Source organism: Miscanthus floridulus, chromosome 19 (assembly GCF_019320115.1).
Source record: "Miscanthus floridulus cultivar M001 chromosome 19, ASM1932011v1, whole genome shotgun sequence".
In the NCBI taxonomy this organism is placed as follows: Eukaryota; Viridiplantae; Streptophyta; class Magnoliopsida; order Poales; family Poaceae; genus Miscanthus; species Miscanthus floridulus.
The window spans coordinates 2309911-2381630 of NC_089598.1; the positions used below are offsets into that span (position 1 = coordinate 2309911).

Genomic DNA, 71720 nt, shown 5'->3' on the forward strand with positions numbered 1-71720 from the left:
AGTGTTAATAATGTCGATCATCCTTAATGGCTCATATGTTGATTCTAGTTAATTAATGAGTGCTATGCATTATATCCTATAAACACATGCAGCAATCACTGGATATTGATGGACATCGATCTGGTGAAAAGTCACTTGATAATCTATGACTCGATGAGAAAACCACAACAAGACTATCAAGATATGATAGATATTATCTAGAGGTAATTTTGGTATCTCTAGCAACTATATATATACACAAATATGATGATTAACTATATCTGATGACGTGGCAAATTTTTTATTGGGCAGTGTTTGGAAAACCTTTATTGAGAAGCAACACATGGGAAAATGCAAAGCGCCACTGAATGTAATCCCTTTGAAAGTAAGTCCCATAAATTGCATCATCTTTATTAATTAAACATATAGCTTTCACCGGATTACCAGATTGGATGACAAATCTTTTTCTCGTAAAGTGGTGTCTGAGGCAGGAACAGGGGAACAACTACTGTGGTTACTATGTTTGCAAGTTTATCAAGGAGCTCTCCCAAAGAACTCCTACAGAGAGATTCAAAGTACGTTAAAAATACACTATATATTCATTTAATTATTATTATTGATTGTGTTACTATGTCTTTATATATATATATGTATGTATGTATGTACATATATTAATTTATTTTCCTTTAATTCAAACCTGTAGGCTCGATGGTTGGAGGAAGAGGTCATACGACAAGACCAGATCAAAGCAATTCAAGAGTCTATAGCCGGATTTTTTAATGACCAGGTCATCGATTCCAAGGACGAGTTCTACTTCGACCCAACACTGCCATGGAAGCCAAGCTAGAGGATAAGAGAAAAATTGTTATATCACAACAACTGTAAAATACACATATACATGCATGCATGTAAATATATATATATATATGATGCATGCATATATATATATATATATATATATATATATATATATATGCTTGAATTGTGTCATTTAATACGTTCATTGTGCTTGAACCGAAACATACTAATACGACATCGAAAACCTATTTTGAAAAGAAAACAAAAAAATGAAAAGAAAAGAAAAAAGAAAAAAAATAACCTTTAGTCCCGGTTGGTATTACCAACCGGGACTAAAGGGTGCCGGCCTCGTGGCATGTCAAGAGGCACCTTTAGTCCCGGTTGGTGTTACCCACCGGGACTAAAGGTCCCCCTTTAGTCCCGGTTCCTGACCCGGGACTAAAGGACCCCCTTTAGTTCCGGATGCTTGCTCCCGGGTGGGGAACCGGGACTAGAGGGGGTTCCCCACCGGGAGTAAAGGCCGTCTCTGTACCAGTGAAATGTACCAAAAAATTCAAAGCGACTTATAATAATTTGGAAAAGAGGGAGTATAAAGATAAAGATAGAGATAGAGAGAAGAGATAGATATAGAGATTAATATTAGGTAGAGATATATAACTAGGTAATTTTGTGTCTACCTTATTTTTTAGAGAGAGAAAATACATTAGCGATCCTTTAATTTAGGAGGGAGTGCCATCCAGCTCCCAAATTTCCATTTTTTTTATTTCTGAATCCCTAAACTTGTTTCAAGCTCTAGCACTAGTTCAGATGGATTCCCTCCTATGTCGGTCAGATAGTGCTCTATGCCTTTGGCCCAGTGGTGTTCGGACAACACTATACAACAAAGCCTTATCGAAGTGTGGATCCGGCTGCCGCCAAAGTCGAGGACAAGGAGCCCTGCTCGCCCATGGCTGGTGTGCGGACCTAAGATTTTACCACAGGTATGCCGCACAAAATATTTCTTATGCAATTTGATGAAATCATTTCTAATTTGTAAACCATATTCCAATTCGGTAAAAACCACGTGCATTAAATAACATGATAAGCCTTAAATTCAAAGATTAAGCTAGAAACTATGACATATTATGATATAAATAGTTCAAATGAAACAAAAATATAGCCATAAAAGAGAATTATAATATTACATGTCTGACTTGTTTACCCACCGCTTTCTGATGTCATGAATGTCTAGATTATATCATCTTCATCCACTTAGAAGAAAAATATCCTACTTAATGAATGTGACTAGACAACTAATGTTGGAGTGCAGATTTTGTAAAGGGGACATGACACTATACATAGCTACAGATTTCCATCCCATTTCATGGCGTATCTCACATGGCACAACAAGATGTGATGAAAAAATTGCAAAATAAAGGACAAAACATATTATTTATAGTTATAATATCTAGAGGGGATAAAAAATGAAAAAATAAAAACAAAGAAACATTTGAGGTCTCATGGGACAAATCAAGAGGGAATGAAAATAGAAAACTAAAGGATGAATTATATTAGGGTAAAGTCCAATTTACACCCTCCAACTTCCACCAAAGTCCGGATTTCAACCTCAAACTACAAAACCGGATAACTTTGGTCCTCCAACTCTTGAAACCGTTCAACTTTCGACCTTCCGGGCGGTTTTGCAGGTGAACAGTACTTTTGATATTTTCGGAAGGCGTCGAAATTTTATATTATTTTTTCGAGCATCTTAACGTCCTCAAATGAAAAAACTCAAAACTACAAAGTTGTAGATCTCATCGAGGTCTACAATTTACATATAAAAATTATCTTCATCCGACATCGTATTGAAGGGTTTTATATTTTTTGAAATTTGAGTCTCATCACGCGACAAAATATGATGCTGAAATTTTATATTATTTTTTCGAGCATCTTAACGTCCTCAAATGAAAAAAAAATTAAAACTATAAAGTTGTAGATCTCATCGAGGTCTACAATTTACATATAAAAATTATCTTCATCCGATATCGTATTGAAGGGTTTTCTATTTTTTGAAAATTGAGTCTCATCACGCGACAAAACAATTTTGTCGCGTGATGAGACTCAAATTTCAAAAAATAGAAAACCCTTCAATACGATGTCGAATGAAGATAATTTTTACATGTAAACTGTAGAACTCGATGAGATCTACAACTTTATAGTTTTAATTTTTTTCATTTTAGGAAGTTAAGATGCTCGAAAAAATAATATAAAATTTCAGCATCATATTTTGTCGCGTGATGAGACTCAAATTTCAAAAAATAAAAAACCCTTCAATACGATGTCGGATGAAGATAATTTTTATATGTAAATTGTAAGCGTCGATGAGATCTACAACTTTGTAGTTTTGAGTTTTTTCATTTGAGGACGTTAAGATGCTCGAAAAAATAATATAAAATTTCGGCGCCTCCCGAAAATATCAAAAGTTACTGTTTACCCGCAAAACCACCCGGAAGGTTGAAAGTTGAACGGTTTCAAGAGTTGGAGGGCCAAAGTTATCCGGTTTTGAAGTTTGAGGTTGAAATCCGGACTTTGATGAAAGTTGGAGGGTGTAAATTGAACTTTACCCTTAAATATACTACCAGTCCCTAAATTTGGGAGACGTTCCTATCCAGATCTAAACTTTTACTTTTTGATTTCTAGGTCTCATACACTTCTCGTGGATTCTAGCACTACTAGTCCAAACGTGTTTCAACTTGCTCCATATACATACGTGGCATGCGCTGATGTGAATCTGACATATTGTGTCTAGTACCTAAATTTATACGTCGGTGTCATCTAAGTCCTAAATTCCAAATTCACATACACACATATATATACAGGTCTCCAAACTTGCTAAATGAACTGCCATTTGGGTCCCTGATTTCCAAAATTACAGACCTAGGTTCCTAAACTTGCTAATCGGGTCACGTGATGAGATTCAAATTACCATTATTTACGATAAACCACTAGCGTAGCTACTGATTGTGCATCTAAGATGTAGGGCTCATGTGACATCCCTCTCTCTCATCTTCCTTACTATATATTTCCCCTCGGTGCCACCGCGGCGCCGCCACTCTCTGTTGTGCCGCCATAGCTCGAGCACCAGCACCAACAATAGCCCATCAACCTTTAAAGTGCCTCCAAATAGAAGAAGGAGCACTGCCACCATGACGTCCAAGCTAGCCTCCGCATGCTCCCTCCTATTCTCCACACGCTTGCCAAGCTTGGCCACAACCAAGGCTGATGGTGACCACAGCGGACCCACAAGGTATGTCAGGTGGGTCACGTCATACCCTGTGGGGCAGCCTTGTACTTAACACTGTATTATCATATTTTGGATAAAATAATTTGCAACCCAAGTTAGCATTGTCTTTTGTTAGCCTAGTGTTAAGCATCTTGCATTTTGAGCAAGAAAGAGGTCGCTGGTTCAATCCCCTGCAGTCTCATTTTAGTTTTTATTTTCCTTTTTTATGGTCAGCCTCATTTTTGTTTTTGTTTTCCATTTTTGTGTCGCTTTTAAAAATTGACTATAGATAATATAGTTCTTGTTTAGTCTTCCTATTTTTATCCCATCTTTTGTGTCCTGTGCAACCTTAGTTGCGAGTAGTTCTTAATTTCTGATCTTTTATCCCCTCTCTATATTAATAACTATATATGATATATTTCTTCCTTTATTTTCTATTTTTGACCGATGTTATTGCGGCCCGTGAGACATGTCATGAAATGGAATGACAAATGAAAGTGATATCACTTCGGCATCGTTTCATTATACTTATCAATAGCTATGTACAATGTCGTTTTAAATTTAATTTTGTCTCCTTTAAAGTTAACTATATATAATATAATGGGTAAAGTTCGATTTACACCCTCCAACTTTCATCAAAGTCCGGATTTCAACCTCAAACTTCAAAACCGGATAACTTTGGCCCTCCAACTCTTGAAACCGTTCAACTTTCAACCTTCCGGGTGGTTTTGCGGGTAAACAGTAACTTTTGATATTTTCGGGAGGCGCCGAAATTTTATATTATTTTTTCGAGCATCTTAACGTCCTCAAATGAAAAAACTCAAAACTACAAAGTTGTAGATCTCATCGACGCTTACAATTTACATATAAAAATTATCTTCATCCGACATCGTATTGAAGGGTTTTTTATTTTTTGAAATTTGAGTCTCATCACGCGACAAAATATGATGCTGAAATTTTATATTATTTTTTCGAGCATCTTAACTTCCTAAAATGAAAAAAATTAAAACTATAAAGTTGTAGATCTCATCGAGTTCTACAGTTTACATGTAAAAATTATCTTCATTCGACATCGTATTGAAGGGTTTTCTATTTTTTGAAATTTGAGTCTCATCACGCGACAAAATTGTTTTGTCGCGTGATGAGACTCAATTTTCAAAAAATAGAAAACCCTTCAATACGATATCGGATGAAGATAATTTTTATATGTAAATTGTAGACCTCGATGAGATCTACAACTTTATAGTTTTAATTTTTTTTTCATTTGAGGACGTTAAGATGCTCGAAAAAATAATATAAAATTTCAGCATCATATTTTGTCGCGTGATGAGACTCAAATTTCAAAAAATATAAAACCCTTCAATACGATGTTGGATGAAGATAATTTTTATATGTAAATTGTAGACCTCGATGAGATCTACAACTTTGTAGTTTTGAGTTTTTTCATTTGAGGACGTTAAGATGCTCGAAAAAATAATATAAAATTTCGACGCCTTCCGAAAATATCAAAAGTTACTGTTCATTTGCAAAACCGCCCGGAAAGTCGAAAGTCGAATGGTTTCGAGAGTTGGAGGGCCAAAGTTATCCGGTTTTGTAGTTTGAGGTTGAAATCCAGACTTTGGTGAAAATTGGAGGGTGTAAATTGGACTTTACCCTATATTTAATAATCTTTCGAGAATACAGGAGCACTAGCAAAGCACTTTGTAGTTTGTACTACTGGTAAAGACGAACGATTATTGGGTCCAACTCCGTTCAAGTTCTTCCGTGACCTGGGTCATGGTCGTCATTGGCGCCGGGCGTTGGGTAGTCGTTTACCTCCATGTCCATCCTCGCCTCCGGCCTGCCCAGGTTCATCGCCTCCCCGATCGTCATCTCCTGTTTCCAGACACAGGGTCATCATCAGAATTACAGAAGCCACCTCAGCTCTCGATGACAAATATATATCCACCATCGATGAATTTAACCTCTGTATTTTCGCTAACAGTTCTGTAAAATCGATCAAGAGGGAACACAGCAGGCAAGGAAGGCAGGGTGCGCGGGAGATCAGAGCAAAACATCCGATTAGTAGAAGTAGAACTATACCTGAGAAGAAGTGAGCTTTAGAGCCAGCGGGTGTTGCTGCTGGCTCCCTAGGCCCAGGCTTCCTGCAATCGCACGAACGCACATCAAAATCAGCAACTGATCGAGGAAGGAATCAGCGGGGGAGCCGAAGACCATGAATAACGGCACCGGTGGCTACTGGCGAGTGGCGACCGATCGAAACTCACTTGGCATGGGGACGGAGGAGACGAGGGGGAAGACAAGGAGGCAGGACAGCACGAGGAGCGACTTCTCGGCGCGGCGCTCCATTCCGCTGCCCGCTCACGGTCGCGTGTAGGAGTATCTCACAGTCACGAACTCAGAACGAGGTACGGCGCCAGGAATTCTGAAACTGCGATGGGATGACGCTGGGTGGTGCCGGCGTTGCCGTGGCCCGTGGGTTTTATGTATTTGGACCACCGACCACGGCGTTGCTGCTAGTATCTCGCTGGCATCCTCTCAGCTCTAGCTAAAAGAATAGGTCAACTAAAATGTCTGAATCTATGTTACCAGCTTTATTCTGAAGTGAAAATGTTCAACCTCTATCATATCCACTGTACAATTTGATTTGCTTTCTCAGCCACAACTGCTGCGAGCAGCACACCCGTCCGGTGGCTCCGCAATAACCACCGGCAGCATGCCAATTGCCAACAAGTCGTCAGTAGATCGATGCGATTACAGCTAAGGATGTACGTGCTCTCTCCCCCAACCCATTTTAACCACGAGTAGCTTAATCATGGCACGGTGTTTGAAATTAGAATAAGTCTTGAGACGCTTAATTTCGGTTGTTTTCTTCTTTTTAATATTACTAGCAAATATACTCATGCATTGCACGGATGACTTAGAGATAGAGATAGAGGTAGAGATAGAGATAGAGATAGAGATAGAGATAGAGAACATATAGTGATGGATTGTCTCAGTATTGTAGGCCTTCTAACAAGCTACGCGCAATTGATATAGATGAATAGTTGTCGAGTACAAGCAAGTATCAAAACGAGATCTTATCACTACAAGAATGTTGTTGATACATGACATTCATAATTGGTCACAATGTACCCAAAAATGGTCATAAAAGGACATCCGTGATAGAATTTTAGTCTGTCATGTATCAAGCGTCATGAATCCACTCGCCTGATAGAAACCTAGAAACGGTCATAGATGTGCACTATCCATGGCTTTTTATGACTGTCATAGAATCCCTAAGGGCATATGTGAGTGTCTATATTTTGGCTATCCTAAGGGCATCTTCAACAATATCCTAATACTTTTCTCGTTAATATGTAGTTATCGGGAGAGTTGCGGCAGCTCAACCCTAATATGTCTGTCTTAATACATACCCACTGACATGTCAAGACCACATGTCATTGGCCTCTCTCGGGCAGATGGTTGGGTTTGGTGCGGTAGTGTATTTGGGTGGAACTCCTCCTTTATTGATGGGAAAAGAGGAGATGACACTACGTACAAAACGATTTTTAGCAACGGTTTAATTTTTTTGTAGGGGCGGCTGGTGATGGAGTCGCCCTACAGTGGCGTGCTCGGGTGCCCAGACACCAGCCGCCACTACAAATGGAACAGCAGGGGCAGCTGGTGTTACGAGCCGCCCCTACAAATGGGGTCTGATTTGTTGGGGCGGCTCAATCACCAGCCGCCCCTGGAAATGGTATTTGTAGGGGCGGCTGGTGATTGAGCCGCCCCTACAAATGGCCTTGTATTTATAGCTCCGATTTGTAGGGGCGGCTCAATCACCAGCCGCCCCTACAAATGCTCCCCATATAAAATAGATGCAGCACCTTCTTTCTCCTCGGGTCACTCACTTCAACCCGTGAAAGAAAGGTGAGGAGGCCTTGGGCACCTCCCAAAAATTGCTCTACTAAGGGGGAAAGGTTTTGGTCTCAAATCCTTTGGTGGAGAGGTTGTAGAAGGTAAGAAAATGCTATTCCACACTTTTTTTTGAAGTTTTAATGGTTGGTTAGTGAGTAATTAGAGTTTTATTTTTCTCTCTCTTCTATGGTGCTTGAGCTATTTATGAGCAAATTAGACCCAACTTTTAAATGTACTAGGGTAAATTAGGGAGGGGAACAAGATCATACCCTTATTTGGTCCATGTTTCTTGATTTTAGTGAATAATTAGTTAGTTTTATAGATGTTTCATGTGCATGTGGATCTAGATCTAGGGTTTGGGTTTTTTATTAATTTCGTTTTTGTAAATTTATGTTTGATGAAATTGGACTAGGGTTTGTATGAAAGATATTGGGTAAAGTATAATTATTGCTAATTGTTGTCTTTAAAATTGTTTATTGTAATCAATAAATATGTATTTTAATTATTTGTGGATAAATGGGCCATTAATTAATTTTCCTCTACCATGGTGTGTTTGTATGCTTCATGTAATTATATTAGATTTATATTCATATATATCTGAAGTATATACAATTATTCTCAAATAATTATTACTTTTGATTCATTTTTATATATATCTGAATAAATAGTCCTTTAATGTTTGTTTTGTTGTTGTTGTAAAAGATGGAGTACAGGAACTCTTGGATATATGGTTCGTTAAGGTTCAAGGCAGGTTTCCGTGAAGAGGTGGATAAATTTATTGAAGCCGCAACGAAGCATGCAACAACATTGAAAGAGAATAAGGATACAATTATTTGTTCCTGTAAAGATTGCAAGAACCGTATGGCATGGACAGATGTGACTATCATCAGATCACATTTGATTATGCGAGGATTTGTTGAGGACTACACAGTGTGGATTCATCATGGTGAAACGGTTATTGTTAACGACGAGGATGAGGAGGAATACGACGACGAAACCATAGAATCTCTATCCCAATATTCAGCAGAGCTTGATGCATGAATGGATTTCGAGTTTGGTAATGAACAAGGTGGTGATGCTGGTGGTTGGGATGGTAACGATGAAGGTGGTGCCAATAATGATGGTGGAGCATGTGTCGGAGATGAAGATGATTTAGAGGACATGATTCGAACCCTTAGACCAGAGATTTTACTAAATAGCCCAAAAGGTCTAGAAAATTTGAAAAGAGTGACAAAAGCATCGAAGGAGACTGTGTATGGTGTTAAAAAGGGCTGTCCGACACATTGGACATTGCTACGTTTCGTGCTTGAGTTGCTCATCCTGAAGGCTAAGTACGGCTGGTCAAACTGTAGTTTCAATGATCTATTGCATCTCCTGTCATGGGTGCTGCCACAACCAAACTCAGTTTCCGCCAACACATACCAAGCGAAGAAGGTCATAAGTCCATTGACAATGGGGGTTGAAAAAATATATGCATGCCCCAACCACTGTATACTTTTTTGTGGCGAAACGTTCAAGTCACTGGATAAATGTCCCTGGTGTGGGGCCAGCCGGTACAAGAACAATGACCTTTACGGTGGGGACGAACCCTCCACGGGGAAAAAGTGGAATAAGAAGGGTACAAAAAAAGGTGGTACAAGAATCTTAGCCCCTAGAGGACACTCCATTAGGCAACGATGCAAAGCAGAGAAGAATTCCTGCCCTGGTAATGTGGTACCTGCCAGTGATCGGCCGCTTGAGACATATGTTCCTAAACCCTAAAGAAGCCACACTCATGACATGGTGGGATGATGAGCGCAAGGTGGATGATGATAAGATTGCACACCCGGTTGATTGTAGTCAGTGGCAAAGGTTTGATGAGAAGCACAAAGAATTCAGCGATGACCCAAGGAATGTACGGTTTGGCTTGAGCACCAATGGAATGAATCCCTTCAATGAGAGGATGAGCAACCACAGCACATGGCCAGTGATCTTGACCATGTACAACATCCCGACATGGTTGTGTCAGAAGAGAAAGTACCTTCTCCTCAGTTTTCTTATTTCTGGCCCTAAACAACTAGGCATTGATATAGACGTGTTCCTTGAGCCCTTGATGCAAGAAATGGAGAGGCTATGGAGGCATGGGGAGCAAATGTACGATGCATTCTGAAAGGAGGACTTCATATGTAGAGCAATAATATTTGTTACTACCAATGATTACCCCGCGCTGTTTGCTTTGTCTAGACAGATCAAAGGGAAGATGGGATGCTTGGTTTGCTTAGATGGTACTACATGGGTGTACCTGGATGCATCCAAGAAGATAGTTTACCTAAGGAACTGACGCTTCTTAAAGACAAGTCATAAGTACCGCAGTAAATTGTTCTTTAGATTTTATGACAATGCCCCGGAGATTGAACCCCCTCCGGAGAGACGTCATAACAGAGAACATGTGTACAGAATGGTGAAAACATACGCGTCGTCTATGGAAAGAAGAATCCGGATGGGACGAACAGAGATAGAAGCACACCTCCTGTCGAAGGCGTACCTTTTAAGAAACAATCGATCTTCTTTCAGTATCTACCTTATTGGCCAGACTTGGAGGTCCCCCATGCCATTGATGCTATGCACGTGCAGAAGAATGTCTTTGAGAGTCTCATTGCTACCTTGATGGACACAGGTAAGTCAAAGGATGGTCTGAAAGCACGGAAAGACATGGTGCAGCTAAACGTGATGCACACCTCCTGTCGAAGGCGTACCTTTTAAGAAACAATCGATCTTCTTTCAGTATCTACCTTATTGGCCAGACTTGGAGGTCCCCCATGCCATTGATGCTATGCACGTGCAGAAGAATGTCTTTGAGAGTCTCATTGCTACCTTGATGGACACAGGCAAGTCAAAGGATGGTCTGAAAGCACGGAAAGACATGGTGCAGCTAAACGTGATGCCACAGCTTCACCCGGTACCTAAGGCTAATGGAAAATACACTCTGCCCGCGGCGTGCTTCAACCTAACACCAGACGAGAAGAGAGCTATATGCACTTTCCTGAGGGGGATCAAAGTCCCGACTATGTTTTCAGCAAATGTGAAGAAGCTAGTATCGATGAAGGACTTGTCAATAACACACTGCAAGGCTCACGATTGCCATGTGATGCTGACAATGTTTCTACCTATTGCGATCAGGGCTATAAAGCCAGAGTTCTTGAAAATGGCCATCACCCGCATGTGCTACTTCTTTTCGAAGATCTCACAGAAGACGATTGGCAAGGAAGAGCTGAGTGACCTACATGAATTTGTGGTGGAGACACAAAATCAACTGGAGATGTGTTTACCTCCTGCTTTTGTTGATATAATGCCACATCTCATGATTCACATGGTTCATCAGATATAGGCGCTTGGCCCTTGCTACTTGCATGAAATGTGGTCCTATGAGCGGTTCATGTCAGTTTTAAGTTGATACGTGCATAATCGAGCATGCCCAGAGGGCTCCATGATAGAGGGTTGCAGTACTGAAGAAGTTGTCGAGTGCTGTCAAGAGTACCTAAAAGTACAGAAAGGGATTGGTAAACCCGATTCTCGTCACAAGGGTAGGCTGGCTGGGAAGGGCACCAGTGGTAGAAAAGTGTTCATCGACCATGATTACAAAAAGGTGAGTCGGGCGCATTACAGTGTCTTGTAGAGTACACAACTGATGCAACCGTATATTGATGAACACTTGGCTATCATTATGGCGGAGAGAAATGGTCGTTCGGATGATTGGGTCATGAAACAGCACAAGCAACGACTAACTACATGGTTGAAGGACCAAAACATACCGCTTGGAGAAACCATAGACTCTATTACCATCAGTAAGTTGGCGGAGGGGCCATCGAGACAAGTGACATCTTGGAATGCTTATGACATCAATGGGTATACATACTATACCCACGCAAAGGATAGTAAATATGTGAACTAAAACAGCGGCGTTCGAATAGAGGCTCTCGATGGATTAGGGCGAAAGGTCCAATACTTTGGCATCATTGAAGAGATATGGGAACTTGACTATGGAAGGGATATAACGGTGGCCCTGTTTCAATGCCGCTGGATCAAACAACACCAACTGAACGGGATCGGATTGAGAGTCCTGGACCTCGAGAATCTAGGCTACCAAGATGACCCTTGGGTGCTCGCTTCACGTGTCACACAAGTTTTTTATATGTCTGACCCACAAAGTAACCTCCCCCCGAAGAAGAAGACAAAGCACGTGGTTGCCTCCGGGAAACAATACATTATTGGAGTTGATGGTGTGGACGATGTTGAAGCTTACAATAACTACGATGAGATGCCGCTATTCACAGACTTTTCTAAGAAGATCAGTGTTGTCAAAAAGAACCTCCCCAAAGACATAATGCCATGGGAACGAAAAGGTGTCAAGAGGAAAGTCATTACAGCGGGCTAGCTTGTTGTTGAACGTGGAGTGTTTGTGTAATTGTGTGTTTGTAAGACTTCATTTATGCATGCGTGCGAGACTATATATTTATGTACGTGTGTAAGACTACATATTTTTGTATGTGTGTGAGACTACATTTTATGCATGTGTGTGAGACTACCCTTTGCAACATCCAGATGACTCTATTTGAACATCCACTCTATTTTCATTTATTACAACATTTTCATTTTATTTCATTTAATGTCATAAAATTATAGTCGAAGTTTTAAAATTTAAAATTTAAATTTTTGTTTTCTATATTGTTTTGACTACAATTGTTTATATATATATATTAATTCATATATAGAATAATACAAAATATTATATTTGTGCATATACACAATTTTTTTATATTACTTTGTGTTTTTATGATATAAAAAATATAGAATTTATAATTTAAAAAATAGAAACTATTTGTAGGGACGGTTGGATCAGGAACCGCCCCTACAAATGTATTTGTAGGGGTGGCTGGATCAGAAACCGCCCCTGGATTAGGAACCGCCCCTAGAAATAGGAGGGAGTATTAATAGGACGGCGCACGGGAGTGATGTCGTCTGGGCGCTGTCTTCTTCCACCGACGACGCTATCAGGCTGCCCGCGCGCCTAGGGTTTCCGCCGCCGCCCCCGCCGCCGGTCCCGCGCCCACGCCCGCCCACACCCGGCCCTCGATGCCCGCCCCTGCGCGCCAAGGGTTTCCGCCGCCGGCCACACCGCCGGTCCCACGCCCGCACCCTGCCCCAGGCGCCCGGCCCCCGGTGCCCGCCCCTGCGCGCCTAGGGTTTCCGCCGCTGGCCACGCCACCGGTCCCACGCCCGCACCCGGCCCCAGGCGCCCGGCCCCCGGCGTCCCGCCCCCGCACGCCGACGACGCACGCTCCCGGCGCCCCGCGCCCGGCCCCCTGCCCCCGCGCACCGACGACACATGTATGTTCCTCCTCTCCCTTTCTCTGCTGTCCATCCCCATCTTGAACAGAGGCTGAAGAATCCTATGCTAGGATTCCCATCCCCTGATCCCAGCTTGTCCCCCTTATCTGTGTTTTGAACATAGTAAGGCTTCGATTTTGGCGATCAAGGTGAAGTGGGGGCGGATGGTTAGTAGTTTTGCGGGCAATTGAATTCACTGTATGCAATTTGAGCTGTCACTGTTTTTGTGTGGTTTTTTTAGTGCGAAGTTGTATTTGAGAACACTTTCAGAGCGCAGAATTTGCTCAGCTGCTGAGATTTGTAGACGTCCTAGCTGTTGGATAAAATATGACAATGGTTTTATGATTGATAGAAGTTTTCTATTTTAGAGTTATAATGAGCCTCAATGCTGAGCATATAAGTCCAGAACTGATTTTATTTGCTCTTCTTAATTATATTGCTTATACAATTCTATGCCTTCGCCTTCAGACTTGTCGTAAGATTAGTATGCTTGTGTTTGCTTCAATTAGTATGAGATTTGTCGTAAGTCCAGAACTGAAGGGAATGAAATTGAACATGATATAAGCAGTTTCAAAAATTAGTATGCTTGTGTTTGCTTATACACAGGTTTAGGATTGAAGTTTTTTAGAGTGGCAGTTTCAAAAATTTAGGTATCGAGATATCAATTTGTCAACGGATTAGAAATTAAGAATGCAGTTTGCAGGATTTTTTTTACATGGTGCTGGTGATGAACATGAAATTTCTAGCAGCAAGTACACATGTTATTTCTTTAATGGTCTGTTCTGACTTCCTGGATTATATACTATAGTAAAACTTAATTATTTGTTTTTTATTAGCAAGTACACATGTTATTTCTTATTTGCAGTATGACATGATATGATTTGTGGTAGGATCTTGCATTTGAACTATGGTTGGATTGATACATGACGTTGTAGAGAAGAATTTAGTTTTCATTGTTGAGTTATCAGTTTGACTTCAGCGTAATGAGATGTGCTAGATTGCTTGTCAAAATATTGCTGCATTGTTCTAGCATGCTGGCTTGACTGTTTTTTTTATGAAAACTTGTGCTACTTGCTGGACTATGATAGTAAAGTTGATTTACTTGCTGGACTATGATACTTGCTTGACTGTATTAGTTGACAGTTTCGATTTAGGTGATTGTCGTCCACACCTAGCATGTCAAAATCAAGAACTGGACGCACAAGCAAAAGTCAACTCCTAATATAAATAATACAAAATGCTATTCACCTTATAATTTGAGACTTGGAGGATATACTGTCGTTCCTTGGAGTCCATCATAACAAGCTTTGTTTGCCAATCCGTCATTTGCTCTACTTGTTGCTTCTCCACATCATTTTTAAATTTCTCCAGCATCCTAGAAACAACACAAGTACTTATCATGTTTGACATAGAAGCTGGAGGATATTTTGTTCTATGTTTTGTGTTTGGTTTTGATTGGGCTCCATGGCACTTACACTGCATACTTTCAACTGTCTTGATGCTTACTACTTTTAGCACATGCCACTCTGTAACTATCTTGATGCTTACTACTTTTAGCACATGCCAGTGGTTGTCACTGTCTTGATGCTTACTAGCAGTGGTTGTCACTGTCTTGATGCTTACTAGCAGTGGTCGTCAATATCAAATCCTTAGTACTACTGCTACTAATACTTAACTACTACTTAAGTTGTCCTTCCTACTAGTCTGTACTCTTACTCTTACTCTTACTACTACTTCACTACTCTTACTCGTACTACTCTCTATACTACTACTACTGCTCTACTCCTACTCCTATACTACTACTACTCTACTCCTACTCCTATACTACTACTACTCCACTACTACTACTCTACTCCTACTCCTATACTACTACTACTCCACTACTACTACTACTGCTCTACTCTACTACTTTTACTACTACTCCTCTACTCTACTCTACTATCTCTACTACTCTCTACTTTTCTATACTATTACTACTACATAACTACTGCCACTGCTCTTACTACTAATACTCTGTACTACTTAACTGCTGCTGCTACTCTATACTACTACTTAACTAATACTTAAGTTGTCCTTGCTACTACTTTATACTCTTACTCTTACTACTACTACTCCACTGCTCTTACTACTACTCCACTGCTCTTACTACTCCTACTACTACTCCTCTTACTACTCCTACTACTCCTCCTCTTACTACTCCTACTACTCATCTTACTACTTGCTACTCCTAAGTGGCTGCTATTGCTTTTTTACTACTACTACTACTACTCTACTCTACTACTTTTACTACTACTCCTCTACTCTACTCTACTATATCTACTACTCTCTACTTTTCTATACTATTACTACTACATAACTACTGCCACTGCTCTATACTACTACTACTCTGTACTACTTAACTGCTGCTGCTACTCTATACTACTACTTAACTAATACTTAAGTTGTCCTTGCTACTACTTTATACTCTTACTCTTACTACTACTTCACTACTCTTACACTACTACTCTTACTACTACTCCACTGCTCTTACTACTCCTACTACTCCTCCTACTCCTCCTCTTACTACTCCTACTACTCGTCTTACTACTTGCTACTCCTAAGTGGCTGTTGTTGCTTTTTTTGCCAAATCTCCTAGGACTCGCCCAGGACTTGTTGTCCTGTCTTTTGCCATCAGCTGCTGCACTATGTTTGCTAAGCAGCTATTGGTTTTTTTTGCCAAATCTTCCCTCTCCTCTCCTCTCCTCTCCTCTTCTTTGTTTTGCCGATGATGAAATTGTCCAAGTCCATACATTATATGGAATATGAGCTGATGATCAAGAACTTGTGAGGAACTTGACATCATTAGCAGCCGCCCCTACATTACCTTCTCCTCTCTTCTCTATTATGATGCTTTGATGCTCCAAGTTCAAGATCAGATGATGATTGACATGTTTCTGAGGCCTCTACTACTGCTACTACTAGTTTTTTTTGATATATTGTTGTTTTATAGGACTACTTTGGTTTATAGCCCTTTTTTATTTCTTATACCTTCTCGCGTACCTAAAGCACACTTTCTTGCATCTTTTAGAACAAAGCGTGAAATAATGTCATGAACAACAGACAGTGCAGCTCGATGCCCCGAGCATGATGAGCATCCAACCCTTGAGGAGCAAGCACTAGAGGACCAGCTTACTCAGGAATAGTTCGATAATGAGGTAGAAAAGGATCTAGAAGTGATGCTTACTTAGGAGGAGTGTGACGAGGAGGAAGGCCCCGAAGGAGAGGCTGCTGAAGGCAAAGAAGAAGAGGATGATGATGATGATGACTCAGAAGAGGGATATGAAAGTCCCGAGGATCCTTTCCCACTTGAAGCAAGAAGGAGGCCAACAGAGGAAGATTTGGACAAGGATTTTGACCCGAACAAGGAGGTAGGGAAGAAGCCTTAGCTTGTAAATTTTGCTAAAGCTTTGGCTGTGTTACCTCTGCTAACCCTTTGACCTGTCCTATATACAGGTCCCTCCTGAAACTCAGAAAAGACAACGTTGACGTCCACGACATCTCGCTAGACAAGATGGAGTAGAGGAAAGGAGAGCAGAGGCAATAGCCACAGAGACGGATCATGATGCCTCTGCTCCACAAACTCAAGACACAACCACGACTACCAAGCCTAAGAGGAAACGAGGGGATAGAAAAGGAAATCTATATCCAGATAAGGCTTGCTATGTGATAACGAAGGTCGGGCCAGCAGGGGAGATCCTTGAGCTGAAGGAATTAAGAGGACAATTCCGTAATACGATCGGGGCCCTAGTAAGAGATAAATTGAACCCAGCAATCCCTAACTAGAAAGAGGTACCAGAGAACATAAAGAATGCACTATGGGATAGGCAGCTGAAGGTCAATTTTAGATTTTCGGAGGGTAAGCATGAATTGGTAAAAAAATGCTATCAGGATGATGGGAGAGTCATTCCGATGTTGGAGGTCGGAGCTCAACATGAAGTATATCCAAAAGGGGTTAACTCCCTTCAACGAGTTTGGCAAAATAATTCCTAGTCAATGGGAGGAGCTCGTGGCTCAGAAGACTTCACCAGAGGCATTGGAGCTCAGTGCCCGTAACACCGAGCTGGCGAAGAGGAACAAACACCACCATCATCTAGGCCCCGGTGGCTACTATGCCAAGGAAGAGTAGTTTAGGAAGATGGATGAAGAGGCCGCAGCTGCTGGGAATATCGATGTGACGAACTTGAAGGTACGCTCAAGGAACTGGATATATACGAGGAGTACAGAATCATTCGGCAGTAATCTTAAGTTTAATAAGCCGAAGACCCAAGAGGCGGTATCAAGGATAGTGAAATATGCTGAAGACAAAGAGAAGGGCTCATTTAATCCTTCCAGAGAGAGGGACGAGCTAAGCCTTGGCTTGGGAAACAAGGAGCACACAGGCCGCACCAGGGGGCTAGGGAAAAGGATGACCTGGAAGCAAGGATTCGAAGAGGACAGGCTAGTCTTGAGCTCCAAGTGAAGGCTCTAGTTGCAAAGGCGCTGGAGGAGCAAGGACTGTCTATGGAGCCACGGATATTAGTGATGCCGCTGGGAGAACTAGCATTAGTTGGTAGCCCTCCAAAAGTTCCTAGCAGCCAAGGTTCCACTGTAGCCACAACCCTAGTCGATCGCATATGGGAACCAACTAGTTGCACCTTGGTGTTTCTCAGCGGCCGGCAGAACACTGTGATGGAGTTGGCAACGGGTGTGGCACATCCTCCCCATGGCTTACACCACAATAATAAGATACTGCCGGACTACACTAGGGTTAACGTGCATACAATGAAGCCCGAGTTCATGCAGTGGAGGATAGACTATGCAACTCCCGAGGGGCTGGTGTTACTCGGAGACGTTATGTGGCAGTTCATCCTCTGGCACAAACGGGACATTATATTGACTGCTTCTTCGCCGCCTCCCCCTCTCCCAAATTTGGAGCGAGTTGTTGAGGTCGGGGAGATATTTTCACCGTCTTGTGACCCCCACATTCCTGAGATGCCACATTCTTCCCTGCCTCCTATCGAGCATGTGCCTGATAAGATGCCACAACCTTCTCCAGCTCGTACTGAGCAAGTGCATCATGAGATGCCACAGTCTTCTCAACAAGCACAACCGATACATGAACAATGAGTGCCTACTGAAGAAGGTGATGCATAAGAAGATGAGGACATGCCTGAATGGGAACTTTGAAAGAAGATTCCAATCAATATAAGGCAAGTTTATGTTCCGATCAAAGACGTTTCGTCGGTGTCCAAGTGGTATTCCCATGACCAGTTCAAGCCTAAGAACCAAGTTAAAAAAGTCTCATCACAGGGTTCTGAGGAGGCCGTCACTAGCAAACTCCACCAAATTGCAAAGCAGTATCCAAATGTTGATGCCATCAAATGGTCAAAGGATTGCCCAAAAACATATGAAAGAGGCAAGCCCTTCCTACCAAACCGGGACATCCAGCGCCTACCACTTGGAATGAGAAGGTTCCATGATTGGTACTTGCATGTTCTCCCAACGAGCATAGATATCATACAAGCATGCTTTCCCACCGGCACATTTGGAAGCCCAGCCAGGAAAATTGTCTTTGACTTCAATGACATGCACACATGCTTTCACCTGAGAGAAATGGAGATGAATCTAATTCGCACGTGGTGCCTATAAGTCCTTGTCCTCCCGATATGATATGAATGTAATCTTTGAATTTTGTTGTAACTAACCCATGCCATGATTTGTAGAATGCAAGTGCACATTGTCAAACAAATGCCAAGTGTGAAAGCCGGGTATGTAGACCCTCAAGCTATAGCCCAAACAAATTTTAATTACCATAAACGGTGGACACTAGATGCCAAAGAGCTAGCAGCTGCAAAGACTCTTCGGGAGAAAGAGCACATCCATAGTGCGAAGCTAAGGGAAGAGTCCCTTAAGGTTGCGGCATACATTGCCTTGGCTTTCAAAAATCTCCAACACCACTCTACTATATGGCTACTATACAACTTCGAGTAAGCTCAACTCTATACTTAAAGCTTTGTTCGATATATTTTATTCGATGCAAAAGGGCCTATCTAGTTCTATGATTAAATCCATGCAGCAACCACTGGATTTGTATAGCCATCGATGTTGGGAGGAGCATGGCATGGGTCTTTGATTCATTAGATAAGGACACGGTGACATACAAAGACTTCATATCGATTCTCAAGACATATACATATCGACAATCCTCATTAGCTTATATGTTTGTATACATACTTGTAACATTCACTTTTGGATACTAACAAGTTGTATTTGCTAAAATAATTCAAACAGGGCATTTAGGTTCTATGTCACTAATCATCATGGAAGGCATGATCCAGCAAGAAAGGAAAAGCTGGCTATAAAAACACTATGTGCAGTAAGTGTAACTTACTTCTTCAGTACTCCGTTACATGGCTATCAAAAGCATTACTTAACATTTTCATATGCAAAACACACAGTGCCCCAAGCAGAAGCCTGGGAGTGTACATTGTGGATACTATATATGTTCTATAATGGGTAACACCGGTGCCTACAGGAGACACCCCTTAAGGGTAAGTTCGAACCTCTTCACCCGTAGTATAAAAACTTCGTAAATGGTATGAAATACTAAACCGAAAGTTGTTTTCTTGTAGTGGAGAGAAGAGAAAAGAATGAAAAGAGACCCATACAAGGATGACCAACTCTTAGAGCTCGTCGGCGACCTTTGCAACTTCATATTGGACCAGATTGTACACGTCAGAGGCGCCTACCATGACCGAGAGTCTGAGTTAGGTACAAATCCTCAGTACCAACACCTTCGTGAGACTAAAAGGCTAGCTCTAGGACATTGATAACAATGTGTATGGAATTTGTATATTTAATGATGGATTGTATATATTCTTGTGAATTGGACTTGTAATTGTAGTTTATAGAATACTCTTATGCTTGTAGTCGTGGTCGCGGGGTGTTCGGCAACGCGAACGCTGGTCGCGGGGCGTTCGGCAACGCGAACGCGGTTCGGAACGTTGGTCGCGGGGCGTTCGGCAACGCGAACGCGGTTTGGAATGTTGGTCGTGGGGCGTTCGGCAACGCGAATGTGGTTCGGAACGTTGGTCGTGGGACGTTCGGCAACGCGATTTTGAATTGAAAATTTGATTTTTTTTGTGGGAAAACATACTATAGGGGCGGTTCTAGATTGAACCGCCCCTACAAATACCTGTTTGTTGGGGCGGCTGGTAATACGAGCCGCCCCTACAAATCGATTTGTAGGGGCGGCTGGAAACACCAGCCGCCCCTACAAATTGATTTGTAGGGGCGGCCTGGGAACCGCCCCTACAAATGCATGATTTGTAGAGACCCTTGCGTAGGGGCGGCTGGTCAAACCGCCCCTACAAAGGGTTACCAGCCGCCCCTAGAAATGCTTTTTGTAGTAGTGTGAGGTTTATTGGTGAGTGCAAAACAAAGTTGGGGATATGGAAGTTGTCATGACCTGATCGTGCACTTTGGAATAACACATGCCTCATGAGCATCATGTGCACTTAAAAAGTCATGTTTCAAAACATGCATATCAATTTCTGCACTTTCTTGTCTCTATCAACATTTATCGAACAGTCTGACATCACTCGACGAGCAGACTGTTAAGACCTCGATAAACTTGACAGGTCTGCACACTTTTGCATACCATATCACTATCGGACAGTCTTATAGATCACAACCATGCACCAAATGGTGAGTTGTCAAACTCTAAAGCCCCCTAGGCCCACAGGTCAGTACACCTAGCTACCCATCACAAAACCACCCACATCACTACACTAGTCCCCCCTCTCCACTCTCTCATCTCCCTCATTCTTTTGAACAAGGAGCAGAGAAAGAACAAAGAAGAGAGAAGAGCAGAAGGGAGAAGAGAGGAGAAGGAGATGAGGAAGAGAAAGAAGAGGGAAGTCCACTGCCACGCTAGAGCCCTACTGGAGGAGCACGCTGGTGAAAGGTCCTAATATGGCTAGAGAGGGGTGAATAGCCTATTTAAAAATCTACAAATCAACTAGAGCAATTTGATTAGTATAACAAATAGCGAAATGCAAACTTGCTCTAGCACTACAAGGGTTGCAAGCCACCTATCCAACAATTCTAGTTGCTATGATCACTAAACACATAATTTGCTATTTCACTACTCACTAAGAGTTCTCACACTTGCTACACTAAAGAGCTCCACTAGATGAACTTAAACTATAAAGCAAGCTCTTAATTCTAGTTACACTAAAGAGCTTGTTACAACTAGTTTGCAAGAATATAAGTGAGTGAGTAGGGTGATTATACCGTCGTGTAGAGGAGAGAACCAATCACAAGATGAATATTAAATCAATCACTTGGAGAATACCAGAGGGCAAGAGACAACCAACTTTTCTTCTGAGGTTCACGTGCTTGCTGGCACGCTAGTCCCCGTTGTGTCGACCAATACTTGGTAGTTTGGCGGCTAAGAGGTGTTGCACGAACCTCGTCCACACAATTGGACACCGCAAGAACCTACCCACAAGTGAGGTAACTCAATGACACGAGCAATTCACTAGAGTTACCTTTCGGCGCTCCGCTGGGGAAGGCACAAGACCCCTCACAATCACCACGATCGGAGCCGGAGACAATCACCAACCTCCGCTCGATGATCCTTGCTGCTCCAAGCCGTCTAGGTGGCGGCAACCACCAAGAGAAACAAGTGAATCCCGCAGTGAAACACAAATACCATGTGCCTCTAGATGTAATCACTCAAGCAATGCGCTTGAATTCTCTCCCAATCTCACAATGATGATGGATCAATGATGGAGATGAGTGAGAGGGTTTTGGCTAAGCTCACAAGGTTGCTATGTCAATGCAAATGGCCAAGAGGGTGAGCTTGAGCCGGCCATGGGGCTTAAATAGAAGCCCCCACGAAATAGAGCCGTTGGCTCCTCAGTCCACTGAAAAATGGGATGACCGGACATGCAGGTCAGATCGACCGGATGCTGGACCCCAGCGTCCGGTCGCACGATGTGTGCCACGTGTCCCCTGCTTCAAATGCTGATCGCCCGATCTCAACGGTCATCAGTACATTTAACTTGTGACCGGATGTGCTGCTTCGAAGTGACCGGACGTAGGACCCCCAGCGTCTGGTCGTTTCCAGTAAGGTACCAGTCACGACCGGACGCGTCCGGTCACCACCGACCGGACACACCCAGCGTCCGATTACTTACTGTCTCCTCTGTGTGCTGCCACATCAGCGTACGTCAGCATTGACCGGATGCGGACCCTGAGCGCCCGGTCACACTTCGCGCCAACGTCCAGTCACAAGACCGAGATGCGCGCTCACTGCTGCTACTAACCGGACGTCCGGTCACTCTGTGAAACCCTGTCTTTTCTGTATAGGGTGCCGGTGGCACCGTCGGACTATCCGCACTCTACGGGCGAACACTCCACTGGTGGAGTTTTGAACTCTTGCTCAAATGTGCCAACCACCAAGTGTATCACCTTGTGCACATGTGTGTTAGCATATTTTCACAAACATTTTCAAGGGTGTTAGCACTCCATTAGATCATAAATGCATATGCAATGAGTTAGAGCATCTAGTGGCACTTTGATAACCGCATTACACTATGAGTTTCACCCCTCTTAATAGTACGTCTATCAAACCTAAATGTGATCAAACTCGCTAAGTGTCCTAATCACCAAAACAAAATGGCTCCTACCACTTATACCTTTGCCTTGAGCCTTTTGTTTTTCTCTTTCTTCTTTTCAAGTTCAAGCACTTGATCATCACCATGCCATCACCATCATCATCATGTCATGATCTTCATTTGCTTCACCACTTGGAATATGCCACCTATCTCATAATCACTTAGATAAACTAGGTTAGCACTTAGGGTTTCATCAATTCACCAAAACCAAACTAGAGCTTTCAATCTCCCCCCTTTTTGGTAATTGATGACAACCCTTACACAAAGATATGAATTGAAGTTTAATTGAATCCATGTTGCTTGCCCAAGCATTTTTTACATGTGTAAAAGAATATGGACAAGTTTCATGAACCCCAAATGGTAGCAATTGCTCCCTCTACATATGTGCTAAGAGTTTGGATTATAGCTTACACATATGCTTAGATAGGTAATATAGGAGACAATGTCTACCAAATGATGCTAAGGTATAAAAGATGGACCTTTGAAGCGTGATACTAATCGGAGTGCACCAATATACCATCCTTAGCACCATTAGTAACTAGACATACACAAAAACTAGAATACCCCGTGAGATCAACATTAGAAGTAAAAGTCTAGTTTTCATAAAATGAACATAAGTCTAGTTACTTAACCTATGCATGCTAGTTTTTTATTTCATCATTCACAACTACAACTAGCATACACCACACAAGCATGGATATTGAAATTTAAGACTTGTGCTATGCAAGCAAATATATGAACTGCACATTCAAAATGCAACATACAAGTTTATGAGCTTGCTCCCCCTACTTGTGTGCAATTTTGATTGATTGATCCCCTTCTATTGTTATTTCATTTATTTGCTCCCCTTATCTTACTATCTTTGTGAATTTCTCCCCCCCCCCTTGTCAACAATTAGCACAAAAAGGTGAGCTCAAATTTTAGATAGGTTGGGGTAAAACCATGTGAAGTGAGGATCATTTTCCCAATTTGGTTCAATCTAGATCACTTGCAAAAGATATTTAACTCGGTTTAATCCAAGGACAAGCTTCTTCACACCACCAAATAAGGGTTATCTTGTACCATGTTGAGTTAAACACTTATAACTTATTTTCTAGATCAAACACTAGGTTTACAAGCCCACAAACATGTCATATGCTACCACTAGATCATTTCAAGCATACAAGCAATAGTGGTACCATACAAGCATCAAATTCATTTGATTTTCATGAATGAGCCTATTCAAATGTGAAATATGTCTAGATACACTAAACATGTCCTTAGCAAGGATGTATGCCATGCCAATCAACTTTTACCTTGGATTGCTCGAAGAAGAGGCATGTCATACAAGTGGGGGGTGCATCAACACATATTGGAGGAGTCAAGTGTGTTCAATTCATTCCTTAGCTTGCAAAACCTCTTCTCATCAAGTGGCTTGGTGAAGATATCGGCAAGTTGATCTTCGGTGCCCACACTCTCAATGCAAATGTCCCCTTTTTGTTGGTGATCTCTTATGAAATGATGGCGGGTATCTATGTGCTTTGTTCTTACATGTTGAACCGGATTATTGGTTAACTTGATTGCACTCTCATTGTCACATAGCAATGGTACTTGTTTGAATTTGATTCCAAAGTCACTCAAAGTAGCCTTCATCCAAAGTAATTGAGCACAACAACTACCGGCCGAAATGTACTCCGTTTCAGCGGTTGAAAGTGCTACACTATTTTTCTGCTTTGATGACCAAGACACAAGTGATCTTCCCAATAGTTGGTATGTGCCCGATATGCTCTTTCTCTTAACTTTGCATCCCGCATAATCGGAGTCTGAATATCCAATCAACTCAAATCTTGCTCCTTTGGGATACCATAATCCAACATTTTGTGTATGCTTCAAGTACCTCAATATTCTCTTTGTTGCCTTCAAATGACTTTCTCTTGGCGAGGCTTGAAATCTAGCACACATACATACACTAAACATCACATCTGGCCATGATGCAATCACATAGAGTAGGCTTTCAATCATAGACCGATACTTCTTTTGATCCACCATGTTGTCACTAGCATCACTATCCAAGCTTCCACTTGTCCCCATTGGTGTACTAATAGCTTTAGCATCATCCATTCCAAACTTCTTTAGCATGTCCTTGATATACTTGCCTTGACTCACAAATGTGTTATTCTTCATTTGCTTGATTTGAAGACCAAGGAAGTAGCTAAGCTCTCCAATCATGGATATTTCAAACTCACTAGCCATCATCTTGCCAAACTCCTCACAAAAATTTTGATTTGTTGACTCAAAAATGATATCATCAACATAGATTTGCATTACAAACAAGTCATTTCCAAGCTTCTTGGTGAAGAGAGTGGTGTCAACCTTTCCCATTTTGAATCCCTTAGAGAGTAGGAAATCCCTCAATCTCTCATACCATGCTCTTGGTGCTTGTTTTAATCCATACAAAGCCTTTCTCAACTTGTAAACATGGTTGGGTTTCTTTTTATCTTCAAAACCAGGAGGTTGCTCAACATACACAAGCTCATTGATATACCCATTTAGAAATACACTCTTCACATCCATTTGGTACAACTTGATGTTGTGGGCACAAGCATAGGCTAACAAGATTCTAATTGCTTCCAATCTTGCAACCGGGGCATATGTTTCTCCAAAGTCAAGACCTTCAACTTGAGTGTAACCTTGAGCTACTAATCTTGCTTTGTTCCTTATTACTATCCTATCTTGATCTTGCTTGTTCCGAAAGACCCACTTAGTTCCAATCATATTATGATCCTTAGGCCTCTCAACTAACTCCCATACTTGGTTTCTTGTGAAGTTGTTTAGCTCTTCATGCATAGCATTGACCCAATCAACATCCTTCAAAGCTTCATTTATCTTCTTAGGTTCAATTGATGACACAAATGAGAAATGCTCACAAAATGAAGCCAATCTTGATCTAGTTTGCACACCTCTTGAAATATCACCAATTATAGTATCCAATGGATGATCTCTTGCAACATTGGTTGGTTGAAGCACTTGCACTTGATTGCTAGCATTTGATTGATCACAAGCACTTAGGATTTCATCAATTCACCAAAACCAAACTAGAGCTTTCAGCTGGTGACCCCCTTGACCTTGTCGGTGTGCTTTACATATTTAGTTTACCCATGGTGGTAGCGCTGCATGGGTGGTTTTGCTGCCTCTGTTTCATCGTCGACAGTCGCATGGAGGACTTCAGTGTGGCTGGTTGTGGCGTGCCCTTCGGCACGTGGTGCTCCAACTCCTTTATTGGCAGAAGTGTAAGGCTTTCTGTCCCCTTTTTTGCGAAAAGGTGGGAACTTTTGGCATCCCCTTGTGTGGGTTCCTTGTTCGTGCTAATGATAGTGTTGGTAATGGCAAAATAATCTTCTGGTCGTTGGTCTCATGGTCGACACTAGCGGATCCCTCATCCTCTCCTTTTCTTCGCATGTCGGCAACCGATGCTCATTTAATGTCAATGATGCATTCTGATGGAGTTTCCAGGCGCTCACTCTTGTGGCAGATCCCTGTGAGGCTAGGAGGTGGATCTTGGCCCGATCTCGACAGTCATTTCTAGCGGACGATGTTCAGGTGACGATGAGAAGAACATTCTGGTGTTTTTGGTGTTGCATGCTGTAATTTCCAATTTTGCCAAGTTGTTTTCTATAAGACTGGGGATGTTTTGTGCTATGGCTTCTTAATACAATTTCTCCCTTTGCAAAAAATATAACATGTCACAAAATATAGGATTATATGGGAAAGTTAGTCTCCATAATTTACAAAGCATGTATATGGACATTTTTCTTTTCTTCTTCTTTTGGCCTCACACACACATCTATCATTTTCTCTCTATCCCCACCATTTAGATCTCATATAGAACTAGATCTAGACCACCAAATCCATCAAAGATAAAAAAAAATAACAAATATAAAATACATAGGAGCCACAAACTAGCCACTTACATACAACTCTTCCAAACAAATCAAGATCAAAACCTCCCTCCTTGAGAAATCACTTTTTTGGGCCTCCTTAAGCACCTCAACTCAAGCAAGAATGAGTCCAAGTGAGTGATCTCTGGAAGGGAGAAGAAGGTGTGGTTGATATAGGCCTCATTACCATTAATCCTTAACAGAGGCGTACAACCACCTCTGTTAACAATGGGGCATTAAAACATGTTACTTGGCCACCTCTATAAAATTATTAATAGAGGCAGTCTTCCTAACTCGCTCGTCCTGTAAAAAAATTAACAATCTCATTAGAGCACCCGCCTCCATTAACAATCTAGATGACAAGTATATTAGATTAATATAATCGTGGAACATAATTTCATGATAAATATAACATTTGTATACCTAGTTAAATATAATTATATGGATTTGTATGTAAATTTTCCTGGGAAGAAGCAGTAGGCAACACAAGGCGACCGACACTCACAGCACCATCCAACGCACTGTTCGCTTGGCTTGTTTGGCTGATAAGCCATGACTAAAAGTATTGTCGACTGATTTAGTGTGAGAGAAATATACTATTCATTGACTAAACAAGTACGGCTTATAAATCAAACAAGCCATGGCCTTTGTCTCCAATCGATACAATACAGTGGTGGGCGAGAAGTCGCCGGCAGCAGGTGAGACCGATGTGGATCGATACAATACAGTGGTGGGCGAGAAGTCGCCGGCAAGTGGTGGGCGAGAAGTCGCCGGCAGCAGGTGAGACCGATGGGGATCGATACAATACAGTGGTGGGTGAGAAGTCGCCGGCAGCAGGTGAGACCGATGTGTAATGTGCTTTGATCATACTCCTGCTGGCTGGCTGGTTCTTGCATAGCTAGATTATCCGTACGCGATGAGCTCCAGCGTGCGTCAACGTCACCCATGTCCTCCCGGATCAAAATCGAGCTGCGCTCTACTCGCCGTCGCCGCAGCCCCTCCCCGACGACGACGGCATCATGAAGCTGACGTTCATTTACTCCCTGTTCGTCGACAGGGTCATGCCGATGCGGCGGCTGTTCATGTACGAGGGCCCCGGCGTCCCGCCCTTCCCGGACCTCGTCGGCTCCCTGCGGTCCTCCCTCGCCACCGTGCTCGCCATCTTCTTCCCTCTTGCAGGGAAGCTCACCTACCGCCCATCAGCCGGCGGTGACGTCGTCGTGGACTGCTCGCCGGCCGCGGTGTCGTCTGGCGTCAAGTTCGTGGAGGCCGAGTACGCCGGCGGCATCGACGACATGCGCCGCGTGGCCAGTGGTGGCGGCGACGAGGGCGACAGGGACGCGCTGATGGAGCTCGGGCCCGAGCTGGACGCGAGGCAGCTGCCGGCCCCGGTGATAGCGGTGCAGGTGACGAGGCCGGCCGTCGGCAGCGGGCGCGCTGTGGTGGTCGCGGTGGCCATCCGCCACGCCGTGGCTGACGGCCACTCCGTGTGGCAGTTCATGAGGGCGTGGACAGCCGTGGCGCGGTCGGAGGAGGGCTCGGAGGCCATGGCACGCCTCATGCCGCCGACCTCCCATCTTCCCTACAGCAGCCGTCGACGCGTCGGTCCCGGCCCACCTCTTCCACCTCCCCGACGCCCCCGGCCATCTTCCCGGCTTCCTCTGGTCCTTCTCCACGGTGGACACAGCCAACTTAAATTGATGATAACTTGGGACAACGTCTAATTTAGTCAAAATCCTAGACTCAAATTTAGATTTAGAATATATGAGACTTATGGTATAATTGTTTTTCATTGAATTAAAATGTGTCCTCATTAAAATACAACAATCGTCAACTATTGAAGATATGCAGCCCCCTTCTTCTTTTTTCGAAACTGCTCTTGTTTGTTTGGCTTATTACAAACACATGAGTTTCAAACACTGCAGTAGTGCAGTACACCCCAAGCAAATGATCGAGTTTTGATTTTTTTATCAACCACCTGCGTCGTCATATTTACTCCAAATTTTTGGCTCCGTCCCCTCGTCGTGACACCTGCATGAAGTTGGCTGCGAAGCCCTCCATGTGTGCATGGTCCAGCGACACGGTGACCTGCACACCGCCGTCCTCCGCCCCCAGCAGCAGCACCAGCTCCCTGGTGAAGAGCGACACGAGCTCCACCCGGCTCGGCGCGCCCCACCCGAAGTCCGTCTCGTACGCCATGAACCTGTTCGACGACCCCGTGAACGTGAGCCTCTCCTTGGGCAACGCGAGGAAGTCCTCGAGCCAGAGCTCCGCGCCGCCCAGCGGGTCCTTGAGCTGCGCGCGGACCGCGTCGCTGATAGCCACCGCGGCGTGTCCCAGCCCGGCGCCGCCGTCGCGCAGGTGGCGCACGGCGGCCCTCGCGTAGCACGGCGCCACGCAGTTCCCGAAGTAGCGCTCGTCGACCGCCGGCGCCGGGCCGAGGCGGCGCCGGAGGTCCACTGCCACCAGGAAGTAGGCGTCGCCGCCGGCGGGGTCGTCTAGGGACTTTGCGCGGACGATGGACTTCCACACCAGCGACGACACCGCAACGTAGGTGCTTGGGAATGTGCCCAGGTGTCCGCCGATGGCCTGGCTTTGTGTCAGTATGCTCTGCTTCAGCGACCTGATGTCGTCGGCGCGGAGCAGGAAGCTTCTCCTCCGCTGGTCCAGTGGCGTGTACAAGGACGGAACGTCGGGGCCCTCATAGAAGAAGAGACGCTGCATTGGCACCCTGTCGACGAATAAGGCGTCCATAAACGAGAGCTTGACATGGCCGTCGTCGGAGACGGCTTCTGGTGGTGACCAGATGGCAGTCTGATGATCTGGGGATGGAAGCACATGGGTGACGGCGAGAATTCGCACCCGGGACCTCATGGTGCTGGTAGCTTGTTGATCACTGCCTGCTGCTTTTGAGTTGCAAACAACTTATTATCCTACGGTTCCTACATGATATCGAAGTTGGCCATTTTCTAATGCGTAAAATATAAACTGTGGAGGCTAGAATACTACCATTTGGCAAGCATGGGTGGCCTCACAGCGAAACACTGATCGACCGCTCCAAGAAGACACATTATATCAACCCTTTTGTGGCCTAACAAAGACAAATGGAAGCAGTGCCTCCAATTTCCAGTCAATTTGGTTGCTATTCCCTGCGTCTTGATGTAACTAAATAGACGATAATACTTTTCTCTATAAACTTAGACAAACTTGAAATAGTTTAATTTTGGGACAAACTCGCTTATATTTTAGGATGTGGCGATTAAAAATGAACATGGTAAGTTACCATGCTTTATTGAAATCTAATAGATCAAATCATAGTTGACAAATCAATATTCCTTACTGCATAAAAAAATTCTTTATGAATTTTACATGGTAATTGGTGAACCCTACAATGGATCCAAATAACACGGAGACACAAGCTTTCGGGTCGGCAATACCATTTATCTAGCCACCAATGTGCCTTGTCGTGAGAGTGTTCTTGGGACGGCCTTAAGATACCACAGGTGTGTGGTTGATTCACTCTAGTGGCCCTCCACTTCTGAACCTCATCGCCATCCACAGCCTTGTTGGCAACAAACCATTTACCTAAGCTTAGTTGATGAATGAACCACATCTTCTATGTACAGTGATGTTGCACCAAATCATCCTTAAGCCAGAACTTGAGGTCTTCAAGGCTCTCAAAAACCATACCCTTATGGATGAACACCTTCTCACTATTTGCTTTCGACTCCATGGACCTCTATCCACCCTTACGAAACACAAGCTTTGTTAAACGAATGTCCTCGAACAAATACCGACATCGAGAACCACTACACTTGTAGTGTCAAGCTACCTCCTCTCCTTCGATGCCAATGGTGGAATCATTATGCCCGACATAGTCAATGGCTGATGGGTACGACCATGTAATGACTTCATCATGATGGGCAATGCTTGTGTTTCCCCAATCACTTGTTCATGCCTTTGACTAGCCTCTGCCACCGCATCACCCCCATGCCACTTAAACTCATGGACATTATCATCTACCCTTTCTTCATTTCCCTCATCGTCGCCATCTTGATCATCGACAACCCTTTTTCCATTCGCCTACTCCTAAAAGGTCTCTACATCGTAGTCCTTATTAACATGAGCCTCATCATAACCAGGATAATCTTGCTCCATCTCACGAATGGATACATACGATAAGTCCAGCATGAAGCTTAGTTCTTGGCGTGATGATGGGCCTTCTTGGTTTACTTGCTCAATTGGCTCCTTATCAATATCAATGCTCCCTCGCAATGGAACTATTGCCCTCAACCCTTAGCGTATTGTCATTACGACCTACAATTCATTTGAGATCCCTTCACTAAATTCTTATAAAAGTTCCATTTGACTTAATTTGCATGAGCACATAGTAAGTCATTTTTCACTGGCATCGAAGTATGGAACCTACTAGGTACCAAAGCTTCACAAGCATCCTCAGCAACATCAAAAAGCAATCTAACTCGACGGACCACTTCATTAAAAGACGGTAGGTACTCAAATTTCATTAATTCTTCACTTATCTCAACCAAACCCAATCTCTTTTAATTTATTATAGTGCCACTAGAAAAGTAACACGCAGACAACACAATCCATCATGGTGTCATTCCAAACCGTCCAACTGCGACAAGAAGTTGGCCTCGAAGTCTTCCATGCGTCCCCGGTCAAGCACCACGGACACCTGCACTGCGCCATCCGGCGCCCCGACCACCGCCACGAGCTCCCTGTCCAACACAGCTGCGAGCTCCACCCGGCTCGGCTTGCCCCAACCAAAGTCCGTCTCGTACGCGGCGAACCGGTTGGACGAAACTATCTGCACGAACCTGTCCTGCGGGACCGCCTGGTAGCGCTCCAGCCACCTGTCGACGTCGCCCAGCGGGTCCTCCAGCTGCTCCCGGACCGCCTCCCGCACCGCCGACGCGGCGCGCGCGAGCGCGCCCACGCCGCCGTCCCTGAGCTCGCCCACCGTGGCCCTCGCGTAGCACATCTTGACGCAGTTGCCGAAGAACGCGGCGGGCATGGGCGGGCGCAGGCGCGCGCGGCAGTCCGCGCCGAACAGGAGGTAGGCGTCGGCGGCGGCGCGGCTCAGCGCGTTCTTGGCGCGGACGCCGGACGTCCAGACTAGGGACGCCACTGCGGCGTAGGTAGTTGGCGGCTTGGCTACGGCGGCGGCGTCCGGTGCGCCGTCGCCATCGGCATGATTGCTAGTCTGGAGTGAAATGCGCTGCTTCAGAGACCGGATCAGGCGGGCGCTGAGCAGGTAAGTTCTTCTCCCTTGGAGTGTCGTGTCCGGTTTTGGGAATGCGTTCACCTGTTCAGACGATGATGTGATTGCAACGCGAATTATTCCATGCAATTTTTCAAACTACTAAGAAAATTGAAGTGAACTGATATTCCAAATTTGACATCTTAAAAAGTAATTCAACTGAGAATAATCTTGGGATATCCTGGTACACACAAATTTCTTTATTTTCTTTTGTTTTCCGGGTCGTCTCAACTCTCAAGCAACTTGATCCTTGTTGTCTTCTGATGTGGCAGCGAGTGATCAGGAACAATGATTGAGATTTGAGAAGACTTCACTGTGCCAACTTGATTCGATCACAGTGATTGAGAAATGTTTGTCCGGTGTCCTCATTTTCCACGGCGATTAATTGAAAGAAAAAAAACTGCTCTGGCTCGGCACCACAACACTGACAGTCAAACACGCTGAATTGACGGCTGACATAACGAAGGAACTCACCATCGGCAATTCCGGCGCGAAGATTCGCAGTAACATGCGCGACACGGCCTCTGCCTTGGGATGGCGGTTGATCACCGCGCGGTCGAACACCGGCGGCAGGAACGCCGGCAAGGCCGGCGAACCGCCCCGCGCCGCGGCAGCCCACGCTCGGATGAACTCCCACAGCGCCTGCCCGTCACCCACTCCATGGCACATGGACACGCCGACCACCACGGCTCCGATCCCGCCTCCGTCGTCCGTGTCCGCGGGCCTCGTCACTTGCACGACCAGCGCGGGGACCGGCAGCGCGCTGACCACGACAGTGGGCACGAGCTGCGCGTACGCCTCAGCGTCGTGCTCGGCGTCGCTGGCAAGGCGGCGCATGTCGTCGGTGCTGCCGGCGTACTCGGCCTCGACGAACCTGACGCCCTGGGAGATGGCGCCCGGGGAGCAGTCGATGACGACGTCCCCCGACTTGGAGACCGCGAGGTTGCCGGCGAGCGGGGTGAAGATGGCGAGCGTGGCGGCCAGGGAGGACTGCAGCGTGCCGAGCAGGGCAGGGACGGGCGGCAGGTCGTCGCCCTCGTAGAAGAAGAGGCGCTGCATCGGCTGGTAGGGGAGGAACATGGTGTCCAAGAGCGAAACCTTGATGGCGTGGTCGTCGTTGTCTGTCAAAGGGTTGGAGGTTTCAGAGGGTCGGACATGGGTGACACTGAGAACTCGGACGCGGGAGCCCATGCTGGTGGACTGGTGGTGCCGCGAGAAGTGAAGCCTAGAAGCAGTGCGTCAGTGTGCTTGTGGTTTCGGGTAGAGGCGGATGAGCATGCTGTTGGAGACTATACCACGAACGCTACGCGGTCTCATGTGGTCCACATATTTTCTCCATCACACAAATATCTACTCCAGATGGCTATATTTCTTCTCTCCAGTTCCATCTCCTCTCTTTTTCTCCTCCCTCTCTCCATTCAAAGCAACAGGGAGAGGAAGATACCGCGGAGCCTGTGACTCTCCTCCCCGTCTCGAACTCGTGTGCTTGCGAGCCAGGGGGTGCTCGCCACACAGCACGTGGTGCTCGTGCTTGCCAGCAAGGGGTGCTCGTCAGCTGCTGGCATGCTTGTGCTTGCCGGGGAGGGGGTACTCGTCGGCTGCTGGCCGCTCGCCATGGGTGTTGCAGGGGGCGCTCTTTGAGTAGGCCGTCGTGCTCGCCGGTTGCTCCTCGCGCAAGTGCTCGCCCAGCGCTGCTTTTGTGGCCTTATGCAGGTGCTCGCCCAGTGCAGTGCCTCCGCTGGGGCACCGGCAAGCTCCATGCGCCAGCGTCGAGCTCCGCAACGATGAGCCTCCTTTTGTTCATACAGCAAGGTGATATTACGCTGAAAGCGCATGTTGCAAGAGTATGTGTTAAGTATTTCAGATATTTCAGAGGTAAATTGCAAATGTTATATATCGATGTTTGTCGGTGTTTCGATTAAACACCAACGAGTAAAATTGTAATATTGTGCGTCTGGCCCAGATGGTGTGCTAAAAAGACACAAGGTTTATACTGGTTCGGGCAGAATGTCCATACGTCCAGTTCGTGGCTGCTGCTCGTGTTATTTGCACTGAAAAGTTCATAGTAGGGGTTACAAACGGGCGAGAGAGGGACATGTCCCAAGTCTCTGATGGAAAGGTCGAATGGGGGCTGAGGGCTCGGTTGCTGCTCAGCTATGTGTTCGTGGTTCTATTGTGATGTAGTGTGATGTGCGATGCGGTCAATCGATCCCCTTAGTGGGGTGCCCTGCTTTCCCTTTTATAGGCCAAGGGAGAACATAGATTACAGATGGGAGAGAGAAAAAGTAAAACGAGAGACAAAGGAAGTCTTTCAAGGATGCCGGGTCTTCCTTTTCCTCTGTGCGGGCCCCGCTGACATGGCAGGCGGTGGCAGGGATAGCCCCATGTCGGGCGCATGGCCATTGGTCCTGACAGGGCTACGCTAGGTGTCTGTCCGCTGACAATGTCATGTCCTAGCATTGTCAGCGGGTTGTCACATCCCATCCCGCCTCGGCGGACGGCGTGGCGGACCAGGGTGTTGATCAGTGGCCACACGGGGAGCAGGCAGCACAGTGACTGCACGTCCATCACTGTGGGTAATGCGTGCTTCCTTCTGGACCATAGCGGTTGTCGTTAGCTTCCGTAAGGATCCGTGCCCGAGGGCAAATAACGGCACCCACAACACTGTAGGTCAAATATCGGCGCCTACAACACTGTTTGGGCTCTAACATGCCTGGAAGGTCGCAAATCACCCTTCTGGCATGGCCTGATGGGACTGTCCTACAGGGATGCAGGGTACGGTTCTTGGTATTGCGGTTGACTTTGAGCTCTATGTGTTGTTGTAAAGGGGTCGTGCGTAGACGTCGGACGAGGCAGAGCCAGCCCTCAGACATCGGACGAGGCGGAAACAGCCCTTAGACATCGGGCGAGGCGGAGCTAGCCCTCAAACGTCGGGCCAGGAGGAGCCAGGGCGAGGCGGAGCCAGCCCTCAGACGTCGGGCGAGGCGGAAACAACCCTCAGACGTCGGGCGAGGCGGAGCCAGCCCTCGGGGGCCAGACGGGGCGGAGCCAACCCTCGGGAGCCAGCCGAGGTCGAACCGACCCTCGGGGGCAGGGCGAGGCGGAGCCCGCGACCTTCGTGGCTGGATGAGGCGGTGCCTAGCAAGAGGTGTAGTCGTGCTCATGATGCTTGGATGAATCAATGTTGATGGGTATTAACTCCTCCTCTTCGTGTACCCTAGTATTGGTCCCCGACAGTAGCCCCCGAGCCCCCTGGCGATTCGAGCAGAATCGTCTGGGGATTTTTTGACCTACCGAAGGGTGCGCGTGAGCGCACCCGTTGGGTGTTATCCCCGAGCCTGCGGAGGAGTAGAATACTCCTTCGGAGGTTTTTTCGATTGGCCAGCAGGTGCGCGCGAGCGCATCCGGTGGGTGTAGCCCCTGAGCTTGCGGAGGAGCAGAATACTCCTTCGGAGGTTTTTTCGAAAGGGAGGACTCTGTGGGCCCTAGCCTTCTCTTGTCGCCCATGGCGTGTCCTGGGGACGGCGATTCCTTTTTTCCAAGGTCGGACCTTTCGCGGGTGTGGCCGTGAGACTTGATGGTTTGTTAGTTGGATAGTTCGATTGGGGTCCCGGTATTACATTCATAGGGATCTAGCCAGGGCCAGCCTGGCTGAGACTCGATCGAGGGCTGAGACTCCTGTGACGCTCATGCGCCTGAGTTCTAGCCGCTTGCAGTCCCATCCCTTATCGTAAGGGTGCCTTGGGACGACCGTCAAAACCATTGATGGGCCAGTCCTCAAACTCCTAGGCCCAGGTGGGCCGGAGAAACGCTTTTTGACCTGTATTCCTTTCGCTAGTAAAGAGTCCTGGTCCGCTCGGGCAGATGAAACGTCCGGCGTGTCTTCGGAGGGAAAGGATAGGGATTGCGGGCGCATATCCCGTGATGTGACGTGGTGGCGGATCGTGGTAGGCGCGGAGATCTAGGCAGGCGGTTGGCTTCCTCGCATCCGTCGCCCCTATAAAACCAAAGGGTTTACCCCTAGGGTTTCATACTTTGCCTCCTTGCCTTCGCATCTGCAACCGTCGCTGCCAATCGCCTAAGTTCTCCTCATCCGCGTCTTAGCCGCTGTCGAGTTCGCATCCACCCACCCGATCTTCCAATGGAGCCGTGGTGCCATTCTGATGTCACCCTCCAGTGCATGGAGGGCCTTGTCCGCTGCGGTCTTCTCTGTGCATGGACCGCCGCCGAGGAGTGGCAGCTTCCCGGTGAGGAGGACGTACCGTCATCGCTTGACGGCTATGTCATCTTGTTCGTGCGCTTCCGTGAGCGGGGGCTTGCGACCCTTGCTCACAAATTTCTCCGGGGGTTGCTGCACTACTACCAAATCGAGTTGCAGCACCTCAATCCCAATGGAATCCAGCACATGGCGGCGTTCGTCGCCCTGTGTGAGGGATTCCTGGGGATTAGTCCCCACTTCGATCTGTGGCGGTACTTCTTCGCCGTCACCCTCTAGAAGAAGCGGGAGAAGAAGCAAGAGCTGAGCACGCCGATGGGATGCGTTGGCATCCAACTCCAAAACAATAGGGTCGGCGAATACCCGTCAATGCATCTATCAACCTCCAACAAGGGGTGGCATTCGCATTGGTTCTATCTCAAGAACGACGTAGCCGCCTCCCTGCCTGAGTTTACCGAACGTCTAGCCGAAGAGGTCCCGGACTTGTGGAGAAAGTGGGGTGTCCCAAAGAAGGACAAGAAGAAAATCCGAGACCACCTCATCGCCATCCGAATCCTAAAGGAGAGGGGCCTGAAGGGGTCGGGCATCATCGGGGCCTACCACACGAGGAGGGTGGCGCCACTGATGAGGCGTGCGCTTCCCCTGTACGCGATGGTGCTTGGTGCGTCATTTGATGGGACGGCGCTCGCCGAGGGAGCGCTCTCCCCCTCCGAAGTAGCGCAGCGCATCAAGGAGGCGATGGAGCCTTCGTGGGAAGACGTCGGCGCCCCCCTCGAGTTCATGTATCCGGTGCCAGGGCATCCCCCGATGTAGCCGAAACCAGGCTACATCATCCTCGTAAGTCTCCTTTCCTCATGCCTCCTCTTCAATTGAACTCCCGACCCCTTGATGCTGACATTGAGATGGTGGGGCCAGCCAAGGGACCTCATCCATAGGGATCACCTAGCTCCGCTGTCGAGGGATCCATCCATGAGGGTGGCAACCACGCCGAGGCCGAGCGGTAGAGGAAGGCGAAGGAGGACGAGAGGAAGATGCAGCAGAAACTGCTGGCGCGGGAGCGAGGGGAGGAAACTGATAGTGATGAAGATGATGACGAGGAAGATGATGATGAGGTAGTCGATGACACCGAGCGTGATGGCCTAGAGAGCGAGGACATGCTAACAGGTACCCGCTCACCTTTGTAGGGGTCGAGACCTTTCTCGTTTCATGGACGGGAAAGCACGCCCATGAGGCCGGCGGAGAGGGTCCAGACCATCGGCTCGCCCTCAGAACCAGCAGGGGCGGGTAGATCTACCGTTGTGCCCGCGGTGCTAGCGGAGCGGGGTGGCCCTGCCGCCGTACCTCAGGAGCCAGTAGGGGTGGGCGGATCTGCCGCCGCGCCTAAGGTGCCGATGAAGAGGGGTGGCTCTGCTGCCATGCCCCAAGAGCCAACAGGGGCGGGTGGATCTGCCGCCCCGCCCGAGGTGTTGATGGAGGGGGTGGCTCCGCTGCCGCACCCCAAGATGCAAGGGAAGTGAGCCCCTCTGCTCGGGAGTAGGGGCGGGCTCGAAATGGCCCTACCTCGATGAGGTGGAGTAGGGGCCTGGGGGTTCGTCCCCCAAACGTATCTACCACCCAATAGTGCCAATATAAGTCATCAACTCCTCTATTTCCTCTGTTTTCAATGTCACTTATGCCTTTTGTTTCTTGCAGCATCTTGAGATGGGGCAACCATTTGGCGCCGGCGCCTAAAAAGAGCGTCACCCTTTAGGCAAGGCGGCGGCCGTCGGTCGACGTCGCTCCCATTTTGGGCAGGAGTGGCGCCGCTGTTACCACCTCGTTGGCTGGTCAGGTGCCACCAGTGGTGGTGCTCATGCCCTCGACGGGACAAGCGGGCGCCGATGCTGAGGGAGCAGCCTCAAAGGTCGCCGAGCAATTGGTGATGGAGGTGATTTTGCTACCGATGTCGGAGCGGATGGAGATGCCGCTTGCGCTCGTGGCGCCGACTGCGGTGGGCGCGACACTGCCGGTCGAGGGCCCACTGATGCAGGCAGAGGTGGCAGCGACTAGGATAAGCTAGGCGCAGCTGGATGCAACCATGGTGGTGCCTGAGGAAGCGACGCGATCTACGCCATCGGCGGCCCCAGTGACGGCGCCCGACCTTCGAGGACCGGTGGGGAATCATCCTTGGCCCTGACCTCGGGGGGCAGCCGTTCACCTGCGTGGGGTGAGCCCCTGCTCCAGTGGACAAATTTGCGGGACCCGACATCGACACTCTTCTCCCTCGATGATGCCACTGAGAGCATGGAGCAGGAGAGTCTTGATGAGGGGATTGCGGCTATGCTATCAGCCTTGGATGATGCCAGGGGTGCCCTACGTGAAGTCATCATTCCCACTGGCTGGGTATTCACTCGACCTTGCCTCTCGCCTTCTTCTTTCTTCATGTATTTTTGTGTTCTGACGTTTATCTTCTTTCAGTCCCTTATCGCTCATAGCCGGGAGAAATCCTGGTTCCTTTGCGAACAGAAGGAGAACTAGGACCACCTCATCAAACAGGCCTGGCTATGCAAGGAGGTGACCGCCTAGCTTGCTGCCACCCAACAGAGGGTGGCCGAGCTGACTCCCCTGGACGAGGAGGTGGCCAGTCTCTGGCTATGGGAGGCCGAGGCCCGTCGGCATGAGGAGGAGACCGAGAGGGCGTTCGAGGCTCTATTGGTGAGGGTGCGGCAAGACGAGGAGGAGGCCGCCAAAGTCAGGAGTGAGCGGGACGAGCTACTCTAGAGGGATGCCGAGACCCGCCAGCAGATCATCGACCTCCTAGCCGAGGCAGAGAAGGAGCGGGAGCTCATGTTGGGAGCCGAGGAGAGGTTCGCAGCCCTAGAGCAGAGGGCAAACCTGGATGCCAAAGCGGCTGCCCGGCTACGCAAGGAGTGAGATGAGCTACGCCAGACCATGGAGAGGCTCCGCTCAGAGCGTGGTGCGGCCCATGGGGAGCATGACTAGGCTGTCCGAGAGCGCGATGCTGCGCAGTAGAAGATCGACTCCCTCTAGACCGAGCTTGGAACCATGATAGCCCAGAAGCTAGATGTCGAGGCCATCGCTGTCGGGCTGGCCACGGAACTTGCCAAGGCGAGGAGGAACCTTCAGGCAAAGAGCGATAAGCTTGGTATCCTGAGTGCCGCCCTCGGAGTAGTCTACGACGACCTGTAGGTGGTGCGGCCAGAGGGGACCAGCTCACTCACGGCCCGTGCCGTTGACATCACGGCGCGGGTGCGCCAGCTCGAGAAGGAAGCTCTTCGCTCCGGAGTCACCCAAGCCTTTGCCATCGCTCGCTCTCATTATGCGGACAGCATTGACTTGGAGACAATGAGCCTTGACTTCGTGCGTAGCTACGAAGCCTCCAAGCTGGATGAGATAGAGACGGCGGTGGCTCCTCTTGCGCAGGACCTGGCGGACAGAGTCAAAGACATAGTTCTCCCCTGGAGGGGTTAGTTGGTCAAATAGGTTGGATGAACTTTAATGTAATCTATGGACAAGTGCCGACCCTTTTGTATCGTAAAAACAAATTTGCAATTTCGTTTTGTTTGATTGAACTTGTTTTCTTCCCTTTTTGTATGCCAAAAAGGGGGCTCACGTATTTCAACCCTTTCGTTCATTAAGACCGTAGGGCCTGAGGTGTAAGAGGAAAAACTTCGATCATGCTAGTGAGCAAAGACACCGTAGCCGCCGAGGCGTAGGTTTTTTGCAGTCCAACTAGGCATACTTAGTTATTCGCTTCCGCAAACCTTGCCACTAGGCTTAACGTGAGGAAGAGGTCTGACATGGCGACTATTTCAGAAAAGGTGTATTTATAACCTTATCAGCCCCCGAGTGAGATCTGATCCCTGGCCATTGCTTGGGTCAAATGTCACTGAAGATTGAGGAGAGGATAGCGAAACCAGTTGGAGAAAGCATCGCTTGTATTCGTATGTACATTCTCCCTAGCTATCGTTCTATGACCGTGCATTCGGTCTCCTTGCAATGTCCAACTTTCCTCGAGCCCCCACGTGTAGCGGGGATTCGATCGAGGGTCGGCCCATTTTTTTATTGTCGCCCCATCCGCGGTCTCTGCAACCGAAGGGTTTGAGTTAACGTCACTTGCATCGATGGCTCAAGCGACGCGCTAGGTGAGCTCGGTGTCGATGCGGGACCCATGGGGTTTCCCACAGAGAAGAGAGAAGAAGACCTAGTCCAACTAGGATTCCCTACATGTAATCCTACTAGAACTAGTTACGCGTAATCCTACTAGGATCTCTACTTTGTAACCGACTAGGACTCCCGCCTCTCCTGGACTATATAAAGGAGGGCAGGGGTTCCTAGATCGGCACCGACACATAACCAACAGAACTCACAACCACAACATACCTCGCAACACAACAAATAGCGCAGGGCACAATATACTATCCACACCAGACTGGACGTAGGGCGCCATGACTTTCCGGCGTGCCGAACCAGTATAAATCGTTGTCTCCCTGCGTTTACCATCGAGTTCCTACAAAACGCCGATACCCCTCCGAACAAATCACCGTCCCGGGTACCCCGTGACGGGTTGCCGGTGGTAAAACATCGACAGCTGGCGCGCCAGGTAGGGGTTCTCGGCGCTTTGCGTTTGAGAGCTCGGTGGACCTCACGATCAAGACTTAATACTTGCTGCGGCTCTCGTCGGCCCTGGTCGACAAGTCGCGGCTCTCGTCGACCCTTACGATCAACAACGTCCGCGGCAACTTGGACTCACAAGACGACGTTCTTCGGTGAACCGTGACATGATTGGATTTCGAGCAGCTCGATCTGCACTCTGCTCCTTGACCGAATTAATTTCCTACAATCACTTACCGTCTGATAGGAAGGCTCGAGTCAGACCCAAGTCGGATCGCTGGCCTGCTTCGTCACCAAATCAGACAAGGATGCCGTATAGAACTCGAAACTGTGCAAACTAGAAACCAACAAGCAAGCAAGGAGTCTGCGCGGCTATACGACTTGATTTTTTGGAAGACGTACAAGCTACAGAATTTGAACAGGTTCCGAGTGCTACACCGACCAACGACCAACTACTGGACTGGGACGTGTCCGAGCACTTGCCACGAATTTCCAACTACTCAGACAAGGAATCCGGCTCCCAAGGCTTTTCAACTACATTCATCAAACCATCAAGTCATCAAATCAAAAAGAATTGTCATACTGCATCAGGCTAATACGAGAGGCGAGAGACAAGACCAAGGAGCCATAATATATCTCGGACTACCCGGACCAGAACTATTGGCCCCATGTTAGAAGGCAACACCCAGCCACATCGACATCCAAGTTTGATCCAGAAGCACCATGTCCGACTGCACCGAGCCAACAAGCAAGCAAGCCGATTACAATAGGGATCCAATCAGCAGGAAGCAAGCAAATTATTCGTGCTCTATAGCTCCATGACACGCTGATGACGCAAGCAAGCAAGCTAGAAAGAAGTCCACACAATTAATCAGAAGAGACGTACATGCAAGCCAATTAAATATTGATGAGACCCGTATATACATATATACATGCAAAATGCACAGCAACAACCTGGAAGACTGGTCCGTGAACTACTCGACAGAGATACGATACCGACTACTCGGCTGCGGCGATCGACAATGCGGCCACCAACCAAGCTAAGTCACGTCTCGTTTTTTATATATTTCAGATATTATTCATATATGTCTTTGAGAAGACACAAAAATCATCATGCGAGCAAACATAGTGCTCTAAAGTCAAATCATCATGCGAGCAAACATGGTGCTCAAGATAAAAAAATCATCATGCGAGCAAACATAGTGCTCTAGGTCTTCTCTTAACGGTCGCCGAATTCCTCAGGTAGAACACGCCTTAATCCGTGAAGCTTGTCTACTCACATGGACGGTCACGAACCGAGTGCCAGGCTCACATGGTCACGTCATGAACCTCTGAACCATACGCCAGAGATTCAAGTGCTTAAACATAACAGGACACTACCTTAGGAATTTGCATGGCCTAGCAAGAGCAAGACGCAAAAAGTTTATATGCATTTCATAATGCCGGGGTCCGCCCCTGATTGATTATTCAAATATGGGACATGCTCCCCACTTTAATCTGGAATGTCATTTACAACATATTTTTATGTTTAACATGCAGGAAAGCTACATCTGTACCATGAGATCAGGAAAAACACGCTCCTGAGAGCTACTTTACCGAGACAAATTCAGAAAGAACCCGGATTGATCAGAAAACAACCTAGATAAGGTACATATAAGTTCAGAAAAAAAACCTGGACGAAGTGCAAACAACCCCGAAGAGGTGCTGCAAGTACCAAGACAAATTCAGAAAGAACCCGGATCGATCAGAAAACAACCCCCGAAGAAGTGCTGCAAGTACCAAGACAAATTCAGAAAGAACCCGGATTGATCAGAAAACAACCCGGATAAGGTACATACAAGTTCAGAAAAGAACCTGGACGAAGTGCAAACAACCCCGAAGAGGTGTTGCAAGTACCAAGACAGATTCAGAAAGAACCCGGATCGATCAGAAAACAACCCCAAAGAAGTGCTGCAAGTACCAAGACAAATTCAGAAAGAACCCGGATTGATCAGAAAACAACCTGGATAAGGTACATACAAGTTCAGAAAGAACCTGGACGAAATGCAAACAACCTAGAAGAGGTACATCAAGAACCAGAGAAGTATAGAAACGGCCTGGATGAATAAAAACAACTCGGAAGAGCATCACGGCTTAGTCAAACACTAAGCTCGGGGGCTCGGCATTCGCTTCAACTACTCCCGGGGGCTCAAATTCAAGGATGAAAGACCAAGAACGCAAGTACTCAAGACTACAACAAAGACAACACATCAAGACCCTTCATCCGATTTCTATTCTAAAGAAAAGTACTCGGAGAAGGCTCAGGGGCTACAGGATACATAACCCTAGAAATTTTTGAAGACAAGAATCTGGACCCTCCAACTTTTGCAAGCAAAAGCAAGAGGCTCGGGGGCTACACTCAGTGAGTGCAATTTTTACGAAAAATTGCACCCACAGAAAAAGAACTCGGAGCAACCAAGAAGACTAAAGGGACCCTCTGGCTTCTTGTCCCAACAAGCAAGAGGCTCGGGGGCTACACTCATTGAGTGCACTTTTTTAGAAAAAAAGTGCACATCAGTCATGACGAACCAACCAAAAGAAGACCATCTCAAGATTTCACTTCAGAAGAACCTGGAACGGATTTACAACAACTTAACGAAGGCCAAGAAGAACAAGAAGGCTTCCGAAGCTCATCCATGAGATGCTTGGGGGCTTGTCGATGTGGGACCCATGGGGTTTCCCACGGAGAAGAGAGAAGAAGACCTAGTCCAACTAGGATTCCCTACATGTAATCCTACTAGAACTAGTTACGCGTAATCCTACTAGGATCTCTACTTTGTAACTGACTAGGACTCCCGCCTCTCCTGGACTATATAAAGGAGGGCAGGGGTTCCTAGATCGGCACCGACACATAACCAACAGAACTCACAACCACAACATACCTCGCAACACAACAAATAGCGCAGGGCGCAATATACTATCCACACCAGACTGGACGTAGGGCGCCATGACTTTCTGGCATGCCGAACCAGTATAAATCATTGTCTCCCTACGTTTACCATCGAGTTCCTGCAAAACGCCGATACCCCTCCGAACAAATCACCGTCCCGGGTACCCCGTGATGGGTTGCCAGTGGTAAAACATCGACACTCAGTAACGGGCGTGTTCGAATAGAATCCGGTTTCGTCGTTCGTGATGGGGTCAGCGAAGCCCTCGTGTGGCATTCCATTGCTCCTTGACCCACCTTCCAATAGATTCCCCCTCAATGGGGATTCTATGGGCTCGGCTAGAGGTTAGGATCGAATGAGAAGGTCGAGATGAGGCCTTAGGGGCTCATCTATGTTTTCTCCCCTGGCTTTTGTTCAACACAAAGTGGCCTCGGGCCCTCCACGGGCTGGCCTTTGAACCTCGGTCTTTCGATCAAGGATCGGGTGGCTTGAGCCCCCGAGCCCCGTGGGGTTTGGTAGGGGTCGGCCATGATTCATGCGTCACCCCCGTCCTCGGTTTCCACAACTGGAGGGGCTAAGCTAACAACACTTGCCTCGATGGCTTGAGCATCATGCTTAGTGAGCTCGCTAATAGGCATGTTCGAGTGGAATCCGGGTCTGTCATCCGCTGATGGGGTCAGCAGAGCCCTCATGTGGCACTCCACTACTTCTTAACCCGCCTCCTGGCAGATGCTTGAGCCGTTCGATAGGTTCGGGTGGCCCATTGGCCTCTCCTTGGTGGAGATTCTGTGGGCTTGGCTCGAGGTTAGAATCGAATGAGAAAGGTCGAGATGTCCCTATCCGCTTTTGAGCGGGGTCGGGCAAGGCCGCTGGGGCTCATCTCATTTTTTCTCCCTTGGCTCTTTTTAACATGAGGCGGCCTCAAGCCCTTCGCAGGTCGGCCTTCGAACCTCGGTCGGTTGTCGCGCATATCAAATGAGACGACTACCACTTCGTGATGCGACGTGAAGCGTTGTGATGCAGCAATTGCATATGCAATGCTTGGATGTATGGGATGAATGTATGTATGTATGAATGAATGAATGAATGAATGTATGAATGAAAATGGATGAATGAATGATCGTATAAAGAGAAAAGCGGGGGTCGATAGTGTTACCTTGATGGCACGAGCGACGGGTCCTAGGAGCCCTTACCGGATATGTGCATGTGGGGTTCGGGTCCGACGTTCGTGATAGGGCCGGTGTAACCTGTACGAGCATCCCCATCTTTCGTATCTGTCTCTTGGCAGTGGCCCGAGTCGCTCGATCGACTTGGGCGACCTGACAGCCTCTCCTCGATGGAGATTCTGTAGGTAGACCCCTCCAAACCATTTCCGAGAAGGTGGAGGCTAAAGCTTGGAGTGCGAAGACAAAGAGTCTGTTCACGCTGGTGAGCAAAAATGCCGTAGCCGCTGGGGCGAAGGGTCCTAGCGGTCCGACCAGTTTTACTCAAAGTTTGCGCCCACACACCATGCCTCCAGTTCGTAAACTTAAGGAGGGGTTGGGCAAAGAGAATGTCTAGTAAATAGACACTCTCGCCAGCCCTCGAGCGATGTCTGACCCCCTGTCGTTGCTGGGGTCGGAGGCTCGGTAGCGAAATTAATACGTAAAGTAAGGGTACATGTCTCTCGGTGGTGGCTTTGAGCCATTCAATCGACCTAGGCACCGATTTTACCTTGATGGTAAGAGTGATGGGTTCGGAAAGCCTCCCCTGAATATGAGCTTTATCCTGTCTGCTCCTTATCCATTCCTTGTTAGTGGCCAAGCCGTCTGATCGACTCGCGCTACCGCCTACCTGTTGAGACAAGATTTTCCTGCGGAAATAGAGGATGAGAACATCCCGCGCAAGAATTCGGTTAGGCAGACAAGCCAAGCGATGAACTCGTGCAAAAAATTGACAAGCTCCCAAACTTCGTTATAGCAAACAACTTCTTAGCTCTTCTCCCCCTTTTTGTAAAAAAAGGTTTAGCACATTCTGACCCTTTCCATTAGTTAAGGACATAAAAGCTCGGAGTGCGAAGGAGCCAACTCGGATCACGCTGGTGAGCAAAGGCGTTGTAGCTGCTGGGGCATAGGTTTCTCGTAGTCCGACCAATTATACTTAGAGCTTGTTCCCAAAAACCTAGCTCCTAGGCCTTAACGTGAGAAAAGGGGGTAGGCATGGAGAATGTTTGCAGGATAAATGTACTCAGGCTCCAGAGTACTAAAGGAAGCTCGGCGACCAGCGTGCGCCAAATTTGTCCAACCGATTGAAGATTTTGGGCTTGAGGCCCTGTAGGACCATGCCATTTGCGCGCTCGACCTGCCCGTTCGTTCGGGGGTGCCGATGGCGGCCCAATCGACCTAGATGTGGTATTCATCGCAGAATCGAAGGAACTTCTTTCCGGTGAACTGCATGCCGTTGTCTGTGATGATGGAGTTCGGGACTCCAAACCGATGGACGATGTCAAGGAAGAATAGCACGGCTTGCTCAGACTTGAACGCGGAGATCGGTCGAGCTTCTATCCACTTTGTGAATTTGTCTATGGTGACAAGCAAGTGGGTGTAGCCTTCGGGCGCTTTTTTTAGAGGTCCAACTAGATCGAGTCCTCAGACCGTGAACGACCAGGTGATGGGGATTGTCTAGAGTGCTTGGGCCGGTAGGTGAGTCTACCGAGCATAGTACTGACACCCTTCGTAGGTGCGCATGATTTGCTCGGTGTCGGCTACTGCAGTAGGCCAGTAGAAGCCCTATTGGAACGTGTTTCCGACCAGGGTTCTAGGCACAGCATGGTGACCACAGATCCCACCGTGGATATCGCTCAGTAAATGCTTCCCCTGTTTGATGGGGATACAGTGCTGCAGGATCCTAGTGTGGCTTCATTTGTAGAGTTCGCCCTCCACAAGAACAAAGGATTTGGCGCGACGTGCGAGCCGTCGAGCCTCCGTCTTGTCCGTCGGTAGCGCGTCACAGAAGAGGTTGTCGAAGTAGAGCATCCTCCAGTCGACCAGAGGGTCGGGCTCTATCATTGGGTCCTCTTCGAGCTCCATGACCTCGGGGCTAGACAGAACCGAGGGCTTGTGCTGGTCGCTGGCGAAGATGGCCGTTGGTACCGGCTCTCGGCTAGATGCTGCTTTCGCAAGCACATCGGTCGCCTCGTTGAGATGCCTCGGGATGTGATTAAGCTCGAGGCTATCGAACTTATTCTCCAACCAGCGGACTTCTTGGCAGTATGCAGCCATCTTGGTGTCGTGGTAGCTTGACTCCTTCATGACTTGGTCGATGACCAGCTGGGAATCTCCTCGAATGTCGAGGCGTCGGATGCCCAACTCGATGGCGTTGCATAGGCCATTTCTAAGCGCCTCATATTTGGCCGCATTGTTGGAGGAGGGAAAATGGAGACGGACCATGTACCTCATGCGTATCCCAAGGGGCAACAAGAAGACCAGCCCTACGCCGACGCTCTTCTTCATCAGTGATCCGTCGAAGTACATCGTCCAGTACTCTTGATCGACGACCGCTGGTGGCATTTGGACCTTGGTCCATTCCATGATGAAATCGGCCAACACCTGTGACTTGATGGTCGTTCGGGAGGCATACGCAATGCCCTAACCCATCAGCTCGAGTGCCCATTTTGTGGTTCTTCCCATGGCATCCTGGTTTTGGACGACCTCGCCGAGGGGGAACGACGTCACGACTGTCACTGGATGTGACTCGAAGTAGTGGTGTAGCTTACTCTTGGTGTTGGGTTCATAAACCTGGGGTCCCTAGCGGACTGGCTTCCCAAAACAAAGGTTTGGCCCAAGTAGACAATGCTTGACTCATGGGCCAGCCCAAGTACCTAAACGATAGAACGGAGGGGTGATCCAATCTCTGACCGGAAGGCCTAGCTGAGGAGGAACGGCGCCCGTTTCCGACTCTGGCCCACCTCTCCGACTGGAGCGCTCGCTTCGGTCTCCAGCCCGCCCCCGAATGGCCTCTCCACCGGAAGGCCTGGCGAAACACCGCTTCCGACTCCAACCCGCATCTCCAACCGGGGATACGTTGAACCCCTGCTTACAGCTCTTCTCCGATTGGCGCAGCCAGAACCGACTGGGGCCAACCGATCGGGGATGCCCGCTCGGTAGGGACTAGGAAATGGATAGAGAAAGTAAGGCAGGGCACACAAGTCAAACTGCAATACCAGGGACCATACCCTGTACACCTACCAGGCAGTACCCTGCGACCCTCCTGACATGAACAGAACTCAAGCTGTGTTGTAGGTGTTGACATTTTCCCCTACAGTGTTGTGGGTGCCATTAACTCCCATACGGTAAGGCTCCCCCACATGCCTCTAGGCATCAACAGTGTTGTGGGCGCCGACATTTACCGTACCGAGCGAACATGGTCAAACCCCTTGCGTGCCTCTAGGAATCAATAGTGTGGTAGGCACCGACGTCTGCCATACCTGAAGAAAACAACACAACCTCCCACATGCATCTGACATTCAATAGTGACATCAATAGTATTGTGGGCGCCTACCATCATCTTGTACCCACCGGCATGGGCAACAAAGCTTAGTAGCACATGCACTCTCTCCTCCTCACTTGTAAGGCCATCCCCTTCATCTATAAAAGGGGATGCACTCTTTCCCAACAGATAAGTTTATTCAAATTCGTTAGATCAATCAAGTTCACTAGTACACAACAGCAGAACCACCAGGTTCAATCCACGAGCACACGCTCAAACACTTAGCACATAGCGGGGCTCCCATCGCTCTTGGTGCCTCTGACCAGAGTTCGACCGGACCTCTTGTACCCCCCATATTTCTCCTTCTCGTTTGTAACCCCACTTCAAAGTTTGAGCACCTAGGCTCAGGAATAAAGTCACCGATCGACTCAAACTGGACGTAGGGCATGTTGCCTGAACCAGTATAAACCTGGTGTCATTGAGTGCTAGGCCACCTCCGATCATAACGTACGGCAAAACTATAAATATTTACGTGTTGGTCACTTTCTGCACCGACAGTTGGCGCCGTCCGTGGGGAAGATGCTGTACGTTCAACACTTTTTGGTCATCGGATGACCCATTTTTCTGCCACCTTCACCATGGTGGGTTCAAGCGATACGACTCGCTTCGGCTCACTAGAGTTTCCCCCACTCCCACCTGTTGGGATGTGGGTTCCACCCTCCTTCGAACCGTCTCAGGCCTTCCTCTTCGGAAGCCTAGACTTTGTCATCGACCGGCTCGGCGTACTACACCTCCGCGAGGAGGCACTCGTTCAGGGCGCCTGTCGGAGGGGCACCCTCGATCGGCTCCGGGACACACGATGACCTCAACGACACGGCATCTGCGCTTTATTCTGAGCAAACTCTCTGCTCAAACCCCGCTATGAGTAATGTGCATACTATTATTTACTCACTATTTACTATCTTTCGTCAATTATCCGGAGGGACCGCATTGTCCATACCGCAACCACCGCACGACCGGTTCCCCTATGGCCTTGCATCCCCCGTGGACGCGTATGCTGGGGCTCCGAAAAATGCTGATGCCGCCTCCTCTCACATCTGAATTCGTGGGGATGGCGAGCTAAACTCCCACCTGTTTCTACGAACTCCTGGATGACAAGGTTGAGAGCGATGGCTCCAGCATCGGTGATGTGGCGTCTGGCCACCGTCCGTCCTAGGAGTTCGCCATGGCGGACGCTCCGAGACAGCCGCCGGTGGTAGCGGAGTCCTTGCAGACTCACACCCCTTTGGACCCTCGTGCAGGACCCCTTGCATGGGCACAAGAGCATGGCGAGGAGCTACGACAAAGGCAGCAGAACCAGTCATCGCCTGTGCTGGCGCACTTGGTACAGCACTCTATGCCCCATGCACATGACCCGGCTGGCAGTGCTTGTGGTCGCGCCCTCTAGGTCCAGCGCGACATCATAAATGAGGGGAATGACCCCTCATAGTTCGCTCGAGCCATCCAAAACATCACCGCTGCGGTAATGCTTCTGCACGGTGTTCCCGAGCCCATCGACCCCTAGGAGCAGGCGGTCTACCGAAACCTTCGGGCGCTGGTAGAAGCCGCCACCGTTCAACAGGCGGAAAGCTCTACATCGCCACTCTGGCACATGCCCTCTCTCCCCACTGAGGGAGTGGGGACGCACTGGATGGATCACTCCATCCACTCACTGCTATAGCCACCAAGCGTGGCTCGAGAGGCAGCGGCTGCGCCGCGGTCCGACCTGGCACCTGCTCTACACTAACTGCCGGTATGCGAACGGCTCGGTCCGCACCGAGACCCTTGCAGCGTCATCAGCAACCGGCATTAGGCCTGGCATGATGATGAGGTCCACTGGGCAACAATGAGGGCAGGCGACATGGATCCTAGCCGAACCATCCAGGGGACTGGTGAAACGCGCCCTAGGCATGGTCGTCGGCCAGACGACCAAAGTCCTAGCCCTGAGGGCCCGGGACCACCGGCCTTTGGCCGACGCATCCGGAGAGCGCCGTTCCCACAGCACTTCCAACCGCCCACCAACATCGCCAAGTACACAGGGGAGACGAACCTTAGTATTTGGCTTGAAGATTTCTGGCTCGCCTACCAAGTACACATGTTCGGGCATGGCTCGAATTCCTCCTGCACGACAGCATTCGTGACTGGGGGACCTCAAGGGGGTCTTCGTTGGAAATTTCCAGGGGACGTATGTCCGCCCTAGTAACTCCTGGGACCTCAAGAGCTGCCAGCAGGAGCCCAGTGAGTCCCTGCGGGATTACATCCACCGGTTCTCCCAATGATGCAACTCCCTCCCTGATGTCGTTGACATGGATGTCATCAGCACATTCCTCTCCGAGATGACCTATGAGTCCCTGATCCACAAGCTTGACTGCCTAAAGCCCGTACCACCCATGACCTGCTCGACGTCGCCACTAACCACGCCTCTGGTGAGGAGGCAGTCAGAGCGGCCTTCAACGGAGGCCGGGACAAAGGCAAGGCCAAGCGCGCGGACCAAGACGAGGGCCCCTCCACACAGAGGGGTAAGAAGAGCAAAAAGGACCAGCGCCGACCGGACAACACCGCGTTGGTCGCCACAACTGACCGCACGGGCAAGCAGCCCCAATAGGGTCTGCCTGACCACTTCAACAAACTCATGGATAGCCCATGCACCAACCATGCCTACCCTATCAAACACTTCTACAAGGACTGCGAGCTCCTCAAATGTTTCCTCCGACAGGCCGGCAGGTCGAAGGAGGGAGACGACAAAGAGGCAGCAGCCAAGAAAGGAGGCACGACGGGCAAGGATGGAGATGGCTTCCCTAACCCTAAGGAATGCATCATGATCTTCGGCGGATCCGATGCCATCTGGACTAAATGCCAGCACAAGGTGCACTATAGGGAGGCATACGCCGCCGAGGCGGCCGTCCCCTCCTTCCTCAGCTGGTCAGAGTCTTCGATCACCTTCGATCAGAGGGACCATCCCTCCCACGTCGTGAGACTGGGATGCTACCCGCTCATCGTCGACCCCATCGTCTGCAAGAAACACCTCACCAAGGTGCTGATGGACGGAGGCAGCGGCCTCAACATCCTCTACGTCGACATCCTCAACGCCATGCGCATCCCCTGATCGGAACTCCACCTAGCGGGATCTCCCTTCCACGGGGTGCTCCTAGGAGCGCAGGCATGCCCACTTAGGCAGATCAATCTGCCCATCATGTTTGGCAGCCGAGCCAACTTCCGCTCGAAGGTCCTCACCTTTGAAGTGGTGGACTTCCTGAGGTCCTACCACGCCATCTTGGGGTGGCCATGCTATGCCAAATTCATGGCGATCCTGAACTACACCTACCTCAAGTTGAAGATGCTGGGACTGAATGGCGTCATCACTGCGAGCAACGCCTTCTCGCATGCCTTCACATGCGACCGTGAGCATTTCGAGCTCACCACCGTGGTCATCAACTCGTCCGAGCTCCCGTGGCTCGGGGAGTCATTGACCCCGGTAGTCCCAGACTACAACAAACCAACCTCCTCGACGGCCTTCTGCCTACTCGAGGAAACCAAGGTGGTGGGAATCAACCCCACTGACCCAACCAAGATAGAGCGGATTAGGACCCAGCTCTCGGCCAAATAGGAATGCGAGCTCGTCGACTTCCTGTGTGCCAATTGTGATGTCTTCACATGGCAGCCTTCTGACATGCCGGGCATACCACGGGAGGTCACCGAGCACACACTGCGCCTCATCTCGGGCTCGAAGCCCACCAAGCAGCGCCTGCGTCGCTTCGACGACGAGAGGCGTAGAGTCATAGGCGAAGAGATCACCAAACTCCTGGCAGCCGGATTCATCAAGAGGTATTCCACTCTGACTGGCTCACCAATCCCATTTTTGTTAAAAAGAAGACCAGGAAATGGAGCATGTGTGTCGATTATACTGGCCTCAACAAAGCGTGTCCAAAGGATCACTTTCCTTTGCCACGCATAGACCAGATAGTCGACTCTACCTCGGCTTGCGAGACCCTATCCTTTTTGGATGCCTACTCGGGCTATCACCAGATCGCGATGAAAGAGTCTGATCAGCTCGCGACCTTGTTCATTACCTGTATGGTTTGTACTGCTACGTAACCATGCCTTTCAGCCTAAAGGATGCTGGCGCCACCTACCAAAGGTGCATGCAGCAATGCTTCGCCAACGAAATCGACCCGCTCGATCAGCCCAACCAGGCCGAGCGGCTGAAACCAACAATCGCCATCTATGTTGATGACATAGGGGTAAAAATAGCTCAAGCTTACGACCTGATCCCAAACTTGGCCGCGACATTCATGAACCTCCGAAGGTTCAACATCAAGCCGAATCCCGAAAAATGTGTTTTCGGGGTTCCGAAGGGGAAGCTACTAGGATACATTGTGTCCAAGCGCAGCATCAAGGCCAACCCCAAAAAAATCATGGCCATCTCCAACATGGGCCCCATAAGCAACGTCAAGGGCGTACAAAGGCTCACTGGCTGTCTGGCTACCCTAAGCCGATTCATCTCTCGGCTCGGCGAACGGGGGATGCCACTCTACAAGCTCCTCAAGAAGACGGACACCTTTGTCTAGACTGAGGAAGCTCAGCAGGCTCTAGAGAGCCTCAAAGCGTCCCTAACGTCGGCCCCGATACCCGTCGCTCCTAAATGGGGAGAACCCCTTCTCTACATCATGGCCAGCAACCATGTGGTAAGCGTCGCCCTGGTCGTCGAAAGGGAGGAGCTAGGACACCACCTTAAGGTCTAGCGGCCCATATACTTCACCAGGGAAGTACTCACTGACCCCAAGGTCTGGTACCCCCAGGTGCAGAAACTCCTATATGCCATACTGATGGTGACCCAGAAGCTCCTGCACTACTTTATCGACCACAAAGTCACGGTCGTCACTTCATACCTGCTCGGGGACATCATCCGCAACCATGACGCCGTGGGACGGATCTCCAAGTGGGCACTCAAACTCATGGGCCATGACGTCAGGTACGTCCCCTGTACCGCCATTAAATCTTAGGCTCTCGCGGATTTTATCGCCAAATGGACAGAGGTGCAGCTATCGACCCCGAACGTCACCCACGAGTACTGGACAATGTACTTTGATGGGTCCATAATGGCACCTAGCTTGGGGGCTGGAGTGGTTTTGATCTCCCCAAACAAGAGTAGGCTCTGCTACGCCATCCGCCTCCACTTTTCAGCCTCAAACAACGCTGCGGAGTATGAGACCCTCATCAACGGACTACGCATCGCCATCGAGCTTGGTGCTACACGACTCTATGTTCACGGTGACTCGGAGCTGGTCATTGATCAGGTCATGATGGAGTCCTCCTACAAAAGCCCCCTCATGGCAGCATACTACCAAGAGGTGTGCAAGCTCGAGGACAAATTCCAGGGGATCGAGCTGCATCACATCCCCCGAAAGGACAACGATGCCGCCAATTTTCTTGCAAAATTGGTCGCCAGGCTAGATCCATCCCCAAGCGGGGTCTTCATCAATGATGTCCATGAGCCGTCCACCCGCATCCTGGAAGGTCCAATCTAGACACATCCCGATGCCCAGCCGGCACCCGGGGGCTCCAACCCCGATGCCAAGCCAGCGCCCGAGGGCTCTGACCCCAATGCCAAGCTAGTGCTTAGTGGCTCCGACCCCAGTACCTCCATGACGACGTCACCCGCCAACGTCGCCGTGTTGGAACTCGATCAAACCGACTAGCGAGCGCCGCTACTCGCCTACCTCTTCGAGGAGGTTCTCCTACCTGAAAGAACTAAAGACCAATGGATCGCTCGACGCACCAAGACCTTCATCACGCTCAGTGATGAACTCTACAAACGGAGTCCATTGGGGGTGCTCATGAAGTGCATCCCCACCAACCAGGGGAAGCAGCTCCTCCTCGAGGTCCATGCCCGGATTTGCGGACATCACGTGGCCCCAAGGTCACTGGTCGGAAAGGCCTTTCGCCAAGGTTTTTACTAGCCCACTGCGCTACGAGATGTAGAGGAGGACATCCGTAGGTGTGAAGGATGCCAGTTCTACGCTCGGCAAACCCATTTGCCAGCACAGGAGCTCCAAACCATCCCCATCACCTGGCCGTTTGCGGTCTAGGGCCTCGACATGGTGGGACCCCTCAAAACGGGCCCAGGCAGTTTCACTCACCTACTCATAGCAGTCGACAAGTTCACCAAGTGGATAGAGGCCAAGCCCATCACCAAGATCCGCTTGGAAGAGGCGGTCAAATTCTTCCTCGATATCATCTATCGGTTCGGCGTTCCTAACAGCATCGTCACTAACCATGGGACTAACTTCACCAGGAAGAAGTTCCTAGACTTCAGTAATGGATACGGCATCAGAATCGACTAGGCCTCGGTCGGACACCCATGTACTAACGGTCAGGTCGAGCGTGGCAATGGCATATTTGATCGACTCAACAAGTACGCCGAACGATGGGTTGCAGAGGTCCCAGCGATACTCTAGAACCTAAGAATGACCCCAAACCGATCCATAGGGTTCACACCCTTCTTCCTAGCATACGGAGCTGAAGCAGTGCAGCCCTCCGACCTCGACCACGACGCCCCAAGAGTAAAGGCTTTCGACCACGACCGAGCCACGGACGCCCAGTAAGACGCAGTCGACCTACTCGAGGAGGCCTGCAAGACGACTGTCATCCACTCCACTCGCTACCAACAAACTCTCTGTAGATACCATGAAAGGAAGATCAAGGGGAGGACCCTCGAAGTCGGTGATCTCATGCTCCGGAGGACCCAATCAACGAAGGAAAAACACAAACTCTCTCTGCCATGGGTGTAGCACCCGATTTTAAAGACAAAACCAGATACACACTATATGTGAGCCTAGAAAGTCAAATCTCACACATAGCCACAAAATAAGGGTAATATCAAAAGACAATACTTATTACATAATGTATTAGTATAAGAAAAACAACCTCAGAGTATAGACAGCAGAAAAGCAACTCCAATCTTTAGGCGAAGACTCCAAATCCACAGGGATGACTGACTGGTTGACCATAAGCCTAACACCTTCAGACTGGCAATCTGGTACCCATCTAGATCACCACGTATATCTCACCGACTGGACGTAATCGTAGAACACCACACAAACATCCATACACATACATGCATAGCATACAATTGCATTTATATCAGAATAGTACACCAATCATAGAAAAATAAGTGAAAGAGATCAAAATATGATTCTACGTATCGCTATGAACACACAGTCGCGAGAGGCACGCTAATCGGAGCTACAGTTGAAATGATACAACTATCGAGAGATTTGCTTTATACGTGCAAAAGAAAACTATAGACTTCATTTATGTTAACCATAAGAATTCATATATAAGAGATATTTTATAAATAATATAGATTAAATTAAATCAATTTTAGATTTGAATTATAAAACTAAAGTAAAACAAATCATATTTTGTTTATAAAATCCAGTTGCATAATCATTAATCAAGATATGATTTAAACCATGATATTTCAGAAATAGTAATATATTAAACATTGTTACTAAAGCATAGATCTCGTCGCTATGAATCTAACGCAACTTGAACAGACTATTTCAGAGTTAAAATGAATAAGTTATGATTTAAGCAAGTTTTCCTTAAGTTAAATAATAGATTAAATCTACACATGAATTTGAAATTTTGGAAACATGCCTAACAGTTGTATAAACATGTAGATAACGTAAATACGATCCTAACACAATTTGAACGTGTCAAATCGTACTTAAAACGCAAAAGTTACGCATGAAATAAGGTGCAATGGCATTTCTATAAATAAAATGAACTTATTTTTGAATTAAAACAATAAAAATATGAATTTACACGTTTATTGGACTGCGTGTACTATTTTTGAAAACTACAGGGACCTAAACGAATAAAAACAGGGCTGATTTGTATTTATTTTGAATTGATCTGGACTTCGGGTTAATTACTAAAAACTGCAGGGACCAATATGTAAAACGTGCATGGCTTGACTGCGGGTTTGACTCGGCTGCTGACCAGGCCGCCATGTGTCACTGCGTGAGTGGTGTGGTTCACCACGCGTGCGTGGGCGAGCGCTGACTCGATGCAGTGGACCGAGTCCACGGTCCATGGTAGACCGGCCACTTAACCTCGAAGGGGTATCGAATCCGGACCACTCATCTAGATCCGACGGCGTTGGTGTGTGTGGGTGAACCTCCGGTGGCAGCACAGTGACACCGACGGGCCTGCCATTGCCGGCGGTGAACCGAGCTCGACGGTGGACACCGGGTTGGCGTTCTAGACCGTCCCGAGACCAAGCGAAAGCACCAACATGAAGCGCAAGACCTCGCGAACTCTATGGCGTACCTAACGGGGATAGGGATCTCGTCGGGGTGGTGTTCCCCATGGCAGCGCCATTGCCGGCGTGATGGGAGCGTGCCGATACGGCGCTCTAGAGTGTTATTCAATGAAAGAGAGCACGGGTAAGTGGAGGAGCTCACCGCGAGGTTGAAGGAAGTGGTCGCGGCGTCTAGGAGGGCTTCGAAGGCTGGGCCGACGGCGATGGCGGCTGGAGAGAGAAACACGGCGCGGGTGAGGGGAAATCCGATCGAATCGAGACCAAAACGCGAAATCGGTGAGACCTACGGGCGAGGGGAAAAACGACGGAGCTCACGGGCGCGTCGTCATCGTTGATTATGCACTGAAGCAGCGGGCTATGGGGCGGCGGTGGTGAGCGAGCTCAAGCGAACGGGAAAGGGGAGAAGAAGGGGGCTCGGCTTGGTGCTTTAAAGGTCGGACGGGCGCTGTAGATGGAAGGGAAGCGGGGCGCAGGCGGATTCGGTCGCCTTCCATGCGGGTGCGGTGGACCAGCGGCTTGCCATGGATGGCAGCGCCATCGACGGGGCGGAGGAAGGAAAGGAGCATCGGGGAAGAAAGGAAAGTGGAGGAAGAGAGCGGTGCTGGCTGACGGGTGGGACCCGGGTCACAGTGAGGGAGAAGGGAGCAGATGGCATGGCGCTGTGGTGAAGCACGAGCGAGCCATGGCACCAGCTGGGCCACGGTGAGCAGGCACGCGCGTGCGGGGAGCGGCGCAGAGCGGGCCAGTGCGCGTGATAGGGAAGAAGGGCTGGCGCGTGGGGTGACACGCGAGCTGGGCCACCGAGCGGGCCGAAGCCGGGAAAACGGGAAGGAGGGGAAGGGAGGGGTGGCTGGGCCGGCCAGCAGGCCAGGCCGGTTGCCAGGCCAAGAGCACGAAGGAGGCTGGCAGTTGGGCTAGAAGGGAAGAAAGGAAGGTTTTTCAAAATCCTTTTCTATTTCCAAATTCTTTTTCTTTTCTTAATTCAAAACAATTTGAAATATGAACCGAACCAAATATAAATATGATTTAAAATGCACTTTTTTATTCAAACATAAATGAACCAATTTTGGGTAAATTTTCCGAAATAACTTTTTAAGTTCTTTCATTTTTCTAATTCCTTATCTTTTATTTCAAAGCCATTTTTAATTTCATTTGCAACAGCAATTTTAACCAATTTGAATTTTCACTCAATTCCACTCAACCGAATAAATCAAATGCAATGGCATGGATGCTCAAACATGTTGCTACCTTATGATGAATTTTAATTTAATGAAAAAAGTTTATTTTCCTATATTTTATGTGCACAAAAATTCGAATTTAAACCATTTTAACTCTATTTCAAAAGAGGCAATTTTTAGGGTGTTACAATTCTACCCCCTTAAGATGAATCTTGTCCTCGAGATTCGGAAGACGTCGGCTAAGAGATGGGAAATACTCCGTCCTTGGATTCTTCTGTACTTCCTCATGCAGTTCCATCGTCTTGATACAGATCCACTTTACTTTACATACCTGTTGCCCTTACTCCAAGTAATTTGCCTAACTAATTCCAAAATTTTGATAGGTACCTTGAACAACTCTGAGGTAACCCTAATCACTAGGCCATAATTCTCTTTCCTCATATGTTCACCATCCAACGGAGCTTCCTTATGTTCTTGGTCCAAAAGAGAATCTACCACCATTCTTCAAAACATTAATGATCCTGGTGAAGTTGCTTGAACTGGGAATACAACTCTTAATCCTTGGTGTTACTCGAACCTTCTTAGCACAATTCTCCGTTGCTAAGGGCATCGGCCATGACTTCGCTTCTTGAAGTGATAGCACTTTTTCAAGTCATAATCAATCTCATTCCAACGGGGATATTACAAGCTCAAGACCAACTTAGTGAAGATGTCCTATATATTCTTGTGATCCTCCTAGATGTCACTTTTATTTTCAAGAAGATGGTACTTCCATGCTCCACAATGGATAGCTCCAGATAACATGTTAGTTAGTTCAACTCACGCTTCCTTAGCTGACTTAACGAGCAAGCCACTACTTTTCTTCTCATATACGGACACATCCCACACCTTCACAAGATGCATTATTGTAGATATAAAGCTCTTGTCCTAATCTGACAAAGCTAATATTTAGATTTTACTTCGACCTCTTGGACTCCTTCAAACACTTGGCTGAGGTCTCTTGATCCAAACTAACATAAAAGCTTCTCTGGTAGCTTTATCAACATCTTGCTGGTCTTAGATAAACTTCCCTCTAACCAAACCTCATTATTTAATACTCTGAGTTCTCTCTTACATCCTTGAGTACCACCACGCTTCCGCTGTGCAAACTAGAACATAGGACACTTCATCTTGCAAATTCTTCAACTTGGCTACCCCCTTAAGATAAGGTAAAGTAGGGGACACAAACGTATAGCTTGCATTGTGTTGTGATTTTTTTGCAACTTTATAACCAAAACAGATATAAGAGCGGTTCTTGCGGTCACAGAAGGGTATTGAAGTCTACTGTTGTCTAGAATTTCCTCAGGATTTTTTATCATCCAAAATCATAGATATGAATTGATAAAGACAGGCTGCTTCGAAGATAGGATAGGAAAAACAGAAGAAAACCATAACCCAACTATTCATTTCATTAATCCTTATACCTTAAACCTATGAACTAAATGAAATTACAGGAACACCCAACAAGATCATTGCAATCATTACAAAGATTCAAAATAATCATAAGCATAATGACAATTCAACAAGCAGTAGAGATGCACAACTCAATCATGGACTCAACTTGCGATACTATCATTTTTATTACAGAAAGGGCACAAACTCCTATTCCTTAACTAAGGATCTCGGGTAGTCTAGCATGACTTCTTCATTCACCACTCTCACCAAATGCTTCTTTTAGGTTGGTTATCACTGACACTTTCTGGTAACAGTCCAGTAGTGATCTGACTCTGGCTACTTCCTTGGTGTAATTATTGATTCTTCTATGAGCAAGATTTAACATAATGTCCTTCCTGCTGGCAATGATAACACTTTCACTTAGCTGGATCTTTAGTGATGTCATACTCCATAGAATTGTTGCTTAGAGTATTGTTAGCTTGCTGACTCTGTAAGTTCATCTTTGTTTGACTGGACCGCTTTTTAGCTCGCTTGATCTTTCGGGGTTGAAACTCCTTGTAGGTGATTGTCCACCCATCTATGCATACCTCATGTGGAAAGAGTGGAGTAACCTTAGCTTGAGAAACTTCTAATTATTTAGAGTATGAGTTTATCTGACTAGGGATTGGAGCTGGACGTGACAATGTAGTAGAACTTGAATGTTGATTGCTTCCCAATTCTTGCTCTATTGAGACCTCCTTTCTCTTCTTATCCACATTGTCCTCAGGTATAGGCTGAATACCTTCATACTCAATTCTTTCTCCTGACGGTGTTGTTAGAAGAACCAAACGTTGGGCATACTTAATCACTCCTTTACAAGCAGATAGCCATCCATGTCCTAGGATAACATCAATTTCCATTGACTCCAAAATGATAAGGTTTGCCACGAAGTTCACCCCCTTTATGTCAAGACTAACTTTTGGGCATATGTGGTCTGCCTTCATTTCTCCTCTTAGGGACTTAACTATCACTGGTTTCCTCATTGGAAGCATAGTTATCTTATGATCTTCTATATATTGGCTAGAGATGAGCGAATGTGAAGCTCTGGGGTCAAACAACACTGTGGCGAAAGCTGAGTTTACTGGAATGAAACCATACACAACCTCCCTAGCTCTATGAGTAGTAGTCATATCCACATTATTCAATCTTCCTTGGATGTAGTTTCTCTTTACTTTACTTCCATGCTCCTGTTTCTTCTAGACCTTCTGTTCTTGCTTCTGCTGTGGGTGATCCTGGCATCCATGCGCCGTTCTTCGAATATCTTCATTGGACTTCATATTCTTCCAAGCTTCTGCTGCTTGTCTCTTCACTAGTCCCTTTGGTATGTTGGTTTGACCTTGTGGCAAGCACTGTTGAAAACTCCCACATTGAGTCATTCCTTCTAGTACTTGTTGTTGCATAGCTACCAGCTTCTCCTTATCGAAGGCAGTTAAAGACAACGTAGCTTGGTCCTCCTGACCTTTGATACCGGTGGTCTCCTCATTACGACCCATCTATATAGACGAAGATAGAGGATTGAGAATAGAGACAAAGTTTTCATAACAGACAGAGGCCGAAGTGAGCATAACTTTTAGCAAATAACAATGTTAGAGAGAAAACAAGAACTAAGCAGGATAAAAGCATGCTAAAACATTCAGTTCTATCTAGGCTTATGTCCTACAGTCAGCATTGCTCTGATACCACTTTGTAGCACCCAGTTTTAAAGACAAAACCAGATACACACTATATGTGAGCCCAGGAAGTCAAATCTCACATATAGCCACAAAATAAGGGTAATATAAAAACACAATACTTATTACATGACGTATTAGTATAAGAAATATAACCTCAGAGTATAGATAGCGGAAAAGCAACTCCGATCTTCAGGCGAAGACTCCAAATCCATAGGGATGACTGACTGGTTGACCACAAGCCTAACTCCTCCAGACTAACAATTTGGTACCCATCCGGGATTTTTATCCAAAGTATAGAAAAGTAAAGCAAGCGTAAGTATATCTCGTACTCAACAACATAACATGGGGTTCATGAAGCTCAAAAGGCTAACACTGGTTTAACTGCGATTAGCTTTTGATTATCACAATTTTAGCAATTGGTTAGCAACAAGTTTATCCATAAGCCCATAAACACATGATTAGGTAAACATGAATAATGTATAGCATAAACAATTAATCATTAGTACAATTATCCATTAGTGATCATCTCTATTCCATAAGGGTCCAAGGCCACTCGTGTCCGTGAGCACAGCTGTTATAACAGGTTTACACTCTATAGAGATTGTACACTTTCACTGTGAGTCGTGATTTACCCTTTTGCCTGAGGTAGCTAATCTCTTGACCCACTTCCAAGGAAGGTCGGTAGGGTTCACTATGAAGCCTTTTAAAGGTTTGTCTAACAAGTTAGGGCCGCTAGGCGTATGTGGCCCTTCTCCAGGAGTGGCACGTGTGGGCACACAAAATGGTACACACATCCTAGCAGGAAAGGAAACATACCCTCATGCACCATAAAGGTAACCACTAACAAGCTAGAAAAAGGTCCTCATACTGAGCTAAAGCCAGAGCCATATAGCCCTTACAGCTGTACTGTAAGTCCCGGATGATCGCTTACAGATAAGTCCTTAGGGAGAGGAATCTGAAGCATTTAGAAAGTAGCTAAACACTCCAGCCCCTGTTTCCATGTTGCTAAAAAGTCATGTTTTAATGTTTATTGCATATACCATTAATCAAGTTTCAAGATCATGGTTTTGATTAAGCACTAGCAAAAACTACCCCATGCAATAACCCAAAGGTATCAAGGTACAAGATATCAAATATCTAGGATATCCTTATTGGCAACAAGGTAGACACATGCAATATGAATTAAGTGATTAAAGGTGAATAGGTAACAAGGATGGTCCCATGCTATACTTGCCTTACACACTGATCCTTCGGTAAGCTTTAATCTTCAACGTCCTTCTTCTTCTTCTGGATCACCACGTATATCTCACCGACTGGACGTAATCGTAGAACACCACACAAACATCCATACACATACATGCATAGCATACAATTGCATTTATATCAGAACAGTACACCAATCATAGAAAAATAAGTAAAAGAGGTTGAAATACGATTCTACGCATCGCTACGAACACATAGTCGCGAGAGGCACGCTAATCGGAGCTACGATTGAAACGATACAACTACCGAGAGATTTGCTTTATACGTGGAAAAGAAAACTATAGGCTTCATTTATGTTAACCATAAGAATTCATATATAAGAGATATTTTATAAATAATATAGATTAAATTAAGTCAATTTTAGATTTGAATTATAAAACTAAAGTAAAACAAATCATATTTTGTTTATAAAATCCAGTTGCATAATCATTAATCAAGATATGATTTAAACCATGATATTTTAGAAATAGTAATATATTAAACACTGTTACTAAAGCATAGATCTCATCGTTATGAATCTAATGCAACTTGAATAGACTATTTCGGAGTTAAAATGAATAAGTTATGATTTAAGCAAGTTTTCCTTTAGTTAAATAATAGATTAAATCTACCCATGAATTTGAAATATTGGAAACATGCCTAACAGTTGTATAAACATGTAGATAACATAAATACAATCCTAACGCAATTTGAACGGGTCAAATCAAACTTAAAACGCAAAAGTTACGCATGAAATAAGGTGTAATGGTATTTCTGTAAATAAACTGAACTTATTTTTGAATTAAAACAATAAAAATATGAATTTACACATTTATTAGACTGCGCGTACTATTTTTGGAAACTATAGGGACCTAAACGAATAAAAACAGGGCTGATTTGTATTTATTTTGAATTGATCTGGACTGCGGGTTAATTACTAAAAACTGTAGGGACTAATATGTAAAACATGCACGGCTTGACTGCGGGTTTGACCCGGCTGCTGACCAGGCCACCACGTGTCGCTATGCGAGTGGTGTGGTTCACCACGCGTGCGTGGGCGAGCGCTGACTCGACGCAGTGGACCTAGTCCACGGTCCATGGTAGACCGACCACTTAACCCCGAAGGGGTATCTAATCCGGACCACTCATCTAGATCTGACAGCGCTGGTGTGTGCGGATGAACCTCCGACGGCAGCACAGTGACACCGGCGGGCCTGCCATTGCCGGCGGCGAGCCGAGCTCGGCGGCGGACACCGGGTTGGCGTTCTAGACCGTCCCGAGACCAAGCAAAAGCACCAACGTGAAGCGCAAGACCTCGCAAACTCTATGGCATACCTAACGGGGATAGGGATCTCGTCGGGGTGGTGTTCCCCATGGCGGCGCCATTGCCGGCGTGACGGGAGCTTGCCGATACGGCGCTCCAGAGCGTTATTCAACGAAAGGAGAGCACGGGTAGGTGGAGGAGCTCACCACGAGGTCGAAGGAAGTGGTCGTGGTGTCTGGGAGGGCTCCGAAGGCTGGGCCGACAACGGCGGTGACTGAAGAGAGAAACACGGCGCGGGTGAGGGGAAATCCGATCGAATCGAGACCAAAACGTGAAATCGGTGATACCTACGGGCACGGGAAAAAACGGCGGAGCTCACGGGCGCGTCGTCGTCGTTGATTAGGCACCAGAGCAGCGGGCTATGGGGCGGCTGTGGTGAGTGAGCTCAAGCGGACGGGAAAGGGGAGAGGAAGGGGCTCGGCTCTGAAACAACCCGATTTCCGTGAAGGGAAATCCACAGAGTCGAAGTGTAATAAGACCGTTGTAGATCATATTACCCAAATTCCAGTCGAATATCACATCCATACAATGATAACATCCATACAATGATAATATCAGAGTACAAATAGTGCAGAAATACATAAATTATTACATTGCTGCATTGGCGGAATCAAAGTAGCATTCATTCAGAACAGCTTGAAGATAAGATCACCAAACTCGAGCGTAGGAACGAACCCCTCAACCGTCAAACTCCTCGGAGCTATACTCCTCAGCAGAACCTGTGTGCCAAAATTTATCAGTACGATTTGTACTGGCCACTCCCAACCCTATGAGCATTGCTTTGTGGAAATTGGATGCAAGTTGGATATAATCAAAAGGAACCTATAAGGCTGGGGTTTCATATATTATAGCATATCAAGTATATAATAATAGTTGGTCAAGTTTTATCACCATTCCCACACACATTCCACCCCATTCCCGTCCAGAGCCAGGTTTCAATCCTGGGATCGATATACCACCATCTCCACACCATCACCACATTTCCACCATACCATCCCACATCATCTCCACACCATCACTCAGTCCACAGGCCAACTCCCTCTCGGCACTGTCTCAAGGCCCGTAGCCCCTGGCTACGACCGACACTCTCTCCTGGGGAAAGAAGAGAAGGACTCATCTCCTATCTAGTTTAAGCGAAATCCAGGAAAGGTCCATAGCCGTCAAGTCGGCATATGTATCGATCGATCAACCATACACTCTACAGCCGTTTTACATGCCCACAAGATTAGCCATCCTTGGAGTCTAGAATCTCCTAGGCAGAATTCCGGTCGCTTGCTAGCCTAGAACGATGACACCCTACCTCTCAGCCCTGGAACATCCCAAGTCTAGTCTAGGATGGCTGATACTGTGAGTCGTAGACAAAGCCGGGGCCCTCCGGATGTCAGGAGCCGGGTCCACAAGGCCTCCTAAAGTCTCGGTAGGGTGTGGGGGGAAACCGCGCACCCCGTACCTCCTTGCACATGTTCGCCTAGCAGTAGTGTCACCACTCTACCAAGTAGTTCGACCATCCCGCACCATATAGGGCGAGTGGGATGTAAGGCTTTCTGGTGAATCTGAATACTAGTAAGTCCTTAGGGATGACCAAGCCAGAATGTCTTCATCAGGGTTTCCAATTACCATGCCACCACAGCACCTCTACCCCGGGCTCCACCTCTCCGAGGTTCACACCCGAGGCCACCTCCAATTACCATTTACCCACCACAGGTATTCCATATCCAAGTGCCCAGGTAGCACCACATGGCAAGACTCGCCCTAGGCTTGTCATTATTCTAGCTCGGTCGATACAACCCTCACCCTCCATGCACCCAAGTCACACACGCATCACTCTCCCCCATAGTCCAGATAACAGCAGTTTCCTACCACGCATCAATGTAGTGCAAGCGTAGTAGTAGTAATAAGTAATGAAGTATAGCAGCGAGCGTATGACTAGCCTAATAGCAGGGTGAGCAGGGGTAAGGTTGCGTCAAGGTAAAGGCCATCAAGAAAGCATACTATCATGCAAGTCCTATCATAGTGTGTATATAACAACAAAGTAAAGCGATAGCAGTTCTACATGAGCCATGCGTAATAAGTGCTACAAGATTGGGTGGGATGTGGCACCTTCAGTGTAGTCGTCTCTGTACTCCTCACGGTACTCTCGGTCCTCGTCCGTCTGGTTCTCCTCCGAGTCTGTAAACAATCGCATTATAGTCACGTTAGCGATGTCTATAGAATAGCACAAAGAAGCAATAAGAATTCAAAAGAGCCAGATGCACTCAAACATGGGTTTATTGCGTAGGGCTCGATGAATTTTGGTCCTGGTCTGGTGTTTTTCTGAGTTTGTATGAATTAGTTATGAATTTCTGAAGTTTCAATCATTTCTGTTCAATGGGAAAAGGTTGAATTAATTTTGGGCAGACACGTGTCACGCTGGGACTAGTTCACGTGACATGTGGGAACTTGGAGTGGTGAGACAGCTGGTGAGGTGGTCGGAGAGGTCACCGAAGTGGTCGGAGGGATCGCCAAAGTGGTCGGAGGGATCACCGAAGTGGTCGAAGGGATCACCAAAATCCCCGACGCTGGCGTGGTCACATCGTCGGTATGACGTTGGCATGGCGTTATCAGGGCTGTCGACAAAATATGGTCGGCAGTCCACCGAGGGGGGGTGCCCGTGGTGGTAGATTATCGGTAGACGGTGCGTGTAATCAGGAACCAGATGGTGACACAAGGCGCAGAGACAGCGATTTAGACAGGTTCGGGCCGTCTAGTCGACGTAATACCCTACGTCCTGTGTCTTTGGTGTATTGTATTGAGATGCATACAGATTAACCTGTCCTCTAGGGGACCCTTGTCTCTCCTTATATACTCTAAAGAGACAAGGTTACAAGTAAAGTATCCAATTTGGTACTATTACAATATATAGTACAACTTGTCATCTTGATATGCATGCCTTGATCTTACGGGCCGGGCCACCTCGAATGGTGCGGCCCATGTACCATCTTGTGGTACCCGGGGGTATATCCCCCACAGCTAGTCCCCGAGAGCCATGTATTCTGATGTGACACGCCGTTTCAACCTTCTCTAAATAGTGAGGCTTGAGTTCTTGACATCTCCGACCACCGTTGTCGCCGGAGAAGGAGGTTGTTCGAAGAATGTATGGTGCTCTTAAGAAGAAAGAAAAAGATTTCTGTCCTGGGAAGTGTGCCCACTTGTATTTCTGAAAAGAAATGTAAGTGTGTCTTGAAGCGTAGCGTCCTTGATCATTAGAGGCATAGGGGTCAAAAAACAAACACATTCACCGCAAGGTGAAGTGTGCCCACTTAGTCCCCAAGCCTGATAGTAGGTGATGTAGGCATGTGGTGCCAGGGTCTAAAAAGAATTCCTAGTTAAGTTGAGAACCCAATCGTCGTACAGGCGATACGAGATGCACCGGCAGGTGCATCGTACCGATGTAGTCCCCGAGCTTGCTGGAAGGCGAGGTATGAGCCTTGTAGCAAGGTCTAAAAAATATCCCAACTATATGTGAGTTGCCTGTCACATGTAGTTGAGATGCAAAGTCCCCGAGCCATGGTCAGAGAGTGGTCGAGGAAGTCCCCGAGCACAGGTCGAGGAGCGAGTGACGAAGTCCCCGAGCCGTGGTCGGAGAGTGATCGAGGCAGTCCCCGAGCACAGGTCGAGGAGCGAGCGACGAAGTCCCCGAGCCCTGGTCAGAGAGTGATCGAGGCAGTCCCTAAGCACAGGTCAAGGAGCGAGCGACGAAGTCCCCGAGCCATGGTCGGAGAGTGATCGAGGCAGTCCCCGAGCACAGGTCGAGGAGCGAAAGACAAAGTCCTCGAGCCGTGGTCGGAGAGTGATCGAGGCAGTCCCCGGGCATAGGTCGAGGAGCGAGCGACGAAGTCCCTGAGCCATGGTCGGAGAGTGATTGAGGCAGTCCCCGAGCACAGGTAGAGGAGCAGCGATGAAGTCCCCGAGCCGTGGTCGGAGAGTGATCGAGGCAGTCCCCGAGCGTAGGTCAAGAAGCGAGCGACGAAGTCCCCGAGCATAGCTCGAAATTACTGCAATATAAATATGTAGAATGGTAGTACATGATGTATAAAATAATAAATTATGGAGAAAAAATTAGCGGTGAAGAAACAACGCTCAGCAGTCATTTGCAAATGAGCATGATGTGATAAAGCAGTTGGTGCTTTGTAAACATCAGTGTTAATGTGAAGTTTGTGTTTATACTTAATATAAACCGCTCGACCAGTTAGTATGTAGCTGAGTCTCTAGCCCAAACTAGCCTGTGAACCATAACGCGGGGTGTGGAGCCCGTGTACGTGTAGGAAGAACAAAGCGTCGCTAAGGAGCCGCTGCCGACCACCCATAACGCAGAGGGCAGACGCTCGTGCACGTGTAGAGAGGAGCCGGAGACAGGGCTGTCTCTGGAGGCATCGAGCGTCAACATGACTGGTCGAGGATTTGCATTAAGTATAGATGTATGTTATATTTAAGATGGTATACATGGACAAATGCTATTTGAAGAATAATCATGACGAGGATGTTGTGGAGAAACATCGTAATGAAAATTGTGTTAAATATAAATATTAGAGGTGTACTTATCTTTGATAGAAATCTGGTCGGCGGTGATGAAGTCGTCTAGTCCTCGAGCTTTTCGACCTGTCGTCATGATGGTGGTCGCGGTTGTCGTAGCGCCGTTCTTCATGGCGATCATCATTGCGATGTGGTCTGGTGATCGATGTGGTCGGAGCTCGGCGAAGCCGCTCGGGACGTGGTCTAGTGGTCGGAGCTCGGCGGAGCCGCTCGGGACGTGATCGACATGGTCCATGGTCGACGTGGCTGCTCGATCAGTTCGGTGGTCGGAGCTCAGCAACGTGCGGAATCGAGGTGTAGCTTGACGAAGTCCAGAGCACGGGATGAAGTTGTCAGCGTCGATCCCGTTGATGTCGAAGTCAAAAAGCGTCGAAGTAGAACTGTGTTCCTAGGGCGAAGCGCATGGCCTCGATGTCCGCTGGTGGAGAGACTTGGATAAAGAGGGCTTGCTTGTATGATCCATGGTCTTCGTATGCATGGTGCTGTACCACATATATGCTTCCTTGGTTGCATGGTTCTGTAACATAGCACGGCGGCTCCTTGTTTGCTTGCATGGCCATGACGTTCACATGCATATACCCGTATCCGATGCATGCATATATCCATAGATGCCTTCGCCCTACTTGCTTCATGTTTGCTCTCGTAATAAGAGGAAAGTCTTGATCGACAAAACCTTGACTGTCGTGTTGGAGATGGAGACGGCGTTGTAGTCCGACTTGTGCTTTGATTATGATACTTGGGCTTTAGATCGGATCTCGCTGTCTTGTGGAGACAGGGCGCCGTCGACATGGGAACAAAGCATGGGTGAAGGCTCCCGAGTCCGATGCTGCAGGTCTTGGCGGCGTCGACGTCGGATCAGGAAGATATACATACGGCGACAAGCAAGGGAAATTGCTTTGTTTGTTACGCATGCACACACGCACGAGTAGCCTGCTTGTCCTGTAGATCGTACATCTTGGTTGTTTTGCTTGTGGCCGCATCTACATCTATGCTTGTATATATGCATACGCACTCCATGCAAATCGATCTTTGTTCGTAGGCATTGTTCTGCCGTCAACATGTGCTTGATTTCAGATTGGATCTGGCACGCATCGTCGACGTTACCGTGGCCCATATTCGACGGCTTGCTTTTCGCGCAGGAGCCTGACCCAGAACCGCGCATGGTGCAAGCGGGCCACAAGCGACACGGGGTGGTCTGCGGTGTCGTTGGCGGAGAACATGGCGAGAGCACGGAGCCCTTAACGTGTAGCACGGAGTGACGATGGAGACGAGGTCGGAGTCGAGGTCCACCCATGGCCGGAAGGGAGCCAAGGCGGCAGTCATGTTGACATTGCCTCTCATAGGATTTTTGGTGTAGAAGTTGTTGAAGGAGGCGTCGATCGAGTTGCGCCACAGTGTCGCCACAGCGCGTGTCGATGTCCAGCCTCTCCAGGTAAGCTCGGGATGCCATCGCAGCTGAACGAGTTGCCACGAACGACATTGATCTTGAGGTATGCCATCTAGTTCGTCATGGGATCAACACGCACACCCCCTACCTGGCGCGCCACTATCGACGAAATATAGTCGGCAGTCTACCTAGGGGTATGCCCAAGGTAGTAGATTGTCGGCAGACAGATGCACAAGCCACAAACAAGACGGTGACGCAAGACAAACACGAGGTTTTATCTAGGTTCGGCCGCCAAGAAGGCGTAATACCTACGTCCCGCGTCTGATTTGTATTGCTGTATGTCAATGAGAGATCACCGTATTGGGGGTATTAACCCCTATACCCTTATGGCTAGGCTTGGGCTGGCCCAGATCAGTGGGTCCGGTCCACCAAAAGACGACGCGCGGCCCGGGGTCTAGTCCACCAAAAGACGATGCGCGGCCCGGCCAACCTGTTCGGAGTCCCGTGCAAGGAGTCAAGGCAGATTTGGCGATCAAGCAAGATCCTGGTCGGTTAGAATAGGAATCCTTATCCGGCCACATATGGCAATTGTAACTGGCTAGGATTAGTTCCCAGATCTGTAACCCTACCCCCCGGACTATATAAGGCGGGCAGGGGACCCCTCTAAAAAACATCTCTCATTGACATACAGCAATACAAATCAGACGCGGGACGTAGGTATTACACCTTCTTGGCGGCCGAACCTAGATAAAACCTCGTGTTTGTCTTGTGTCACTGTCTTGTTTGTGGCTTACGCATCTGTCTGCCGACAATCTACTACCTTGGGCATACCCCTAGGTAGACTGTCGACCATATTTTGTCGACAGTGGCGCGCCAGGTAGGGGGTGTGTGTACTGCTCTCCAAGCAAACAAGATGGTCATCATCTCCGGCTCCATGGCTACACCGAACGGCCTCACGTTCATTGTCGGCCAGATCACCTGGACCACCGGCTCCGACGACTTCATCGCCATGACCACGGAGGAGGCGTGGATTCAGTCTGCGCCGACCACTGCTTCACCTACATCGGCTACGGCTCCGACCACGACGGATACGGCTCCGACCATGATGGATACGGCTCCGACCACGATGGATCTGGCTCCAACTATGGTACATCTGGCTCTGACCACGCCTGCATCATCTTCAGCCACGCCGACAACTCGTCATCCGCTTCCCCACTACAAAGGGAAGCAGATCGACAACACCGACCTGCTTGACTCCATCGATCGGGTCGGCACCAAACTCGTTGAAACCCTAGCTCTGGTAAGTACGATTCAAAGTCAACCTAATGAGTAGGTAACCGCTCCCCACAATAGATCTACCCGACTAGCTCAGACCAGTCATCCTACACGACTTGGTACAGATCTCGTGGTCATATCTACTCCTGAAGGGTGCTCCGCTCGTCGCCGGCCAGCCTTCACGACGGGTCTCTGGCTCTCCGAGTACGAAGACTCGAGGGAGAACCACCAGGTCCAGCCCTACGGCCTGCGAAACGCTACCTCCAGCTATGCGTATAACCTACAACACCGCTTGGATCTGTGTTTTATGCACCGACCTCGGCCGAAGCCACGCAACTTCGTCAACATGATCCGGATTGAAGATTATCAAGAAGGATCCGTCCACATAGTCCAAGAGGGCGACTCTAGCTCCTCGTCTGGCATCACATCTAATGCATCTGTCCACACCGAGCTTCAGCATCATGAAGATGAAGGCGTCAAATACGATCTGGATATACCAGACCATGCCCCGGGGTTCCCACAATTCCCGTCTTTCCCGCCAAGGCGAGGGGATTTGATCCATGTTGTCAGCAAGGACGAACCACCGGCAGTTGGCGAAACAGAACAAGAAAGGACTGCACGCGAAGCACGCAATATTGACAGGTTTAATCGCCGGCAAATCGAAGCCGAAGCAAACCAGGAGGCACGACGCATAAGGGTCCAGCCACGCGACCTCAACAATGCTTTCGACAGGGTGGGGGACAAACAGGTCTTCAGGACTCCAAGCGCCAACGTAGCCATCGCCATGGCGACAATG

General features: G+C 47.8%; 5 protein-coding genes across 6 annotated transcripts; 1 reads left to right on the forward strand and 4 right to left on the reverse strand.

Moving 5' to 3' along the window:
• Positions 1-5582: 5582 nt before the first annotated feature.
• Positions 5583-6469, reverse strand: LOC136525364 (uncharacterized). Its single transcript, XM_066518367.1, has 3 exons — positions 6307-6469; positions 6122-6183; positions 5583-5914 (listed from the first exon to the last, which is right to left on the reverse strand). The coding sequence occupies exons 1-3, from the start codon at positions 6386-6388 to the stop codon at positions 5792-5794; spliced, it is 267 nt and encodes an 88-aa protein (XP_066374464.1). The 5' UTR covers positions 6389-6469; the 3' UTR covers positions 5583-5791.
• A 21065-nt stretch (positions 6470-27534) lies between these two features.
• Positions 27535-28656, forward strand: LOC136528152 (spermidine hydroxycinnamoyl transferase-like). 2 transcript variants are annotated; one of them, XM_066521069.1, is made up of 2 exons: positions 27535-27761; positions 27982-28656. In XM_066521069.1, exon 2 carries the CDS (start codon positions 27986-27988, stop codon positions 28646-28648), a length of 663 nt encoding a protein of 220 aa, XP_066377166.1. In that variant the 5' UTR covers positions 27535-27761; positions 27982-27985; the 3' UTR covers positions 28649-28656. The 2 variants fall into 2 exon arrangements, with proteins under 2 accessions (XP_066377166.1, XP_066377165.1); XM_066521068.1 differs by having other exon boundaries at positions 27538-28656.
• Positions 28657-28897: 241 nt separating this feature from the next.
• On the reverse strand, positions 28898-29949 carry LOC136528150 (anthocyanin 5-aromatic acyltransferase-like). Its single transcript, XM_066521067.1, has one exon. It carries the CDS (start codon positions 29796-29798, stop codon positions 28917-28919), a length of 882 nt encoding a protein of 293 aa, XP_066377164.1. The 5' UTR covers positions 29799-29949; the 3' UTR covers positions 28898-28916.
• A 1495-nt stretch (positions 29950-31444) lies between these two features.
• On the reverse strand, positions 31445-33494 carry LOC136528149 (anthocyanin 5-aromatic acyltransferase-like). The gene is made up of 2 exons (XM_066521066.1): positions 32683-33494; positions 31445-32253 (listed from the first exon to the last, which is right to left on the reverse strand). Exons 1-2 carry the CDS (start codon positions 33397-33399, stop codon positions 31546-31548), a joined length of 1425 nt encoding a protein of 474 aa, XP_066377163.1. The 5' UTR covers positions 33400-33494; the 3' UTR covers positions 31445-31545.
• A 13368-nt stretch (positions 33495-46862) lies between these two features.
• On the reverse strand, positions 46863-47477 carry LOC136528785 (uncharacterized). The gene has a single exon (XM_066521770.1). The coding sequence runs from the start codon at positions 47475-47477 to the stop codon at positions 46863-46865; it is 615 nt and encodes a 204-aa protein (XP_066377867.1).
• Positions 47478-71720: the final 24243 nt, after the last annotated feature.

Coding starts and splice junctions, on each gene's coding strand:
- LOC136528152 (XM_066521068.1), top strand. CDS start 27,944: ATGAAGCTGACGTTCATTTACTCCCTGTTCGTCGACAGGGTCATGCCG.
- LOC136528149 (XM_066521066.1), bottom strand. CDS start 33,399: ATGGGCTCCCGCGTCCGAGTTCTCAGTGTCACCCATGTCCGACCCTCT. Junction 32,254..32,682: donor TCGCGCCGGAATTGCCGATG/GTGAGTTCCTTC, acceptor TCGTCTGAACAG/GTGAACGCATTCCCAAAACC.
- LOC136528785 (XM_066521770.1), bottom strand. CDS start 47,477: ATGTACTTCGACGGATCACTGATGAAGAAGAGCGTCGGCGTAGGGCTG.
- LOC136528150 (XM_066521067.1), bottom strand. CDS start 29,798: ATGAGGTCCCGGGTGCGAATTCTCGCCGTCACCCATGTGCTTCCATCC.
- LOC136525364 (XM_066518367.1), bottom strand. CDS start 6,388: ATGGAGCGCCGCGCCGAGAAGTCGCTCCTCGTGCTGTCCTGCCTCCTT. Junction 6,184..6,306: donor CTCCTCCGTCCCCATGCCAA/GTGAGTTTCGAT, acceptor GTGCGATTGCAG/GAAGCCTGGGCCTAGGGAGC. Junction 5,915..6,121: donor TAAAGCTCACTTCTTCTCAG/GTATAGTTCTAC, acceptor GTCTGGAAACAG/GAGATGACGATCGGGGAGGC.